This window comes from Rhipicephalus microplus, chromosome 3 (genome assembly GCF_043290135.1).
Source record: "Rhipicephalus microplus isolate Deutch F79 chromosome 3, USDA_Rmic, whole genome shotgun sequence".
Taxonomy (NCBI): domain Eukaryota; kingdom Metazoa; phylum Arthropoda; class Arachnida; order Ixodida; family Ixodidae; genus Rhipicephalus; species Rhipicephalus microplus.
In genome coordinates this window covers 175,569,394-175,641,482 of record NC_134702.1, presented here as the reverse complement: position 1 = coordinate 175,641,482, position 72,089 = coordinate 175,569,394, and the positions used below count along the sequence as shown (strand labels likewise).

General features: G+C 45.4%; 1 protein-coding gene across 1 annotated transcript; it reads left to right on the top strand.

Annotated features, from left to right (window-relative positions):
• The first annotated feature begins 30,571 nt into the window (after positions 1-30,571).
• Positions 30,572-62,485, top strand: LOC142804050 (uncharacterized). The gene is made up of 3 exons (XM_075890566.1): positions 30,572-30,815; positions 44,762-44,987; positions 52,310-62,485. Exons 1-3 carry the CDS (start codon positions 30,762-30,764, stop codon positions 53,560-53,562), a joined length of 1,533 nt encoding a protein of 510 aa, XP_075746681.1. The 5' UTR covers positions 30,572-30,761; the 3' UTR covers positions 53,563-62,485.
• Positions 62,486-72,089: the final 9,604 nt, after the last annotated feature.

Below are 72,089 nucleotides of genomic sequence, written 5' to 3'. Positions count from 1 at the left end.
ACGGGCGCCCTTTTGACGTCGTGACCGACCACCACACCCTCTTCTGGTTGTCGTCACTGAAGGATCCAAGTGGTCGCCTCGCCCGATGGGCGTTACTCCTTTAAGAATATGATATTCGCGTGGTATATTGCTCTGAGGCATTGCGCCGTGGTCCCGACCGGGTTGCAGAAAATAGGTGCCTTTTCTAATTTTCTAACCACTACCATCACCGCCACCTATTGCTCTGGCCAGAAACATTCGGACGCATGCAGACTCCCTCCCGTTCGCCAGTACCCCCTGACCCGGCCTGCTGCGAAAGTCTCACCTGTGATGCCACTGCCGTCACCATCGCCGACATGCCATCTGAGCAACGCAAGGACCCTTGGGTTGCTTCGTTTCTAGACATCCTAGCTGAGCGGACGGCTTCTCGCCCTACTCGCACGTTGCGTCGGCAACTCGAGCGCTTCACCACTCGCGACTACGTGCTATACCGACGCAACTACGCACCCGGTGGACGTCAGTGGCTACTCGTGATTCCACGTTATCTGCGATCCGAAATTTGTTACACGTTTCATGACGACCCCCAATGTGGCCATGCAGGTTTCCTGAAGACTTGTTCTCGCATACGGCTTCGATATTACTGGCGTCGCATGTACCGTTTTATACGACAGTACGTTCGGGCTTGCTCGACGTGCCAGAGACGAAAGACTCCCCCTCATCACGCCAGTGGTACCTTATTACCCCTACTTTGCCCATCCCGACCATTCGATCGTGTCGGCATCGATATCTATATGGTCTCGTTCCAAACACTGCAGACGGTAACCACTGGATCATAGTTTCCGTCGACCACCTCACGCGGACGTATGCCGAAACTTCATCCCTTCCCTCGTCTACAGCAAAAGACGTTGCGACTTTCGTTCTTCACAACATCGTATCACGTCATGGAGCACCTCGAGAGTTAATGAGTGATCGTGGTCGCGTATTCTTGTCAGGCGTCATCGCAGCATTGCTGCATGAGTGCCACGACGTTCACCGCTCTACAAGCACCTATCATTCCCAGACCAATGGAATGACAGAGTGCTTCAACCGCACCCTTGGTGACATGCTGTCTATGTACGTCTCGTCAGGTCACTCCAATTGGGAACGAGGGCTCCCGTTTATCACGTTCGCCTATAATACCGCCATTCAAGGCACTACTGCGTTAACTCCTTTTTTCCTCCTTTACGGACGCGAACTTTCTCGCACAACGGACACCATTATTTCATACAGACCTGACTCCTCAGCGTCCACGACTCTGTCTCAAGCCGCTACATACGCTGAAGAGTGCCGCCAATTGGCAAGATCATTCACAACCCAAGACCAAGGACGCCAAAAGCACCACCATGACGCATTAGTTAACACTACTTCCTACGATCCAGATGCACTCGTCTGGCTGCATGTCCCTTCTGCCACACCTAGCCTCTCTACCAAGTTCGTCCCTAAGTATCACGGCCTGTATCGTATACTTCAAAAAACGTAAACGGCGAATTACCTCATCGAGCCACTGGAACTATCTTCTGACCAACGCGTCGTCGTGGCCAGGAAACGGTCCACGTGTCGAGACCTAAGCCCTGCTACGACCCTCCCGTGTTTACTTGTTCATAAGTCGCCAGGATGGCTCCTTATGTCGCGGGGAGTAATTGTAATGAATCTGAATAACGGAAGCTGAAGAAGACGATGGTGATCGGTGGCAGTAGTAGTAGCTCGCGCACGCCATACCTGCTTCTTAAAGCACCTTTCGCCATGCTGCGTCTAAAGCTTTCTCGATGTACAACACCTCTATTTGAACTCATATATATATATATATATATATATATATATATATATATATATATATATATATATATATATATATATATATATATATATATTGTCACGTCGCTCCAGGGGATGTCGACAAGGTCTATTGATGTCCGAGCAACAGGGCTCTAACCAAGCGCGCCGGTTGGGCTTGTCTTCTAGAGCGGGGGTTCACGCGCACTTCTTTCTTCTTCGTGGTGTGTGCCTTCACCTTGGCATACGACCCACTACTAGAAGCAGGTGGCAATATTCCTCCTCAACAAAAAAAAGAAAGAGCATCGTCCCAATGCTGTAAAGTTATTGAAAAAAAACCAAAACAAAGTAGGTTAAACAATGAAAAAGGGCACCAATAATCAAATGTTAGACGCGATCAGTTCACCAATGATGAGGCAATCGTCGGAGCACAAATAAAAAAAACACAGGAAAAGTGGTCTTTTAGGAACGCGCAAAATAGGGCTTCATGCGCACCACGTGAACTATGTCAGAGGTCGGTTGTTTTCGTTGTGCCCATCGTGACGACGTAGCGTCCGGAACCACTTCGTAGTTTACGTCGCTCACGCGGCGTATTACTTTATACGGACCAAAGTATCTGCTGAGCAACTTTTCGGAGAGGCCACGGCGCCGAACAGGGGTCCAAACCCAAACTTGGTCTCCCGGACTGTAAGATACGTCATTGTGACGCTTATTGTAACGTCGTGCATCGACCTGTTGCTGCTGACCAATGTGTAGCCGGGCGAGCTGGCGAGTTTCCTCGGCACGCTCTGCAAATTCTTCTGCGTCAGTTGTTAATCGATCAGCGCCTTCATAAGGAAGCATCGCATCCAGCATAGTCTGAACTTCGCGGCCGTAGAGAAGGCGAAACGGTGTAAATCGGGTTGTTTCTTGAACGGCGGTGTTATAAGCGAACGTCACATAAGGCAAAATGCGATCCCATGTTTTGTGTTGGACGTCGATGTACATGGAGATCATGTTTGTGACTGTCTTATTTAGTCGCTCGGTTAAGCCGTTGCTCTGCGGATGGTAAGCAGTCGTCGTTCGATGCCTAGTGTTACTTAGCCGAAAAACTTCATCAATAAGTTGTGCAGTGAACGCTGTTCCTCTGTCGGTTATCACTGTAGATGGAGCACCGTGGCGCAGAACAATGTGGCACATGAAGAACTGTGCTACCTCAGAAGCCGTGGCTTGTGGTATCGCCTGTGTCTCAGCATAGCGGGTCAAATAGTCAGTTGCAACAATGACCCATTTGTTGCCGTCGGACGATAAAGGAAATGGGCCGAGAATGTCCATGCCGACTTGGTCAAATGGCTTGTGGGGTGGATCAATTGGCTGAAGTAATCCAGCCGGCTTGCTTGGTGGCGACTTTCGACGCTGGCATTCACGACAGCTTTTAACGTACTGCTTCACGCTTGCTGAAAGTCCGGGCCAGTAGTACGCCTCACTTACTCTGGCGAGCGTTCGCGAGTAACCTAGATGACCAGATGTGGGTTCATCATGGCACGCGGAGAGGACTTCGTCCCGCATGTCCTTCGGAACGACGAGGAGGTAAGCGCGGCTCGTAGAACGGGCGTTTTTTTTATACAGGACATTACCTCGGAGGCAGAAAGACAATATCATTACTATTATGTCAAAACACGGAGAAACGAGCCCCTAGGTGTACACTTCTTTCCCTTAAACATAAACGAGGGTATCGTACTGGCAGACTTGGTGCCGTAAGGTTGTATACGAAGAATTATTGGTCAACTGCCAGCTCGTAATAGGTTCACGCCACCTTACCTGCAGGCTCAAACTGCCTCTGTGGTCAGCACACGTTTGACCAAGCTACGAAGTCATGTGGTGATGCCGTGTAACGTTGCGTCACGTGACCTCACTGTGATGTTACAAGGAGGCCTTGATGACGTCACAAAATTCAGTTATGAGCGAAGTCATGATGATGTCATATGATAACACCATCACGTTATGATGACCTTTCGTATCAGTTGTGTTGACACCATGAACGGGAGACGCCGACACGAGACGACGATCAATTTTCGCGTTTGATGAAACATCCAAGACACTCGGCTTGAACAAAAGTGGGCTGCCTCTATCGCTCACATGTAATGCGGCAGAGCATCCTTTACAAAACTTGTTTCGCAGAGTTTTGTCTGCTCCATTACGGTAGAGTTACCCTGCCTGACAACAGATTGGTTGCACTGTTCTTGTTGTGATGTTTGTGATGTGCTTTGTGATGTTTTCTAATTTTTGCGATGTTCATGATGTGCTGACAGTGGTAACACACATGCAATCAAAAAAAAAAAAACCCACAGGAAAAGTAGTCTTTTAGGAACGCGCAAAATAGGGCTTCACGCGCACTTCTTTCTTCTTCGTGGTGTGTGCCTTCACCTTGGCATACGACCCACTACTAGAAGCAGGTGGCAATATATATATATATATATATATATATATATATATATATATATATATATATATATATATATATATATATATATATATATATATAAATTTCGTTACTGCCACGTCCCTCTCGCCTTGAAAGATGTTTGCGAGAGTGAGAGGGAACTTAAGAAGGAAAGAAAAAGAAAAAAAGAAAAAAGTGGAAAGAAAAAAGACGAAAAGAAAAAAAGAAAAAAAAAGAAAAGAAAAAGTAAAAAAGAACCACTGTCAACACTGAGAACGAAACCAACTGACCGTGTACGTCCACATCCGGTTTTTATCACGTCAAATTTTTATCAAGGGGTTTGTGTCCTTTAGGTAATAGGGAAAACTTGGGGGGGGATGTTTTTATTAAGGATTTGATGAATTCTGATATATTTTCTGTTGATGTGCTGTTACTGGATAATATCGGACGTCCCGGATTGCCTGCCTTGTGTATTTTGGGGAGCAAATAGAAGCGACCGGGAACAGAATGGGCCGGTAACATTGCTTTTAACATTTTGCCAGTAATTTTCTCGTGCCGGCGGAGATTGTTTCGGGTTACTTTTATCTCCCTTTCAAATTCTGGAGTCGGGTCCGTTGGAAGTTCTTTGTAGAATTTTGTGTCTGATAGTTGTCATTCCCCTTCCTTCAAGTAGTCCGACGTGTTTAGAATTACTATGCAGCCCCCTTTATCAGCCGGTTTGATGGTAATTGCAGTGTTTTTTCGTAGTTCATCGAGTGCCCTTCGTTCTGACTTTGATATGTTGTTTCGAAATGGCCGATTTTTTCCATACGCTCTGATGATATCTTTTTGAACTGCTGATATATACATATCGAGGTGTTTGTCCCTCTGCTCACCCGGACACCATGATCTGACACCACCAATCACTCTATTCTCGTTCGTACAGTCCTTGCGATCATGAAAGTATTCACGGAGGCGGAGATTACGCGCAAAGTTATCGAGGTCTTGGTACAGTTCAAATTCATTGAATCTACCGGATGATGGACAAAAGGTTAAGCCTCTCGACAAAAGTTGAAGCTGAGCGGGTGTGAGTGTTGTGTTTGACAGATTGAGGACATTTGTCTCATAAGTTTTCGGCTGCTCTTGGCTATCACGTGGCACGGGAGTGTCAGCGTCATATTCGAGAGTAAGAATGTTTTGATTAGGATTGCACTGTACTTTCGAGTTCCCATTTTTCTCCTCAAAGTTAGGTTGTGGTACGGGTGGTCCCTGGCGTTCTTGTACGGCCTCATTGCTATTTTCCTGTTGCAGAGCAGTGGAGCTTCTGCAGTCCCGCTTTAATTTTCTATCTTTTACTACTGAAATTTCGCCTCTCTTTTTTAGTTCATATCTTTCCAGTTCTCTTGCCTCAAGCTCTCTGAGATTAGATACCAATTTCTGCGAGCCTCCGTGACACTGTATTCGGTTTCCTTACGCTCACTATGGTTCGCAATGACCCGAGTTAGTTGCAAGGATGCTTCTAGTAATATTTTTCCCACTTCCCCCTTTCTGCTTCGCTTAGTGTAGACATTGAGGGGTTTCAGGCTAGGCGGAGGCCCTTAGGTGCAATTTCGTGAGATAGATATTTGGTTAGTTGTTCTACGTATTTTTTCATATTGCACCCGCTTTTCAATGATTTTCCTAATCAATAGAAATGAGTGGGACCATGCGTGTTTAAGACTGCCCGTACCTTTTGTTTCCCCGTGTCATTTGGAAGCCGCCGCCTTGGTCTTCGCCGCAGTCGTCCGCCTGGTGTTGTAAGGCCTCGCTGATGGGAGTGGTGACATCGTCACTGCTGGGACTCTGGATGGCTCTTTGTGTCCCTTGGCTCCCTGTTGTTGAGTGGGTTTGGCACTAGAGTTTGCCGTGCAAGCAGTTGCCGCCGATCTCTGACTCACTGGTGGCACTCGCTGGCTCGCTGGCCTAACTGGTGGTAGTGGTGACATCGCTGGCCTCGCTGGTGGTAGTGGCGATATCGTCACTGCCTGGGACCCTGGATGGCTGCTGGGGCCCTGGACGGACGAAGATTAAAGGTAAAGAGCCGACCGACCCATTAAGGGGAAACCCTTTTTTTACGCACGCCGTCACGGACCCCTCCCGCCACCGCGGCGACAACCTTGGGTGTTCCGACACACGTCGAGAACTGAACAGCACGTGTTAAAAACCGGATGTGGACGTACACGGACAGTTGGTTTCGTTCTCAGTGTTGACAGTGGTTCTTTTTTTTTGTTTTTTTTTCTTTTCTTTCTTTTTGTTTTTTTTTCTTTTTGTTTTTTTTTCTTCCCCTTTTTTCTTTTTTCTCTTTCTTTACTTTTTTTAGTTCCCTCTCACTCTCGCAAACATCTTTCGAGGCGAGAGGGACGCGGCAGCAACAAAGTTTGGAAGTTCATGTCAGTATGACTCATCCCCTGATGAAGGAAGGACCCCTCCCGAAACTGTTGGGAAATAAATTTATTTATCCTTGTTGACAATGCTCGCTCTGCTGATGATATTTTCAGATGAAGAAGATGTACAGGTGACGATGATATCAAAGAGAATAAAGAGTCATTCACTTGTCGCGCTCACACTAATTCCCCCGCGCGGTGAAAGGGGCCGCCTGGTCGCTTGACAGTATTATGAAATCGTTGCGCATAAGGCTTTAAACGGGATACGTGCACTATCTCTGTCCCTCGGCAACGATGATCAGGATTAGCGCTAAGAGGAGAAACGTGGTAATTCACAGGAGATGTCTGTTCGACCACCGTGTACGGCCCAATGAAGCGACTGGTGAATTTGTCGCATAGTCCGCGGACGCGTAGTGGTGTCCATAGAGCTTCGTCACCAGGGGAAAAACTCACAACATGGCGAGACGAGTCGTAGCGAGATTTTCGAGTGTCTTGAGAGAGGCCGGTGTTAACACAGGCCTGGTGACGGCAGTGTGTGAGACGAGATAGAAATTCTTCAGAGAAAGGAGCCGTCGAGGGTGCAGGGGCCGAAAGCAAAGAGACATCCAGAGCGAAACTCGACGAGCGACCATGGACGAGAAAAAATGGAGAAAAGCCGGTAGTGCGTTGAGCAGCCGTATTATAGGCGAATGTCACGAAGGGTAGAATTCCATCCCAGTTCGTGTGATTGGGGTGAATGTGCATGGCGATCATGTCCGATAGGGTCCGATTAAACCGTTCAGTCAAACCGTTGGTCTGCGGGTGGTAGCTAGAAGTGGTCTTGTGAACAGTGTTCGAGGCACGCAAAACTTGCTCGACACTGGAAGAGAGGAAGGCTTTGCCACGATCACTCAGGAAAATGTGTGGAGCTCCATGACGCAAAAAGATGTGGCGAAGAAAGAAATCGGGGATCTCAGTGGCAGTCCCAGATGGTATAGAAGCTGTTTCTGCGTAGTGAGTAAAGTGGTCGACGGCCGTGACAATCCAGTGATTCCCATTGGATGATATAGGAAGATGGCCATACAAGTCGATTCCAACGACTTCAAAAGGCGAGGCGGGGCAAGGAAAAGGCTGCATTAAGCCAGCCGGAGCAGTTGTCGGTCGTTTTCGCCGTTGGCAATGGACACAGGAAGCGACGTACTTAGCGACGGCTGAAGAGAGGCCAGGCCAAAAACAACGACTTCGTATTTTGTCGTAAGTTTTGTGATAGCCTAGATAAGCGGCGGTTGGATCGTCATGAAAGGCTTCCAGAACTTCACGTTGCAGTGAACGTGGGATGACGGGTACCCACTTGTTGCCATCGATGTGGTAAATGTAGCGACATGAAGCATCACCGACAAGCTTAAATTATTTAAGTTGTCGACAGAGTCTGGTGTTTGGAGGAGTAGTAGAGCCGGTCAAGCGGTCAACAATGGTGCGGCAGTATGGGTCGACACGTTGTTGTGAAACAAGGATGGATAGGGTGGCAGGTAATGAACTTAGCGCTGCGATTGGAGAGGTGCTGTCGTTTTGGGGTATCGATAGTGAGTGGCTTCCACTGGGCAAAGGACAGCGCGATAGAGCATTAGCATCCTAATGCTTCTTCCCAGATCTGTAGGCGACATCGAAATCATACTCCTGCAAGCGAAGCGCCCAGCGATCGAGGCGACCCGATAAGTTTTTCAGCGATGAAAGCCAGCATACGGCGTTAGGTTGGTCACGACGGTAAAATGACGGCCATGAAGATATGGTCAGAATCTTTGCACTGCCCAAATAACAGCAAGGCACTCCTGCTCGGTGATAGTGTAGTTCTTTTCTGGAGCGGTAAGAGCATGACTTGCGCAAGCAACAACGCGTTCGCGTGAGTTTTTGTCACGCTGCAAGAGTACCGCACCAAGACCATGACTACTTGCGTCGGTGTGAAGGATGGTGGGTGCGGTGGAATCGAAGTGGCACAGTACCGGATCCGACGTGAGGGCTTGCTTCAATGTCATGAAAGCGCTTTCGCAGTCTTCGGAAAATGAAGGGGACGTTCCTTGCGAGGAGTTGATGGAGCGGAGACGCAAGTTCCGCGAAGCCCCGTATGAAGCGCTGGAAGTAAGAAGATAACCCAAGAAAGCTGCGCAGGTCCTTTCGACGTAGTGGACGAGGAAAATCGAGGACAGCGGCAAGCCTCTCGGGGTCGGGCCGAATTCCTTCTTTGCTGACAAGGTGGCCGAGAACCTTAATTGTCTTGCTAGCAAAGGTACATTTCTTTGTGTTAAGCTGTAGACCGGCTTTTGCAAGACAAGTGAGGACTTCGTCAAGACGTTGTAGATGCTGCGAGAACGTGGATGAAAACACTACTATGTCATCGAGATAGCAGAGACATGTTTTCCATTTCAAACCACGTAATACGCCGTCTATCATGCGTTCGAAGGTGGCGGGCGCATTACAGAGTCCAAAAGGCATCACATTGAGATCGTACAACCCATCTGACGTTGAAAAGGCGGTCTTCTCTTTATCAGACTCCGACATTGGTATCTGCCAGTAGCCTGACCTAAGGTCGAGCCTAGAAAAATACTCTGCGCCCTGTAATGAATCCAGTGCATCGTCGATCCGAGGGAGGGGATAAACTTCCTTGCGCGTTATTTTGTTTAGCGCACGGTAATCGACACAGAAACACACTGTCCCATCTTTCTTTTGAACGAGAACAGCTGGGGATGACCAGGGACTCAAGGAAGGACGTATGACGTTGCGTCGTAGCATGTCTGAGACGTTTTCCTCGATCATCTTGCGTTCTGTCTGAGACACGCGACATGGACGCCGATGTACAATACGAGAGCCGTCAGTCTGGATGCTGTGAGTAGCGGTAGTAGCCATGCTGAGGGCGGGCGAGCTCACGTCAAATAGAGAACGGTGTCTATTTAACAGGGCGAGCAAATCTTCAGTTTGATCAGGTGTTAAGTCATTGCTTAATGTTGCCGACCGAGGTGTTGCAGAGGCATTAAATGGCAGTGATTGTGACTTCGGAATATCGTTGTGGTTGTTGTTCGGAAGAGTAACAATCGCAACAGGCTCACTGTCGACCGCGCAAGATACTGTTGAGCCACAGGGGAGCAGTACACACTCGGGCGTTTGATTTATGGCGGTTAGGTACGTAGACCCATCGAAGAAGCGAATAGGCCCTGGTGTGATCCCAATGCCCCTACGTAGGGTATGACCGTAAGGGAGAATTAGTACGTCTCCATCCACAATGTCGGTTCAATTAACACTTATAATTTATTCGATGTATGGCCGAAGTACATAATCTGACTTGGTGACAAGGCGGATGCGTACATCGTGTTCAAGAAGAGAAGAGTCAGTGACATTTAGATGCAGGAGGTGCTGATGACATGATATGAAAGCGGACACAGAAGACAAGAAATCCCACCCAAAAATGAGAGCGTGGGTGCACTCACGAAATACCGCCAAAACAATGAGATGACGAATGCCTTCTATGCAGACACGAACGGTACACTGCGCAAGTGGACGAATGAGAGCGTTGGTCGCCGCACGTAGAGGTGGGCCGCCATAAGGTATGGTGACTTTTCGAAGGCGGTAACAAAAATCAGCACGAATAATCGAAACGGCAGTGCCAGTGTCTACAAGAGCCTCAACGTGTACACCTTCTACAAACACTACTATGAAATTCGATGGCCGCTTGGGAGGAATTGTTAGCGGTCCGAGGGATGCAGTTTCCCCTCCTAAAACTGCATTGGGGAGTTTTCCGCATGAGCGTTCGTGAAATGGGAGGCGGGCCGCAGAGGCGACACTGAACGGCGACCTGGCGAAGGCGACCTGCGGCGAGACGTGCGGGAATTCCAGGCATGTCCGTATGGTAAGTAGGAGACGGTGAACGGTAATAGGACGATCGGGAGGGTGGTCGTAGGTAGTTCATAGTCGGACGAAAGCTTCGATGTTCTTCGGGAGCGTAGCCGCGTTGCTCGTCTTGTTGGCGCCTTCGACAAAACCGAGCGATATGTCCTCGATGGCCGCAGTAGTAACAGATTGGTCGAGGTGGGCGCTGAGGCGCGTAGTAAGGTGGTGCACGAACTGGCGGTGATAACGAAGCCACAGCTGCGTATGGTCTGCTGTTGTAGGCACAGAAACGGTGGGTGCGGCAGAGAGCGCGGCAACTTCGGCGTACATGCACGTCTGGCGCACGCAGCGACTGTTGGAACACGTCGGACGCGATGCGGAGGCGATCTCTTGTTTAATCAGGTCTCGTAAGCCATCTTTTTCAGAAGGGAAAGTAACTACCGCAGCACAGGAAGAGCAGCGCCCGCGCAGCTCTTCACAAACGATGTCGCGAATAAGTGCACGCAAGTCGAGGGGTGCAGGCCAACGAACGTCGGTGGTATCGTAGCAAAGGCGAAGAGACTGAAGCTCGTCAAGTCGCTGACAGATGGATATCACGTCCTGGGTGGTGGCAGGATTTTGCGTGGCGAGGGCGTTAAAGGCGACGGTGTTAATGCATTTAATAATGTGGCGTATTTGGTCGTTCTGAGACATGCCGGTGTTACCGCGCTTGCACAGTGCAAGGACATCCTCAATAAGAGGTGTAAGATTCACCCGGCAGCTGCGTGCGTTCAGCGAGTTTCTTCTTTATTGCCTCTGTGCGAACTGCAGGGGCACCAAATATCTGACGAATTTGCTGCTCGAAAGTGTCCCAGTCGGGAAGATCCGGGTGGTGGTTCCAGAACCAAGTTTTCGCAACATCGGACAAGTAAAATGGGACGCTGCGCAACTTCTGTGGATTGTCCCACCTGTTCAAATCGCTGACGAGGTCGTAGTTCTTGATCCAGGCCACGGTGTAAGAAGGAGAGGCGACCGAACGCCGCTCCTGTAGCGCGGCCCCGTAATGCACGGAGTTCTCCGGCGCGATAGCAGATGGCTCCACAAACTCCGGCCCATCGCTTCGCGAAGCGGCCGTCAAGACGGAGGGCTTGCGGCTTGCTAAGCCGCAAATAAAAGCCATTGGGGTTCATTATGATCGTAGATTTTTTCTTACATCGCAAACGAGGGCTTGCCGGGCAACTAGTTCGACAGATCTCGCAAGCTGCTGGCGCGCACAACGATCATCAGCACAGTCGCAACGGGCAGTTCGCGGTGTCTCGCGCATTTCGCCTTCCGCGCTCGAAACATCGTCTGCTAAAACTTCCTACTTCAGTTTACAATAAATATATACGCTACCGCTAGCGGGTTTCTGGGAAGACGCTTTTGTTGGTTTCCGAGTCTAATTTACGGAGACTAACAAGCTACATGTACTTCCTGAATGTTAGCAAATGTCGTGAATCAATCATGCGACCATAGTATTTTGGGGGTTTCACTTGTCGGTAATGCAAATAAGAAAATGGTGGACTTTTATTTTATGCCTTCGGTGGCATATAAATAATAGGACAGATTCTCTCAGTTTTAATTGCCTGTTTAATGTGTTTTCAAGGCAAAAAGCAAGGTCACTTCTGTCACTGTAGCACAGCTAGGTCACTGTAAAGATCACCTTCACAAGGTCACTGTAAAGCACAGGGCAACTCAGACAAGCTTGGACCGCTTCCTCATTTCTTGACTTTTCTATGCCTCCTTTTGTCGCTGCTGCTTGCAGTGCTGCCGCATCCTCATGCAAATGTAGTAGTGCAGCACCTTCGCCATTACGTCTGCTTTGTGCAGGGAACATGGGAACATGAAAGAATATGTAAGCAGCACATGGTCCAGTGTCTTACTGTACACACAGTTGTTGCTGGGCTGTTTCGCGAACTCCTTTTCCGTTGCCTTCAGGAGGTAGTATATGTTCAAGTTTGGATGAATGAGCTTAAACGCGTTTTGCAATTCACCAGATCTGCCTCTGGAATGCCACAGAATCCAGTTTGTTTAATGAGTCCATCTCTGCAGGTAGCACACACAGTCTTTTTACCAATCTTTCTGCAAAGATAACCAGTGACGTAGTAGATTATGCAATCTACCGTATCTGCCATCCTGTAGTCATGCTCCAGGACATCTTCACATTCCCAACTTCCTTCCTCAATGAGTACATCGGGTCTCGCTCTCAGGCTGTCAAGCCTGCTCGTTTGCTGCTCATCTGGCTGAAATATCAACCTTATATCACCAAGAGTGATGCAAGGTCTTTTCTCTTCGGCATTTACCGCGCAGTTCCCAAATTTTGGTGGTTTGAGAAGGGTGTACAGGGAAAGCATGCGATAAAGCTGGAGAATTGTAGGGAACGTAGGGTGTTCGTTCTGACCTCCAGCTTGCCGAATCGTTCCGAAGAAACACTCGAGGCGGTCTTGATTCAGTTTTGCTGTTAGGATGTAGTCAAAGCCACACTCAGTCAGTAGATGATTTGACAGTTGAACAACTGACTTTAAAGTCACCTTGAGGCCTTCTGCAGTAGAAGGAGTCAAAAAGAAGTCCTTGTGAATTTTTCCACTGACAACTTCTTCCCATTCGTCAAGTCACTGTAACGCGTCTTCAATGACTTGGAAGTCATTTCCACCCAGTCGCACTCCCTCATCCGGAAACCGACGATTGAAGGCATCAAACAGATTGTTCATGAGTAGAGTAAACTGCACTGTGGGTTTCACATCATACAAGCGGGGCACACCCCGCTTAGCGTAGAACTGAATCCCCTTGGCAACAGACTCGCTAAATATCTGCGTTGCCAGCTTTACTCTCATCTTCAACATGTTTGAAAGGTTCACACGATTGTATGTGATTTTCGGCATGCTCTTTCATCCCCTGCGTGCTTTGTATCTCCTACATACAAAGCGTCATAGCATGACCACCGTACACACTTCCCATTGATGTGGAACTCCTTCTTGCTGTAGAGGCGGTTTCTAATGCATTTAAATAAATGCGGTGCATCTGAGAGCATGTAAACTTGCCTTGAACTGTCAGATGGGTGCTCAAAAGAGTTGGTGGTACTTCCCAAAACACCACTAACTCCGAAATGCTTCCACATGCTATGATTGGTTGATGCATCATCACAAACAACTCCATCGATGCGTATTCAAGCTTGTTCAAGTTTTAGGATGCATTGGAGGAGCAGCTGTGAAAGCACAGTTCCTTTCGTTGGTCCTTTCGATGCAAAAACTGCAACAGGCTGGAGATAGCTGTCAGAAAATGGAGCAAAAGCAAATACAAGCCCATGGGCGGCAAGCTCCTTACAGTCTCCATCGTCCTGCCCATGGTCAACCAACCCGGAGTATGTCATGGTCTTCGAATTCACGGCCAGTTCTTTCCTGACTTGAATTTCATCAAGCACCAGCATTCCTCTTCGTTCCATAAGACTCTTGGTTGCCATCTTTGTTGTGAGGCTGCCAGAAACCACTCATCAAAGCCGCACTTCAGTCCCATCATGCTGACGTATTTCCTGATGGTGGTGACACAGGGCAGCGGGAGGATGTCATTGTTCCTCAAGAATGAGTACGTAGAGGAACTGCGGATATGAAGAAGGAGACACAGTAACAGCCAGTCATCTGTGTATCTTCGGCTTCTCTTATTTGTGCATTTTGCTGCTGAAAGACACTCTGAAATGAGAAGTAGCTGTGCTGAAAGAATGTCGGGCTGCTGCAGGTGGTGCTGGAGGTCATTTTGAAGCGACTTCATCTTGTTCTTCGGCTGCTTCAGTTTCATCAATAGCACCTTGTTCCTTGCCAAAAGGCGCGCCTTTGACCTTGTCAGTGACGTCTTGGCCCTTCGGAGTGTTTCATTTTTTTCCCTTTCTTTAGACTGCACCGGTATCCTAATGCGCTGAAGCACCCTCCGTCCCTTCTTTCTCGCCACCTGACGAGACGTATGGATGCGGAGGGCGTCACAAAGAGAGCTGCAAGCCTTGCAGACAGTTCCTTCGGCCACTGTCATTGTGCACCTTGAATGCCTCCATATTCCTAGAAGATCGCCATAAGCATACTCAGGCTCCGCTTTGGGATATTTCTTGATGCTCGGTCCTCCTGAGCAAACCTTGATTGCTTCTACAGCGTTCACAACTTGTTCCATATCAGAAAGGGTCGTCACGCAGGTTTGAGGGACATCCCGAGAAGAACAATGTTCACACTCATGTCACTTTTGATGTGCACTGCCTTAGATATGTAGAGATTCGCTGCCGCAGAATCTTGCTTCACAGCCATTTTCGAGTACACAATATCTCGAATGCCCTCCATATATACGCGATGTACAGCCCATGAGGAACGGGAAGACGCGCGGACTGTGCACTTTCAAAAAGTACGTCAAAGGCGGATGGGCGAAGCTCTGCAATTCCAGTTTTGTTCTCTGTTAAGTCAAGCGTGCTGTCATCACCTTCCGGTGGATTGTCAAGTGCATTTGCTGCGCTATCCGTTTCACCGGTTTTCTCGAAGGCTTCACTTCCTTCGTGAGGTAAGCGGGGCATCCATCAAAACTTGATGGTACAACGCCCTTCGCCAACGTAGCTCTACGCTCACCTTGCATGAGGATATGTCCCTTGTACTCGGCACTCCACGTCTTCACGAAATAAGGAGCAAAAATGCCGCTCGCACACAAGGTCCTTCCGGGTCAGAACACAGTCCTTTCGTGGGATCGCCCCCCTCCATACCGCGAGTTTCTCGGCGTCTGCGGGCGGCTTGAAGAGCGAGAATTTCTTCTTGCACGACTTGTAGCCGCTGTTGTACTGCGGAACGAAGCACTTCCCCATGTCACTGATGCCTTATGAGGCCATAAAGCACGCATGCGAGGTGTGACAAATTAAATTGTGGGAACAAAGCAACGAAGCCGACGCTGCTGTCACACTCGACTACGGGGTGCGCTCAAGGAGGATTAAAGAAAAAATTGCTGGAGTGGAAGCTCCCGCAACGCCTTGCCGGCAGAAGTGAAGCCAGCTTTTGCCTCTGTCAAGATGACGGAAACATGCTTTTTTTTCTCATAGTGCTTACTTAAAGATCAAGTGGTTTTGATATGTTATGTATATGCTACGTCAGTTCTATATTAAAAGATGGTTGTTCCCGACGAAATACACAGAGAAACGAGTATGCATGACTGAATCTTTAAAGAACTTTGCCTCCAATTAGAGGCTCACTAAGGAAAACTAGTAACTGTAAGACGCACTTGGAGCTTTATGTGACCTAGAAAACTTTCCACATTAAACTCGTTGGGCGTTCGAGGGAAACGCTTCGTTTTTAATCGCCATCCTGCCAGAGGAACGGCTTCACTTCTGCGCAATCATTTCCACTCCAGCATTTTTTTAATCCTCCTTGGGTGCGCTCAACAAGCGGCCGCTCGGGAGGGCTAGAACGACACCCGCCATCTAGTGGAAAGGCGGCCAACTGCGAGCGTTACGGAGTGCGCTCGTCGCGGCTGTTCGCCGCAGTCGTTCCGTCACCTCTCCTTTTTGCACGGTTACACCGTAATCCAGGCTTCGACATCATCGCCTCGGAGACCGGAAAAAACAGGTGGATCACGCAGACGAATGTTGTTGGGCGGAGCGGGTGGCGGTGGCTGCAGAAGGACAGCGACGTTGGATGGGCCAGGGTTTTCTTGGTTCGCCATGGCAGGGGGTTTTATGCGACGACCCGAGCGGAGCTCCAGCGAGAACGGGCGAGAGGACTTGAGGGAACGAAAAGCACAGTCCACCACTTGTGAAGAACCGGTTTATTTAGCCAGGCTCGAGCTAAATCAGGCTGGTGATGATATTTTCAGATGAACATGTACAGGCGATGATGATATCAAAGAGAATAAAGTCATTCGCTTGTCGCGCTCACAATATATATATATATATATATATATATATATATATATATATATATATATATATATATATATATATAGTTATAAACTTTGAGAATAGTGCAGTATAGGAAACAAAACAATAAAATATTTATTTAATCCTAACAGTTTCGGCTGGTGGACCAGCCTTCTTCGGAGGATGTAAGTGAAATGATACAAGTTCCCGTAGCAGAGGGTCACCCTCACAGTTTAAAGACCCTCCAAAAAAAAGAGAGAGAAAAAGACAAGCGGGCGAACGAGGTAGCAACAGACAACAAGAAGCAGAAGAAGGAGAGGAACTAGAAAGGAGCGACGGAGAGCCGCCGGAAACGAGCGGGTAATTCTGGCATTGTTACTGGGTATAGGTAAGACGCGCCGCCAGCAGAGGCGACCAAGAAAAACGGAAAAATGTGAAACATGTTGCCGCTTACTCGCATCCCACACATGGATCGAGTTTAAGTTCACGTGGTTCGGCGGCTGGCCCGTGGCATCGGGCCACACACACACACACACACACACACACAAGAAGCATACGACCCGCTCCAGCTTTCGGAATATAATGGCCACGTTGGAAAGCTAATGTGCCCTCTCCCCCTCCCTCCACCTGCCCACTCTTGCAGAAAAATGTACAACCAGTCATACTGAAAATAAATAAATGGGTATTCTTGTAAAGGATGAAAATATATAAAAATAAATAATACTAAAAAAGTACTCAGAAATGAAAATAAAGTCTAATAATACTAACACAATCCGTTTGGTTCACGTAGCATCGAATTCGTTTAGTTTCGCTATATTGACCAACTTGCGTGCGCGACTTCACGTATGTATAAATAAATTAATTGAGTAATTCAATTTCTGTGTTTCACGAAACGTCGCGGAGACACGTCAGTCGCCCAGGGCTCTCGTTGATTCCGTGGGTAAGTGATCTGAATTTCTTTATAAAGTATGACTCCCGCTGTTCGCGCTCCCGTGTGTTCTGGAAGCCGGATTGTAGGAGTATGACACTTACGCGTTCGAAAGAGTGACCAGGAAGATTGATATGTTTGGAGAACGGCAAATTGGGGAGGCCCTTTACGTGTGCCCTGTGGTTGTTGAAACGCAAACGGAACGCGGTTTCCGTGTGTCCAATATATTCCTGTTTGCACACCTCACAGCGAATTTTGTATACCACATTGGCTGAGTCACAGTTAAGGTCGTCTTTAATTTTGTACACATAGTCTGAACAGGAGGCTTCGGCCGTATCTGTGGTCACCATGTGTGTGCACACCCTGCAGCGAGGTTTCCCGCACGGTCTACAGCCCTGATGGTGGTCGGATTTGTGTGTTTTCGCCCTGACCAGTAAGTCTCTCAGGTTTTTATTTCTTCGATAAACCACCTTGGGCGGAGTCTGAAAAATGGCAGAGAGGCGACTACTCTGTTTAAGTATGTTGAAGTGGCGGTTTAGTATAGAATTCACCCGAGGGGCGGCGGCGCAGTATGTGAGGATTAAATTTGCCCCTGAAGTTATATCATCTTTATTCCCACCTTTTTCTCCCATTGTTGATTCTCGGTCCAAAGAGCGAGCGCGCTCAATTGCATTGTCAATTATTTTTTCGGGGTACTTTTGACGCAAGAAGGCTGTTCTCAATTCCTGTGCGTGGGTGTCAAATTGCGTGATTTCAGAGCAAATTCTTCTGTATCTGTGGGCTTGAGAGTAAGGAACACCTGTTTTGCAGTGATGGGGGTGACTGCTATGGAAATGCAGATACTGTTGGCGGTCTGTTGGTTTTTTATACAGGGAAGTAGATATGGTGGTGCCACTGAGTGATACAGTGACATCCAGAAAGTGAACACTCTTCTGCGAATACGTGTGCGTGAAGGTTATCGAAGGATGCACGGAGTTGAAACCGGAAATGAATTTGGAAAGATTATGTTCACTATCGGCCCACACGAAGAATATATCGTCGAGGAAGCGTCGGTAAAATATAGGTTTGAATGGAGAATTTTCGAGGAAAGGAATCTCTAAAGAGGCCATGAAAATATTTGCGTAATTTGGGGCCATTTTGGTTCCCATGGCAGTTCCGTTTACTTGCAGATAATGGTTTTGGTCGAATTCAAAGTTATTATGTTTAAGTACCAGATTTAGGAGCACCTCTAAAGCGCTTTCGTCGAATTCACTCGTCGATTTACTTTTTCCATAGGCGGCGACTGTGGCGGCGATTCCTTCGGTGTGGGGAATGTTTGTGTACAGTGATGAGACATCCATGGTGACCAGATAGCAATCTAGAGGTACCACAAGTTTTGAGACTTCTCGAAGGAAGTGGCTTGTATCTTTGATGTATGATGGGAATGATTGTGGGATGTGCCTAATCAGAGAGTCAATGAAACTAGAAATTTTTTCAGTAGCAGTACCGTTGCTGGAAACTATGGGTCGGCCGGGATTGTTAGTCTTGTGAATTTTGGGTAGTAAATAGAAACGCCCGGGAGACGATTTGCCAGGTGACATCATTTTAAGCATAGGGTAGGTTATCTTCCCACTTTTACGTAATGATATTAGTGAGGCCTTAATAGTACTTTCATACTCCTCAGTCGGATCACAAGGGAGTTGTTTATAGAAATTTTCATCTGCCAGTTGGCGAAGCCCTTCTTTGATGTAGTCAGTCCTGTCGAGTACAACCACAGCACCACCCTTATCAGCTGGTTTAATAACGATGCTCTGGCTGTCACTTAAACTGCGCAAAGCCTCCCGCTCCTCTTTGGACAGATTGTTGCGAATGGGTCGGCGCTTTTCATATTCCCTGATTATATCACCCTGGACGGCTGAAATGTACATGTCTAGATATTTGTCTCTTTGTTCACCTGGAGTCCAAGATTTATCTGAAAATTGATTTTGTTGCGTGCTGCTTCGATCATGAAAATATTCTTTTAGACGCATGGTTCTGGCAAAGTTGTCCAAATCTTGGTAAAGTTTAAACTCATCAATTTTGCCAGAGGCGGGGCAGAAGGTTAGACCTTTTGATAGCAGCTTTGTTTGCGCAGGTGTCAAAGATTTTCCGGAAAGGTTAACCACATTGGTGACATCGGTGCTCTTTTGTGGAGATTGATGAGAGGTAACAGGTTGATCTGTATACGTTGTGGGAGGATTGCTGGCGGAGTATTTTAAAGTCGGCCATGCACCGTCTCGCCTCAATTTCTTGTCCTTCTTGCCCTGAATGGTTAATCTCTTTTTTCCTTCGTATTTGGCCAGCTCTTCTGTTTCTGACTGCGTTAAACTTGACTGTTTTAGTCGCGCCTTTTGTTCCTCTTTAAGTTCCGCGGCCTTACGTGTACTGTGTTGTATTACGACCTGTGTAAGCCTAATAGATGCATCTTTTAAGATATTGCTCCATTGCCGCTGCTCATTTTTGTTGAAGTTATTCATTGCGGGTTGCAGTTGAACAGTGAGACCCTTTGGTGCGAATCCCGATGAAATATATGTTTTAAGGTTAGAAGCATGCATTTTAAACCTCACGCGCTTATCAACATTCTTTCTTAAGGCCATGAAATCACGAGACCAATATGTGCTGGAGCGGGCCGTACCTGACGGGTTGTTGAGTCAGTCCCTGCGTGGGGGAGAAGCACTGTCACCGGAAGCCTCTGGGTGGCCCCGAGTCGTGTTGTAGGGGCTCTTGCTTCTCGATCTATGAGGAGCACCCCTCGGCGCTCGTGGTGATGATCGTCGGCATGAGATCCCGCTTGCTTCGCGGATGCTGGGGTTCTCACTCCGGGAATGACAATGTTCTCTCGGTGGGCCCGGCAGACCTAATGGTGCATGGTCAAGCCAGGTTGACGGCGACCTCACCATATTTCGCAGAAGCAGCGATCTCAGGTGGCTGGCGATAAGGGCAACACCCTCAAAACTTGGGTGTATACCATCGGCCGCCAGAACCCGGCCAGGCGGAAGCCATTCCAAGGCGTGATCGATGTAGAAGAGAGTCCCGCTTCGACGACAGTGCAATCGAAGGAGGTGGTTGAAGTGGCCCGATTCTCTGTTGAACCGTGCGACGAAGGGCCGGTTGAGGCACGCGCGCCTGCGGTCTGGGGCCCTCGGTAGCACCAATGTGGTGAAGATCTTCCTAATCTCCGGCCGCTGCTCCACGATTCGGCTCACCATGTTCTTGTATTTTTGAAACACCACAGTGGCTGAGGAGGAGGCTATGTCATTTGTACCCACTTGTAACACCAGAGTGGTCACTGTGCGTGGAATAAAGTCCAGCAGTGAGAGTGCTTCTTGCATAATCAGTCCAGATTGAGTCACGAAGACGGGCGTGTTTGTTCGACGGGGGTCAAAATGGTTGTAGAGATACTTTGCTTGAGAGTCACCGATGATGGCTGTCGTTGAGGGATGGTGGAGGAACTTCCATGTTAACTGTTTCCTTGCAGCACTTGCAGTAGCCATGAGTATAAAATAGATGCAATAGATGATCAGAGTTTCTTCCGGCTACCGTAATAAAAGTTATAAACTTTGAGAATAGTGCAGTATAGGAAACAAAACAATAAAATATTTATTTAATGCTAACAGTTTCGGCTGGTGGACCAGCCTTCTTCGGAGGATGTAAGTGAAATGATACAAGTTCCCGTAGCAGAGGGTCACCCTCACAGTTTAAAGACCCTCCAAAAAAAAGAGAGAAAGGGAGAGAAAAAGACAAGCGGGCGAACGAGGTAGCAACAGACAACAAGAAGCAGAAGAAGGAGAGGAACTAGAAAGGAGCGACGGAGAGCCGCCGGAAACGAGCGGGTAATTCTGGCATTGTTACTGGGTATAGGTAAGACGCGCCGCCAGCAGAGGCGACCAAGAAAAACGGAAAAATGTGAAACATGTTGCCGCTTACTCGCATCCCACACATGGATCGAGTTTAAGTTCACGTGGTTCGGCGGCTGGCCCGTGGCATCGGGCCACACACACACACACACACACACACACACACACACACACACACACACACACAAGAAGCATACGACCCGCTCCAGCTTTCGGAATATAATGGCCACGTTGGAAAGCTAATGTGCCCTCTCCCCCTCCCTCCACCTGCCCACTCTTGCAGAAAAATGTACAACCAGTCATACTGAAAATAAATAAATGGGTATTCTTGTAAAGGATGAAAATATATAAAAATAAATAATACTAAAAAAGTACTCAGAAATGAAAATAAAGTCTAATAATACTAACACAATCCGTTTGGTTCACGTAGCATCGAATTCGTTTAGTTTCGCTATATTGACCAACTTGCGTGCGCGACTTCACGTATGTATAAATAAATTAATTGAGTAATTCAATTTCTGTGTTTCACGAAACGTCGCGGAGACACGTCAGTCGCCCAGGGCTCTCGTTGATTCCGTGGGTAAGTGATCTGAATTTCTTTATAAAGTATGACTCCCGCTGTTCGCGCTCCCGTGTGTTCTGGAAGCCGGATTGTAGGAGTATGACACTTACGCGTTCGAAAGAGTGACCAGGAAGATTGATATGTTTGGAGAATGGCAAATTGGGGAGGCCTTTTACGTGTGCCCTGTGGTTGTTGAAACGCAAACGGAACGCGGTTTCCGTGTGTCCAATATATTCCTGTTTGCACACCTCACAGCGAATTTTGTATACCACATTGGCTGAGTCACAGTTAAGGTCGTCTTTAATTTTGTACACATAGTCTGAACAGGAGGCTTCGGCCGTATCTGTGGTCACCATGTGTGTGCACACCCTGCAGCGAGGTTTCCCGCACGGTCTACAGCCCTGATGGTGGTCGGATTTGTGTGTTTTCGCCCTGACCAGTAAGTCTCTCAGGTTTTTATTTCTTCGATAAACCACCTTGGGCGGAGTCTGAAAAATGGCAGAGAGGCGACTACTCTGTTTAAGTATGTTGAAGTGGCGGTTTAGTATAGAATTCACCCGAGGGGCGGCGGCGCAGTATGTGAGGATTAAATTTGCCCCTGAAGTTATATCATCTTTATTCCCACCTTTTTCTCCCATTGTTGATTCTCGGTCCAAAGAGCGAGCGCGCTCAATTGCATTGTCAATTATTTTTTCGGGGTACTTTTGACGCAAGAAGGCTGTTCTCAATTCCTGTGCGTGGGTGTCAAATTGCGTGATTTCAGAGCAAATTCTTCTGTATCTGTGGGCTTGAGAGTAAGGAACACCTGTTTTGCAGTGATGGGGGTGACTGCTATGGAAATGCAGATACTGTTGGCGGTCTGTTGGTTTTTTATACAGGGAAGTAGATATGGTGGTGCCACTGAGTGATACAGTGACATCCAGAAAGTGAACACTCTTCTGCGAATACGTGTGCGTGAAGGTTATCGAAGGATGCACGGAGTTGAAACCGGAAATGAATTTGGAAAGATTATGTTCACTATCGGCCCACACGAAGAATATATCGTCGAGGAAGCGTCGGTAAAATATAGGTTTGAATGGAGAATTTTCGAGGAAAGGAATCTCTAAAGAGGCCATGAAAATATTTGCGTAATTTGGGGCCATTTTGGTTCCCATGGCAGTTCCGTTTACTTGCAGATAATGGTTTTGGTCGAATTCAAAGTTATTATGTTTAAGTACCAGATTTAGGAGCACCTCTAAAGCGCTTTCGTCGAATTCACTCGTCGATTTACTTTTTCCATAGGCGGCGACTGTGGCGGCGATTCCTTCGGTGTGGGGAATGTTTGTGTACAGTGATGAGACATCCATGGTGACCAGATAGCAATCTAGAGGTACCACAAGTTTTGAGACTTCTCGAAGGAAGTGGCTTGTATCTTTGATGTATGATGGGAATGATTGTGGGATGTGCCTAATCAGAGAGTCAATGAAACTAGAAATTTTTTCAGTAGCAGTACCGTTGCTGGAAACTATGGGTCGGCCGGGATTGTTAGTCTTGTGAATTTTGGGTAGTAAATAGAAACGCCCGGGAGACGATTTGCCAGGTGACATCATTTTAAGCATAGGGTAGGTTATCTTCCCACTTTTACGTAATGATATTAGTGAGGCCTTAATAGTACTTTCATACTCCTCAGTCGGATCACAAGGGAGTTGTTTATAGAAATTTTCATCTGCCAGTTGGCGAAGCCCTTCTTTGATGTAGTCAGTCCTGTCGAGTACAACCACAGCACCACCCTTATCAGCTGGTTTAATAACGATGCTCTGGCTGTCACTTAAACTGCGCAAAGCCTCCCGCTCCTCTTTGGACAGATTGTTGCGAATGGGTCGGCGCTTTTCATATTCCCTGATTATATCACCCTGGACGGCTGAAATGTACATGTCTAGATATTTGTCTCTTTGTTCACCTGGAGTCCAAGATTTATCTGAAAATTGATTTTGTTGCGTGCTGCTTCGATCATGAAAATATTCTTTTAGACGCATGGTTCTGGCAAAGTTGTCCAAATCTTGGTAAAGTTTAAACTCATCAATTTTGCCAGAGGCGGGGCAGAAGGTTAGACCTTTTGATAGCAGCTTTGTTTGCGCAGGTGTCAAAGATTTTCCGGAAAGGTTAACCACATTGGTGACATCGGTGCTCTTTTGTGGAGATTGATGAGAGGTAACAGGTTGATCTGTATACGTTGTGGGAGGATTGCTGGCGGAGTATTTTAAAGTCGGCCATGCACCGTCTCGCCTCAATTTCTTGTCCTTCTTGCCCTGAATGGTTAATCTCTTTTTTCCTTCGTATTTGGCCAGCTCTTCTGTTTCTGACTGCGTTAAACTTGACTGTTTTAGTCGCGCCTTTTGTTCCTCTTTAAGTTCCGCGGCCTTACGTGTACTGTGTTGTATTACGACCTGTGTAAGCCTAATAGATGCATCTTTTAAGATATTGCTCCATTGCCGCTGCTCATTTTTGTTGAAGTTATTCATTGCGGGTTGCAGTTGAACAGTGAGACCCTTTGGTGCGAATCCCGATGAAATATATGTTTTAAGGTTAGAAGCATGCATTTTAAACCTCACGCGCTTATCAACATTCTTTCTTAAGGCCATGAAATCACGAGACCAATATGTGCTGGAGCGGGCCGTACCTGACGGTACGATGGTATACACCCTCAAAACTTGGGTGTATACCATCGGCCGCCAGAACCCGGCCAGGCGGTTGCCCTCATCGCCCTCATCGCCCTCATCAGGTGTTGCCCTCATCGCCAGCCACCTAAGATCGCTGCTTCTGCGAAATATGGTGAGGTCGCCGTCAACCTGGCTTGACCATGCACCATTAGGTCTGCCGGGCTCACCGGGAGAACATTGTCATTCCCGGAGTGAGAACCCCAGCATCCGCGAAGCAAGCGGGATCTCATGCCGACGATCATCACCACGAGCGCCGAGGGGTGCTCCTCATAGATCGAGAAGCAAGAGCACCTACAACACGACTCGGGGCCACCCAGAGGCTTCCGGTGACAGTGCTTCTCCCCCACGCAGGGACTGACTCAACAACCCGTCAGGTACGGCCCGTTCCAGCACATATTGGTCTCGTGATTTCATGGCCTTAAGAAAGAATGTTGATAAGCGCGTGAGGTTTGAAATGCATGCTTCTAACCTTAAAACATATATTTCATCGGGATTCGCACCAAAGGGTCTCACTGTTCAACTGCAACCCGCAATGAATAACTTCAACAAAAATGAGCAGCGGCAATGGAGCAATATCTTAAAAGATGCATCTATTAGGCTTACACAGGTCGTAATACAACACAGTACACGTAAGGCCGCGGAACTTAAAGAGGAACAAAAGGCGCGACTAAAACAGTCAAGTTTAACGCATTCAGAAACAGAAGAGCTGGCCAAATACGAAGGAAAAAAGAGATTAACCATTCAGGGCAAGAAGGACAAGAAATTGAGGCGAGACGGTGCATGGCCGACTTTAAAATACTCCGCCAGCAATCCTCCCACAATGTATACAGATCAACCTGTTACCTCTCATCAATCTCCACAAAAGAGCACCGATGTCACCAATGTGGTTAACCTTTCCGGAAAATCTTTGACACCTGCGCAAACAAAGCTGCTATCAAAAGGTCTAACCTTCTGCCCCGCCTCTGGCAAAATTGATGAGTTTAAACTTTACCAAGATTTGGACAACTTTGCCAGAACCATGCGTCTAAAAGAATATTTTCATGATCGAAGCAGCACGCAACAAAATCAATTTTCAGATAAATCTTGGACTCCAGGTGAACAAAGAGACAAATATCTAGACATGTACATTTCAGCCGTCCAGGGTGATATAATCAGGGAATATGAAAAGCGCCGACCCATTCGCAACAATCTGTCCAAAGAGGAGCGGGAGGCTTTGCGCAGTTTAAGTGACAGCCAGAGCATCGTTATTAAACCAGCTGATGAGGGTGGTGCTGTGGTTGTACTCGACAGGACTGACTACATCAAAGAAGGGCTTCGCCAACTGACAGATGAAAATTTCTATAAACAACTCCCTTGTGATCCGACTGAGGAGTATGAAAGTACTATTAAGGCCTCACTAATATCATTACGTAAAAGTGGGAAGATAACCTACCCTATGCTTAAAATGATGTCACCTGGCAAATCGTCTCCCGGGCGTTTCTATTTACTACCCAAAATTCACAAGACTAACAATCCCGGCCGACCCATAGTTTCCAGCAACGGTACTGCTACTGAAAAAATTTCTAGTTTCATTGACTCTCTGATTAGGCACATCCCACAATCATTCCCATCATACATCAAAGATACAAGCCACTTCCTTCGAGAAGTCTCAAAACTTGTGGTACCTCTAGATTGCTATCTGGTCACCATGGATGTCTCATCACTGTACACAAACATTCCCCACACCGAAGGAATCGCCGCCACAGTCGCCGCCTATGGAAAAAGTAAATCGACGAGTGAATTCGACGAAAGCGCTTTAGAGGTGCTCCTAAATCTGGTACTTAAACATAATAACTTTGAATTCGACCAAAACCATTATCTGCAAGTAAACGGAACTGCCATGGGAACCAAAATGGCCCCAAATTACGCAAATATTTTCATGGCCTCTTTAGAGATTCCTTTCCTCGAAAATTCTCCATTCAAACCTATATTTTACCGACGCTTCCTCGACGATATATTCTTCGTGTGGGCCGATAGTGAACATAATCTTTCCAAATTCATTTCCGGTTTCAACTCCGTGCATCCTTCGATAACCTTCACGCACACGTATTCGCAGAAGAGTGTTCACTTTCTGGATGTCACTGTATCACTCAGTGGCACCACCATATCTACTTCCCTGTATAAAAAACCAACAGACCGCCAACAGTATCTGCATTTCCATAGCAGTCACCCCCATCACTGCAAAACAGGTGTTCCTTACTCTCAAGCCCACAGATACAGAAGAATTTGCTCTGAAATCACGCAATTTGACACCCACGCACAGGAATTGAGAACAGCCTTCTTGCGTCAAAAGTACCCCGAAAAAATAATTGACAATGCAATTGAGCGCGCTCGCTCTTTGGACCGAGAATCAACAATGGGAGAAAAAGGTGGGAATAAAGATGATATAACTTCAGGGGCAAATTTAATCCTCACATACTGCGCCGCCGCCCCTCGGGTGAATTCTATACTAAACCGCCACTTCAACATACTTAAACAGAGTAGTCGCCTCTCTGCCATTTTTCAGACTCCGCCCAAGGTGGTTTATCGAAGAAATAAAAACCTGAGAGACTTACTGGTCAGGGCGAAAACACACAAATCCGACCACCATCAGGGCTGTAGACCGTGCGGGAAACCTCGCTGCAGGGTGTGCACACACATGGTGACCACAGATACGGCCGAAGCCTCCTGTTCAGACTATGTGTACAAAATTAAAGACGACCTTAACTGTGACTCAGCCAATGTGGTATACAAAATTCGCTGTGAGGTGTGCAAACAGGAATATATTGGACACACGGAAACCGCGTTCCGTTTGCGTTTCAACAACCACAGGGCACACGTAAAGGGCCTCCCCAATTTGCCGTTCTCCAAACATATCAATCTTCCTGGTCACTCTTTCGAACGCGTAAGTGTCATACTCCTACAATCCGGCTTCCAGAACACACGGGAGCGCGAACAGCGGGAGTCATACTTTATAAAGAAATTCAGATCACTTACCCACGGAATCAACGAGAGCCCTGGGCGACTGACGTGTCTCCGCGACGTTTCGTGAAACACAGAAATTGAATTACTCAATTAATTTATTTATACATACGTGAAGTCGCGCACGCAAGTTGGTCAATATAGCGAAACTAAACGAATTCGATGCTACGTGAACCAAACGGATTGTGTTAGTATTATTAGACTTTATTTTCATTTCTGAGTACTTTTTAGTATTATTTATTTTTATATATTTTCATCCTTTACAAGAATACCCATTTATTTATTTTCAGTATGACTGGTTGTACATTTTTCTGCAAGAGTGGGCAGGTGGAGGGAGGGGGAGAGGGCACATTAGCTTTCCAACGTGGCCATTATATTCCGAAAGCTGGAGCGGGTCGTATGCTTCTTGTGTGTGTGTGTGTGTGTGTGTGTGTGTGTGTGTGTGTGTGTGTGTGTGTGTGTGTGTGTGTGTGGCCCGATGCCACGGGCCAGCCGCCGAACCACGTGAACTTAAACTCGATCCATGTGTGGGATGCGAGTAAGCGGCAACATGTTTCACATTTTTCCGTTTTTCTTGGTCGCCTCTGCTGGCGGCGCGTCTTACCTATACCCAGTAACAATGCCAGAATTACCCGCTCGTTTCCGGCGGCTCTCCGTCGCTCCTTTCTAGTTCCTCTCCTTCTTCTGCTTCTTGTTGTCTGTTGCTACCTCGTTCGCCCGCTTGTCTTTTTCTCTCCCTCTCTCTCTTTTTTTGGAGGGTCTTTAAACTGTGAGGGTGACCCTCTGCTACGGGAACTTGTATCATTTCACTTACATCCTCCGAAGAAGGCTGGTCCACCAGCCGAAACTGTTAGGATTAAATAAATATTTTATTGTTTTGTTTCCTATACTGCACTATTCTCAAAGTTGATAACTTTTATTACGGTAGCCGGAAGAAACTCTGATCATCTATTGCATCTATATATATATATATATATATATATATATATATATATATATATATATATATATATATATATATATATATATATATTTCGACGTTTCGGCCTAGAGTCTGGCCTTCATGAAGGCCAGACTCTAGGCCGAAACGTCGAAATAAACCACGTTGTGACCGCTCATGGAGGATCTACTGGACTATATGCAACGCTACGGCCACTCAACCACCATGCCTATATATATATATATATATATATATATATATATATGTATATATTGTGAGGATGTTTATTCGAGCAGAGAAGTCGCAACGAGGTTGCAACAAAAAAATGGCTGTAAGGCAAGTCTGGCAAAGGCGGCACAGGCTCTCGTGCAATCAGAGCACGGGCTTTTTTCGTTATCTTCTGAAGGCGCATACGCGTTGGTGCGAATGCTCCACTACAATGTATATATATATATATATATATATATATATATATATATATATATATATATATATATATATATATATATATATATATATATATATATATATATATATATATATATATATATATATATATATATATATATATATATATATATACCACTGAGCTACTGTGGTAGGCCGCTGTGGTAGCTCAGTGGTTAGAGCATCGAACGCGTTATTCGAAGGTCGTAGGTTCGATTCCTCCTCACGGCTGGTTATTTTTTCATCCACTTTTCTTTCTTCTTATTTACAATCCATTGGTTCTAATAACTTCCCCTGTGCATTCCTTGGCATTACTGTCTGTTAGATCTCATTAATATTGTGTTAAAAACACGGAAAAACGAGCCCTTAGGTATACACTTCTATCTCTTATTTCATTGAACGAGGGTCTCGTACTGGCAGACTTGGTGTGTTTAGGTTGTATAAGAGGGACAATTAATCAGCTGCCCGCTCATCATAAGTTCACGTGCTACGTGACGCCAAACATGCGCATAAGAGTGTTCTCACACTCGTCGTTTGGCTTATAGATGGCGGTGACTGTCACTCCTACTTCTAAATTCACATATAAACCAAAAAATTGTATTGAGGGAAGGCCGCTGTGGTAGCTCAGTGGTTAGAGCATCGAACGCGTTATTCGAAGGTCGTAGGTTCGATTCCTGCGCACGGCTGGTTATTTTTTCATCCACATTTCTTTCTTCTTATTTACATTCCATTGGTTCTAATAACTTCCCCTGTACATTCCTTGGCATTACTGTCTGTTAGATCTCATATATATATATATATATATATATATATATATATATACATATATGTGTGTGTTCACTTGTACATATACAAGGAGTGTAACTTTCTCAAAACAAGATGCTTCCCTGCCTGCCTAGACTTTTCACAATTATTAATGGAACTACGCTTATGATACAAAACATCGTCATAAATTTGGTCGCTTGCAGTGGTGTTACGTCAATAAAATATTTGAAAAGCAGCACAATTTAAGCTGTAGACGGGCTATATATATAACTGGCACTTTTTAAGATGTTTGTGTGTTGCTTTTAATAAGTTTCATATGTAGTTAGCCTTTCGAAAAACAATAGTTTTTTTTATTACGCCAAACTGGCATTATAAAACAGAGTCGTCACCAATTAATGTTGTGACAACGTTACTTATACTTGGGTTTCCCGTGAAACAATCGAGCGCATGTAGGCTCTTATGAGGAACACTGTGCTCGGGATATTGCAGGGACTGCCGACAAAACGAGCGTATGATTTAATCACGGTTTTGATACCTCTCCTCTCTTTGTAGTTCGCCAGTAGCCACTTATGATGTTACGCAGCTCAACGCGCTAATTGAGTAAGAAGCTGTAGGCGAGAGCGTGTAAATTCCAATTAACATTTGTTTTTTTTTTCTTCTCTGGGTCGACAGGTTCTTGAAACAGTGAATGTATCGACGCAATTTTGGTGTGCCTGCATACTTACTCGTGCACCATAGAACGTAGCAGGCGCGTTCACTGATAAAGGCTCAGAAACGCATTAAACGCGCTAAAAACGAGCAATTACACGCTTTCGCAGGCTCGGGCGCGCGCGCTTCTAATGCAGACGCTTTTGAGATGTTCAGTATCATGAGACTACAGCGCCGCCGCTAATGTCACCCGCTGGAGAATCGGCCGTGATTCGGTGCGGCCGCCTCGTTCACTCCACTGCAACCTTCTAGTACACTAGGCGACTGCGAAGGAAGGGGGCGACTCTCCGCTCTGGCTAGCGACTATGCAGCTGCTTTTCAGTCGCTCCGTGTGCTCACCGTCACTCACTGTGTTCTGGTTTTCCGCGTCAGTCGCCTGTATTATTCTGAATAATCAACGTCCCAAGACTACGTTTATGGTTTACTCTTCAAAGAACGGCTGCTTCAGCGAGAACTTCGTCTCGTAGTATCACCATGCCTGCTCCTTGCTTTGCGAATGCCTGCTCAAGCATCGGCGGCCGACTCGATGTAAGTGGTGTTTCACGCACAGTTACAAAGAAAAATAAATAAATAAATACGAGCTGATCAGTGTATCGCTGTTGTGAAAGGAACTTCAATCCTTCGAGAACGTCAGTACTGTGCTAACCGCAGGTCTCTGCTCGAAACAACTCCGTGACAGCGACTACCATCGTAATTTGTTGCCAATGCATGTAAATAAAATTCTGGGGAAGTTGCTCAAACAAACGTGGTGCCATCAATGTTTGTTCATGAATGAAATTAATCGCAAGCGCCGTGTGCACCATTCTAGAATAGACAAAACTACGAGGTAAGATGTCGAATGTTGCAGCTTGTTATGCCTTTGTAGTAAAGTGAAATGATTTTCACTGCCAGGGCGAAGCATTGAGTGTGATAGCATCAAACTGTAATGTTACAAGAAGAAAGGCTAGCAGATAACGCGTTAGGATTCGATCTCGCGTGGTTCTATAAAGCGCTGGTGCAAGAGAATACAGCCGCTCCAAGGTGAAAAGTATTTATCGCGCAGTGTCGTCGCGGTCAACCGTGCTCTTCTGATCAAAGTTTGCAGTTGCTTCACTATTCGCGGCGAGATCGGGCTATAGGTAGCAGCACTGCCCCGAGAAAGTGTAGACAGGCGGTCGGCCGCGCGTATACAAATACACGCAGCAGCGCTTCCTTGCGCAGTCTGAGCCGATTGTCGGCAGATAAAATGCGTTGACTACAGTTAATATCCCCGCTCTTCTCTACAGAATAATCGTTTTAATCGGTGCACGACTCCTATGCAATGTTAACATTATCCGCGAGTTAAGCGCATTCTGCCTTTCATAGGGATGCTCACCATGGGTGACTCTTCACGTTTTCGCACGAAACCACACCTTCAATGTGTTGTTTGTACGTGGTTAGCTCGTGTTTCGCCTGCTCTGCGCTGCTGTAGCGTGACTGAACTACTTATTTACATCTGTGTCATATGCGTACTACAAAAAAGAGAGACAGAAAGATCATAGAAAGCCAACATATCTGCGATTCATTCAGTACCACCGGTCGTGCCCTATAGCCATATGATTTTTTAAATGTGAAGCATTTCTTAGCGAACTTCAGTGGCTTTGAGCATATCTATCTATCTATCTAGCCACTTAAGTTAGGGTGCTCTCGTGGTCACCACCTTAACCTGGCGGGAACCGAAATTAGCATGGCAAGGCAAGATGGTTTGACGAATATGACGCGCTTGTCAAGACATGATTAATGTCACAATCCTGTCATGTATGTCGTCAAACACTTCCCACCAGACAGTCGCACATACCCATGGGCGGGTATGTGCCGCTGGTGTGCAGTTATGTGCCACAGGTTATTGACACTTAGCATCTACCCAGGAACGACGAGAACACGCATGGGCAATTTTAATGCGTGAACGTTAAGAAATACCCGATATCGGTAGCGTCGACACGAGTGCAAAGAATAAATTTCAAGGTCCCAGCTAGATTCGAACCCAAGCTATCTGCGTGGCAATGAAGCATTTTGCTACAGAGCTACGCCAGCTGTCGGAACTACTTTTCAAAGAAGCACTAATCTTCCTGAAACGTCAACAGTAGTCGCAGTGCTGCATACCTAATTTTATAATCATTACATATTTACTTCTTTGATGCAGCTGTCACGTCAGGTTAACGTCAATTGTGGTTAGTTGTCATGCGCTGAAGTTGATTTATGTAGCAGTGTCCACCGCCAGCATTCTCGCGAGAATCAGAGCTTCATATCAACTTCTGGTGTTGCTAATATGCTAGGCCCAGTTGACATCATTGCACAAGTGAAAACAACTGGTTATATAAACATTTGCAACTCTTCAACTTATGCCTGTGCATGAAACATTTGTATGTGCATTTAGCATCATATTTAATGACGTACCACTCAATAAAAAAATTGCAACACAGCACTCATCTTCCCTCTGCATGCTTCGCGTAACGTCGATTTTCAGGTAGGTGGGATCTGCCGAATAGTTTTTTTTTTTCATTCTGTTCACCATGAAATGTTATACAGTCGATAAGTCTACTCAGGAAAGCTTAGTGACCGACGGTGCTTTGCGCTACACTGCGATTACCGCATGTACGCACATGTTCTTTCCAAGTAAAAATTTTATATAAGAGTTCAGCATTGATGGTTTACGTGCATGGCAGTGCTACAACAAAAGCCTGGTTAAAGGGACAAGCATGTTTTTTGTTGGTTTTTTTTCAGACAAAAATTACCACTGCCATCTGTCGGTCACTAACAATGTTACACAAATGCTCAAAACAATGTAAAAAAGATGAAGTTTTCAGTGAAATTGTAAGATTATATATATAGGGCATACCGTCTGAATTAATTTTCAACATGTGAGCTCACAGTGTAAGTAACAGTGTAAGTCTACGCTGTAAGTACCGAAGTCTCACAGTTTATGTGATAGTAATATTTCTATGTAGTGGTACACCGGCCGGATAAACGCAACTAAGGCTCCTCGCATGATCGTTTAACTACAGTGTCGTAGTTGTACACCTACTAACAGCATGCAAATGCATCACCTAGAACTGTTTTTTTTTTTTTAACTACTGAGTCGCTACAAAACGCTGCATTCACCCAGCATTTAAGAGCCGTCGTGTTTGGGAGGATGCCAAGAGCATTTTGCGATGTGCTTGAAGCAGAAAGCCACACCCACTCTGAAATTATTCTGGTGAATGGAGGGTACGACGACAATAAACAGCACTCTGGAATGTTGCACTCGCGGATCTTATTAATAAGCATTAGCAGCCGAGAAAGATCAAATGTTTTTGTATGTTGTTTCAGGCATACGTGAAATCAGTTACACTCGCGCTGACATGACCGCACAAACCACACTTTGAGAATGAGCATTCATGGCATATTGCCTATAGAAACACGACGTGACTAGCAGTCGATGCAAGGAGCAATCCACACTTTGCCATTTCGGCCAGTTGCTGCCAGCCCCGACTCTGCTCGGTCTCGCAGCCAATGGGGGTATTCATGTCACGTTACCATGGACGTCACATACTGCTCTCTGCCATTTTGGTGTCCTTGGATCGGTGGCTCTTGAGGCAGCAGGGGTTCAGTCATCAACTCTGTGTAGACATTGTGGCTGATTCTTTGTGTTTTCGGCTCTTTATGCGTTAATTACGTGAGTGGGATAGCGGCACAGTGCGGCGCTTCGTATAAGAGTAGCTTGTGCAGCTCTGACAGGCAGCGTTATGAGAAAAAAATTGAACTGTGTGGCGTGGACTCCTTCGACCTCAGCGTGCGATATGTTGCGAACATCGACCTTTGGCCACACTGGACAAATGTGACATTATGTATTTTTTTTGTTTTGAGAACAAATTTCGTCTCTCGAAAGCTGCTGAAGGCGTACAAATCTATGGAGGGCTACAATTATGTGACCAGTGGCTGGGTGCAGGAGCCACTGCTGACAGAAGTCTCTGCAGACACTGTCATTGTAATCACACAAGTAAGCGCTCATTCTCCAATTGCCAGGTTTTGTCGCGTTTTTACCTCCTTGTTAAAGTAACCAACTTGCTGAATTGTTAGTTTTATTGACGATGCGGCCATGAGTAGCCGATTTTTTTTTTTTTACCGCTGTGTTGTACGCAGCCACTTGCGGAGGGCGTTAATTTTATTTTCTTGCTGTTTTATTTTGTACGCTGGTAAACCACTCACATAGCTTGTCAGCTCCTCCTGTCAGGGCATGGATTTTGTCCAAAAGCGACGGCGAAGTAGTCGCAGCCCACTCCTTATGTATGGCTGGCAACAGCAAGGTGTGTTCTCATGTGGCGGCTGTGCTGTTTTACTTGGAGTACAGCGTGCGTGCGAGACGGCGACTTGTGCATAGATGTCGTCAACAGCTGGTTCCCGCTAAGGCCCCTGTATTTTTCAAAGGTAGCGCAAACTCTCTTCCCCGCGCCGTTTCCTCCTCACCCACCACTTTCAGCAGCCATGAAGGAGCGACTCACGCGGAGCGCGCTGCCGGACGGTTTCGTTTTGTCGCGCGGCGCGTTGAAGTAAGGCCCCTAGGGGTCTTACGTTAAAATGCTTGCTTAAAACGCGCCGATTCTTGGCGTAAATGCACAACGGTGCTCGCAAATACTGTGTAAGAACAACAGTGTGGGATCGGCCAGTGCCTTAGCTATCATCTCGCGTTTTGAGGGGAACCAAGTGTACCAAATGCCGCCCTATCGCAATCTGCCTTTGCAGTACTCATCGTTGATTTAATCTGGGGCCTGCTTCACAAGATAGAAAAAACCTGGGCTTTGTGTAATTTTTCTTGGGTTTATAATCTGTCTTTGCAGTACTCATGGTCGATTTAATCTGTTGCCTGCTTCATAAGATAGGAAAATCTGGTCTTCGTGTAATTTTTCTTGGGTTTATAAGTGTGGAACAGCCCCTCAAAAGTTAATATGAGTGCTCTTAGAGCTTGAGTTTGTACAGGAACAGAGCCGTACTGAAATTTGGGACATGCATGTCTGCTTCTATTATGGGACGTGTGTAAATGATTCATCCATAAAATACCACAAACGTTTAGTGGGATGAAGGTGGATTTTATTGAGTGCGCAAATAAAATGCGGGAAGCATCGAATGATCACGAATGCTGCAAAACATTCCAGAGAGCGACGACAGGGCGAAACAATTTCGTTTTTTTTTACGGTTAGCAAGTAATCGCTGCCGCTCCTTAGCTTGTCGCTGCAGCTCCGGTTCTTTTATTCGCATCATTAGTGCTTCTTCCACTGAAGGCTCAAGTGGTGCTTCTAAATGTTGGCTTGCCTCCATTCTCTTTGTGTCATCCGATGCGGCAGCTGTAAACATGGTTTGTGTAAGTACAGAGTGTAAGTAGAGACTCTAGAGGTGACAACAGTTGTCGTCGTAGTGGTATCAACTCACAAAATGAGCCGCCCATTGGTTGAGGGGTCATCCTTGTGGACGTTCCTGGCTGGTCCCAGGACGCAGCTGTAAGCATGAATTGTGTAAATACAGAGTGTAAGTAGAGACTCTAGAGGTGACAACAGTTGTCATCGTAGTGGTATGAACTCACAAAGTGAGTCGCCCACTGGTTGAGGGGTCATCCTTGTGGACGTTCCTGGCAATCCCAGGAGGCAGCTGTAAGCATGAATTGTATATACAGAGGCTAGAGGCGTGAGCATTTGCCATCTCAGTGCAGTTAACTCACAAAATGGGCTGCCCACTGGTTCAGGGTCGCGGTCTATTGACATTGCTGTGTTGCCCGAGGAGGCAGCTGTAAGCATGAATTGCGTAAGTACAAAGTCTAAAGGCGCGAATATTTGTCATCACAGCGCAGTCAACTCACAAAATAAACTGCCCACTGGTTCAGCGTCCGGGGCCCTCCCCACTATCGTTCCTGGCTCATCCAAGGATACATCTGTAAGCAAGAGTTGAGCAAGTACAGTGTAGGGGTGGGGATGTTTGCTGCCACAGTAAGACAGAATTGAATGCCGAATTGATCAGGTTCACATGTTATAAAGATAAATGCAGCAACTATGCTATCTGCCAGCGATCCAAACACACTGTATTGTCATATAAACCCCAAAACATAATCGCATTCACAACACAAGAGAGGAATAGAAACTACAAAGGGGCCTCACCAGGAACCGTTTCATTCCCCTTTTTGCGGGGTGACATGCGCTCTTTCGGAAAAGGCTGATGCGCAAATATAGAAGGAACCGCATTTGGCTTCAGTTTCTTGATCCCAGTTTGTGCCAGAATTGCTCGCTCATACTGATCCATCGTGAAGTGTTTCTGAAAAATACCGACATCCTCTATCGCATTTTTGCAGCTTGGCTGATGTGATATTGCCGAAGCAAAATATTTTGCTTCTTACGTTAAAAATGCAAACAGCCACAAAAGCCAGATGATTTTCTTGCATTTAGTAGGTGCCTTGCTCTTTGTTAATCGAAAGTGTACAACTTCGCAAGTATGTTCGAAATTTGAAATAAAGTATCTATGCATTTCACAAATAAACAACTACACAACATTATATCTACCATACACTCTCTTATATTAGCTGTACATGCATTCACAAAATTCGGTCTTGGAAGTGCGCAAAAGTGAGATAAATATGAAAGAATACAAACTGAGAACACAATAAACCACAATAAAACAATAAACGCCGAAATTTTGCCTACAGGTAATCAAAGTTCGAGCGAAAAAAAAAAAAACTGTCAAAGACGTGGTTGATCTCTGGAAAAGTATAATTGCTTCCGCTGGAAATGGTTCCATTTAGAAAGCAAATCGCGAACGCCAAACATTCAACAGTAATTATGTTGCTAAAAACGATCGAGCTGTCATCGTGGTGGAAATCGTGCGAGAAAGCGTCGGCGGAGCTTCAAGCTGCTTTTGTTTAACATGAACCTGAACCAAGGATGAGCTTTATCTGAAAGCCTTCCAGAGGCATGTCTACGGGAAGAAGTTCTGTAGTGAGTGCTTACCTCGCAAAGCCTCCCTCGGTGACAATCGAAGTTTTTTCTGCCGATGCGATGCAGCCATACCGCTCTCCGCTCCTCATTATTTTTCCCTCGTGGAACCACAAAAAGCTTGTCACCTTTTGCAATGCTGCTGGAGCAGCCAACAGCAGAGCAGGTCGGCATTGCGCTGCATCCGAGGCCGCCTTACTAAAGGCAACACACATGGGAGCGAGATGCAGTGCGCTCACTCATGGCGTCGCTGCCCGGCGGAGCTGAACCTGACGAGGGGTCAACAAGGTTGATTGGTCACGTGTCGCGCCTGGTCCAATAGGGTAGCAGAAACGCGCTCCAGAGTGAGGAGAGACGTAGAGGGCGGGGAGGAAATTCTCCTCCGCTTTTTCTACAACGGTTTGCGCTACCTTTGAAAAATACAGGGGCCTTAGTTCCCGCCACACTTACACAAAATCGTAGCGTGGCCAGTGGCAGAAATAGAAGAAAAAAAGATTACTGTGGCAAAGTTCGAAGTTGGGCACTGCTGGCTCCTCGTCCACAGTTATCCCAGCTGGGATGTACACAGCTGCAACTGCATTAGAAAGAAAGTAAATCTTCTACACTGTTTTTTTCTTTACAGTGAGCTGTAATTGGATATAAAATACTGGACAATTTTTACCTGCAGAAACTTGTTACTGGCTTCGGTGATTGTACCTGCCCTTGTTGGCAGGCTTTCCTTCATAGCCCTGGTGAAGCGAAGGAGCACAGTCAGGGCTACATTCATAAGGAAACTTGGCAGGTAAACCAGTGTTTCAGAAGAAGAGGCGTTTTAGATACACACACATGTACGACCACACTCGTCACGGAGCTTGGCAAGTGAACTTGCGTGCGAGAAAAGGGGGTGCTGAAATGCACACACTTGCACAGCTGAATTCTCAATGTTTCACTTCGGTGTGACTTATATAACAGTGCTTTTGCAATCGGGGCTTGAAAATTTCTTGGCAGTTTTGTAGTTCAGACGTGCAGCCTGAACGACTGCTAGCCCGCGAGCCTCCATGAAACGTTTTTTTCCGCTTAAGCACAGGAAGTACATTGTCGGAAGCATCCCATCACTCCTTTTCAGCATATGTGCAGTTGTCTGCATGTGCTGGTATACCAGGCGCACGCAATGTGCAAGTTTGCTTTGACCAGAACATGTGCACTTGACCAGTCAGTTTGGTGGCCTGTAGATTCCACATGTTTCACAAGGCATATGAGGTCACGCGTAGTTGCCTGACGTAATATTCGGGTTTTGTTTAACTCTTTCCTTGAACTCAGTAGTGTCACTGCGATGTACTAATTGTCACAACTGGGGCAGCCTGAAGTAATAAAGACAGTGGCACTTTTCGCTTGGCAACTTGTCCTTCACTTTGTCAAAACGGTTTCCCTAATTTCAATGTTTGTACATACACTATTTTGATGTCTGTTGCTTGTACATATGACACAGCTTATCTGACTTTCCAACTACAACATTACTCACGTCGTTAAATTTGTGCATGTTTGTCTTGACCATAATTCGGGTCCGCTTAAAGGCCTTCTGGTTCGGCTAGGACTGCCATTAGCAGAGGCTTGCCGGGCTATGTCATGCCTTTTATTATTATCATCACTATCACTAATATTATTGGTGATGCAACGGCAAATGTCCTCAACTACACGATTGTTGCTGGTAGCTCGCGTTTCAATGGTAGAGTTTGGTAACTTCATCTAAATTTCTCATTTCAGTTTCTTGAGATAGTATCATTAAATCTGTGATTACTTTTTAGTGTTATGTCCATAAAAGAGTACACAAATGAAGGTAACCCGCTGGCATCTGTGATAAATCTATGGAATGGGGAGAGCTGTTGCACCCTGATCAATTCCTTGTTGCCATCACATGTTCAAACAACATCGCTTTAAACGCTACCCCTAGCTTTTATTGCACGCATTTCAGGACTTTGTCAAACTCTAAGCAACAGAGCCCAGAGAAATGAAACATCAACATGCATGTGCTCAACGAAAAAAAAAAAAAAAAGAATGAAAGATAGAAAGAAAGAAAATTGTGTAGTAGAGCTACGTTCTTGCGATGTTGTTAGTCATTGTTCATTGCAAGGTGTGCAGAATACGCGATCAATAGCATTTTTTTTTTCATTTTGTCTTCTTTTTCCGCTGAAAAGTATGTTCTAGAGGCGTGTAATTTAGGTGGGGATCCAAATCACTATTGAATAAAGTAATCAAGGTCGCATCAGATCCAATTCACATTCTAAGCAGTGAAATCAATAAATACGGGTCAACATTATCCAAAGCGGCCTGGGCTGTAGCCATTATAGTGAACTAGAATAAATTCCAGTGGCAGAACCGGTCGGGCTCCGGCATCCTACTTTTACACAGATGCCACGAGATAGCGCGACATTTGCGTTTTGTAGCAGCTATGGCTGCATTGTAAGACAGTCATTGAATCTTTCGAACTTTTAGCTGCGACGAAATTTGTTTGCTTCTTGGTTTTCTTCCAAACAATAAACAGCCAACTTGCTTACTGTCTGACTTGGAGGTTGCATTTGGGCCAGATATACATATTTTTTCACATTTACTGCACATGCTCGGAACATTCTGAGCACTTCTGATACATTTATTTACTTATTTTATAAGAGAGCCTGAGTTTTTACCACTCGAAGGTCTCGAGGAAGCAGATGTAACGTTGGGGGGGGGGGGTGGAGAACTTGCTTTAAATCATCGTGGAAGACCTGAAAAAGTCAGGGAATTATGAAAAAGCAAAATAGTAGACACCCTGAGTAGTTCTCTATCAATGGCAACAATTTTCATGCATACAACCATTATCTTCCCAATAATTAATTTATATTGAAATTAACAATTCAAACCTCGATAAGAAACTTGAGAAGGCACATAGTTCAGCATCAGCTTTGGATTATATCTGTTGTTGAAATTGCAACCTCCACCGTGCTCATCTCGGAGTCCATGAAAAAGCAATGTATATCTCTCGAAGGCGACACTTCTGCGCGGTACCTAAGGTGGTACTAAAAGAAGCAATGTCACATATGAAGTAATTCTTAAAATAAAGAAATCATTCTTTTACGGTTTCACAACATTAAACAGGGCCATTAATCCCTTTTGATAATGTCCTTTGTTATCTTTTGTTTTACAAAACTTTCGCTGTCAGGTTTATTCTCTAGCTGCTATAACTATGGCAACTATGACTGAAAGCAAGCAAATAATGGAGAAGTGATTTGAGATTGACTTCGTGAATTTTCAGTCATCTGCTGTCATAAATACTGAATGTGCGCCACGCATCGCCGTGCTTGTCTTGGTGTTTGAGTTAAACGCCAATGCTTCATTTAACGTCTTGTTTCATCGCAATAAGAGTGTGTATTACACATTGTGTTTAACAGTGGGGGTCATTGCATACATTATGGTTAAGTTAATGCTAAAGCAATGTATGCGGCTAAAGTGTGCGGTTACTAAAGGTTTTAGGTGAATTCTTTTCTTGCTTCGGCTACTTGCACACCATGGTGTTCGCATGACCTCGTCAGCTCTTCAATATTCAACTTTTTCAAAGTGGGATTGAGTTTTGCTGCAACAGGGGCCACTAGCTTCTATGAATGTGTCTGTGCCTAGGTGTAAGATACGTGGTCTGTTCGAAGGTTTGTCTGAGCAGGCGAAACAGTTTTCCCTCCTGTGAATGCAGCTGAATTGCGTGCCAGGCTTTGCTTTCACTGGGCAGTGCAATGTATCCTTCATGTTTTCTATCATGGCGCTCTAAATTATTATAATGATGTTAGACAAAAATAAGACTTCATAATAAGATATTGTTTAATATAGTACGATACCTTCAAGAACGAAATTTTTCTTTTTTATTTTGATTAATATTTTAGTGACATAACTTTGGCAACGATCACAATCAGCTGATCAAGATAGATCGTGATCGCCGTGTCAATCACGATTAATACAGTGATATTACATAGTGCGCATCATTTCGCGTTTCGAAAAACCTCGCACGGTGTTTTTCATAAAAAGTGTTTGTACATCGAGCGTGAGAAGCGTCTATGCAATGGGCACTTCAACTTGGAACATATTTATGAGTCGGTGTAAATTAATTCCGTTCAGATGACGCAACTGCATCAATATACCCACGTCAAATTAATTACACACACCGGATGACCACAATCCATTTTATAATGCCTACATCACTGTGTATTCCCCCCACCTGGTTTGTTTACTTTCGGACCGTGCCATGCCAGCGGGTTCTGTTGGTTACTTTTTTCTCACGCCTCATCCGTGCGTACGTCACTCATCTTCCTCCGTGGTATAGGCACACAGCGCAGTGCATTTCGCAAAAGGTCACCAAGATACTCATATCGTTGCGATACTGAAGTAACACACACGCACATATAGAAAGGCTGGTAGGTCACAGACGCGCACATTCTACAAAACACAGACGTGCACATTCAGACTTCATCTTCATACTGTACACGATTGACTGCGACGACAATCATCGAGGGTGGTCAATCTCAGGAGAAATGCTTGGTGCATCCGAATGACGCAAAAACAGACGCTGTGGGTCTGCTTCACGCTGCCAAAACGACGTAAGGTGATGAAGATTTGCCACTTCGGTCCACTTCAATCACCGCGAAATCAGAAACGTCAACATCGAATGACGGCCAGAGCAATGATGCTGACTGGGAATGGATGACATAGCTTCTTAACAAGGAAAAAAACCACAGGAAAACTGAATGGATGCCTGCCGGTCTTGATGCAGCGACACATCGCTTCTCGTCAGAGAATACTCTCATCGCAAATGGCGCTATACTGAATTTGTCGCTGATTCATCGTAACTGTTACGTCATAGTAAAGAGTGACCACGGTTGGACGCGCATAATACAAATGGACAGCGGTGCACTTTACTTTTTATTCTTAGCTTGTCGCCGACTATGGGGACCCACTCATCCCCGGTGTCCCTTCATGCTCCTTCAAAATGGATGTGCCATTTCTTCTTGGCCTGTCAATCAATCGATGGCCAGCCTTGTAGGCACGTGGATCTGAATGCATGCGGCCTCCGTGCCACGGATATCGGCCGGCTCATTTCATCTCTGCTTCAGCTGCGTTGGTCGCCTCTGCTCTCACGCCTTACCCTCACGTAAAACATACTCTTAGCTGTGCAATGTTATCGGTTTGGAGGAGGAAAAAGGTTTTATTTATACGAAGAAGGAAGGGTGCAGTTGTGGAGAAAGCATAGGAGTCTACCCGGCTCAAGCACTCCTTTACATCTTGCCCGATCCTGGATCTATTCCTGCATCTCATGTCACTCTTGTATGGAACATGACAGTGATAGCGAAAACCCATCGGAACTGTCCATACGATTCCTATCACAATAAAAAGCTCATGAGCCATTTCACTTTGTTATGTAGCAAACAGTGCAGAGGTGTCACAAAATTTTGATTGGCGTACAAGAAGTCTCTTCTTAATTTACCGTATGCTCTATGCAAGTTTTCTTCAGAAAACATCCATGGTCTATAACTCAAAACTATTCGAAAGATCATTTAGCAAAAATTTTTTGAGGACATTATTGGTTGTGAACGAAAAATCAGCATTGTCCGTGACCGAAAAGTTAATGAAGATGGAAATAAAGTAAATAAAGGTCTAAACAAAATAATAAATAAAATAAAAAATAAAGTAAATAAATAAACAGAACCCAGACCTGCTGTGTGACAAACAGGTGTTCCACCACAGAGCCACGCATTTGCAGGAAACTGCACAGTAAAAAAAAAAAAAAGAAACTATGAATGTCTTGTAGGAGGAGGAATCTTTTTAATGCATGTTATATTGGGTAGTAGAAGCGTAGAATCTTGCCAGGCATTAAAACCTATGAAGTTTGCAACAAGTGTGTGTATTAAAGGCTCACCCATTACAAAGTGCTCAGACATATATAATCATCACTGTTAACAAAGTGGGCAGCTCTGTGAGCTCTTTGATTGCCTTATAAATGAGTAGGGGCCACTGACTGATTCACAAAAGGAGTGATTCTAAGGCAGAGGACACTGTGCAGCTGTACTTGCAGGAGGCACTCTAAGTTAGTTTTAAATTACCAATGTGAAGTGCAGAGACGCTTACTTCATTGTGGAATAGTTGAGGCATTCGCCAAGAAACGAAGCCAGGCTAGCAATTGAGAAGGCAGTGCAGACAGGGCACCATTGGGCTGTCATCTTTTAGCTTTGAATACAAAGGCCAATCATTTTCTAGGCTTTTCGCCATGGCATGTGTCTTCTTATCTCGCTTGCTGTATGCACTTGGCGTCTAATGCATGGTTTTGAGGAACCATTTGAGCAGGATGCGTACTTTTGTCGTTTTCTTCATTTTTCAATATTTTAACCAGTAGTGGTAGCAGTAGTAGAGACTTTATTGTACTAGAGGGAATTAGGAAGAATGTGGGTGGTTCCCCTAGTCCAGAGCCCCTCTGGCCTTTGTGACTCGCTGGGCCTGATCGAGCAGAGCAACCAGACGTTGCAAGTTTTTGACATAAAACCAGCGACAGAAATGTGCGTCTGTAAGGAAATGAACATCTGTAAGGAAATGAACGCAACAGCTTGAAACACTAGACAAAGGCTTGACGTCAGAAAAAGGAGCAAGAAAGAATAGAGCAATAATAGTGAAAGTTGGGGTAGTTGGTGGTTCATACGTGGGAAGTAAAAACAGCGCACAAATATAGACAAGGACAGAAAAAGAGACGACACCCCGCTGAACTCGCAACTAAACTTTATTGGAAAATACACGCACATATATCAAGCATTCGTCCCAGTCACGTGGAAAACCAAAGGCATCTGTGCATCAAAGCAAATAAGGTACGAAACAAGCCTAATGATTTTGAACATAAACACGTGTGTAACAACCCAGAAAAAAAAACACACCTTTCTACTTGCCAAAAACATACGCAACAGTCCCTGACAGTGGCTGCAGGGACTGTTGCATATGTTTTTGGCAAGTAGGAAGGTGTGTGTTTTTTTTTGTTTTTTCTGGGTTGATACACACGTGTTGAGGTTCAAAATCATTAGGCTTGTTTCGTACCTTATTTGCTTTGATGCAGAGACGCCTTTGGTTTTTGGCACAGACGCCTTTGGCACAGACGCCTTTGGTATTAGCTTGGCTGTGCAGAATTGACGGCATTTACAAAAGACAAAGCTTCTGAAACATGTTAACCATGCAATTCTACAATGGTATAGGTGGTTTCACTAAATTGTTTAAACATTAGTGAAAAATGTTTATTTTAGTAATTATCTTAACTTCCTGTTGGGTCGTTTATGTATTCGTAATTTATATTTTTATGCACCGTCGCAGCTTCCTGGACAGTTGCTACCTGTAAACACAAGCATCGGGCACACATTAAGACCAAGTCATTGTTTGGAAACAGATAGTGGAGGATAGGGCTTTCATTACTTTACTTGGCAATAATCGATGGCTTGTTCACTCGTAACAACACTGGTCAATTTATTTCAGAACGACGTTGAAACAGAGCCTGTACATCATGAAGCATCAAATCTGGCTCCTGAGTCGGGGAAACCCGTAGCAACATCAACAGAGCCAGCATGTGAGCTGGGCCATATCATCGGTAAATCCATTCAAGTGCGGCTACCGACCCATTGTGAAGAAGCATCAGAAGCAGATGAAAAGAAGCTTTTGTCAACGATTGCTACACAAACAGAGCCACAAGGTGCTTCTCCAGGTATGTCTCTGCATTTGCCGTTTCATAAATGAAAAAGAGTCAGTTTCACTGTATGGGTAAAGCAGTGAATGCCACAGGTACGAATTGAAATGGTATGCCAAGTTAACTTAGCATTGTTTCGTTATTGAGCACTGCTTAAAAGACGAACGCTTCAGAAGAAGGATTAGACGAACATAAGCGCATTGCACTTGTGTCTGTCTAGTCCTTCATCTGAAATATTCGTCTTTTAAGCACTGCGCAATAACGCAACAATGAATTGCCACCAACTCACCCAAGCAAGTGCCCTTATCAGCCTAGCAGCTCACTTTTTTAGTATTGGATTTGGCATCACTCTGCAAAATGTTTGCACAAGGGGAAGTTGTTGGCCTGTCTTTAGTCATGTCTTTGCTCTCAAAAAACTGCTGTAAAAGATCAAGAGAGGGATGGGAGAGAAAAAAGAGGGGGAGGGTGCACAGTAAAATTGGGAGGCAGGATAACCTTTTACCAACTTTTGCTCTGGCCATCGCACCCAATATGAAGCCTCATGCTAGTGGCTGAAGCCTTGGTGGTCGTTCGGGTATTTCTGCAGTGATTTTTGTAGATCAGTAGTGGCTGCCCTGCCACGATGGTCTAGTGGCTAAGGTACTCCGCTGCTGACCCTTAGGTCGCGGGATCAAATCTTGGCTTTGGCGGCTGCATTTCCGATGGAGGCGGAAATGTTGTAGGCCCGTGTACTCAGATTTAGCTCCACGTTAAAGAACGCATGTGGTAGAAATTTCCGGAGCCCTCCACTACAGCGTCTCTCATGCTCATATGGTGGTTTGGGGGCGTTAAACCCTACAAATCAATCAGATCAGCAGTGGCCATGGCAATGGTGTGCTAAGCAGTAACCAGTCCTGGAAAGCAGACGCTCATGATTGAAGCGATTGAGGCAATGGCCCATTGTTTGTAGTCGGAGTCAAGCGGCAGTCTCAGGTGATGTGCTCTTGGTGTGCTTGAGTGTTGCAGGGGCTGCAAATGCCGCTGAGAGATTTCTAGTCCACAGGGCTCTTCGTTTCAGCAGCGATGGTGCATGAGAAACGAATTGAGAAGCCTTCAGCTGTGCATGCTCATGGCAAACACTCGTGTTGAAGGAGGGAAGGTTACCGAATATGTTGGATATTGCAAAGAGTTGACAGCAATGAACAGCAACATTAAAGGGAACCTGGAGAACTTCAAAAACTGTTAAAAAATTGTGAAATAACCACCATTCATGTGCTTTCTATTGGGTTGTAGAGACAGAATCGGCGTCACCTACAGAAAGCTCTAAAATAATTTTACTGTGACAGCTGTTATGAGATCACAACTTGGGTCTCGCGCAGCGCCGTAGTTGTCTGTCGCCACCTTTTCGGTAATCACGTTGCGGGAAATCATCAGAAAAACCTAATACCAATTACAAAGTGGGGCTCTAACTTGGGTCCGCTGCGTGCCAGCCCAGTATTCTACTATTGAGCCACGTCGGCGCTTGGGACTTGTTGGCAAACTTGCCTTAGTCAGGTTTTATGTCGGGAAAGCTGTCGTGTTAATACGACTTATAAAGCGTTTTAGAACAACAAAAAAACAACCAGCTGTCGCACAATGCGAAGGGCATAATGAGCGGGTCGCCCAATGCTCCAACTCACTACAAAAGCTTGTTCTTGATCACCTTTTAACTTTAGCGCATACTCATTTTAGGCAGAATTCCTCATTGTCGTCAGTCCCTGCATGAACAATTGGCACTAAATTCGTTGCAAGTGTTCCGTGGATACCACGCTTCTCAGAAGGATGATGAAGGATAGCATAGCAAATACTAGCCTACTACTCAGAAATTATTATTATTAATGCCGTAGTGCAAAAGTGTGGGATTTCTGCAAAACTAAGGTGATAGTTAGGCACATTAATCAGATGACGCGAGAAATAATTGACGCATCCGACATTATCCACCTGGAAGATGACTGCATCAGTATGGCTTTTCGGCACTGACGCAGAAAGAAATGATGCATCTTCACCCGCAATGCAAGATGTGTGATAGGTGTGTGTGACCTCGGCATGACTGGTCATTTCTATTGCGCTGTGTGTGAAATTTTTTGTGATTCATTTTTGCAAATCTTTTTTAACCATTAAATGCGATTGCATAAAAACATCATGTGTCTGTCCAATAAACTCAGTTGAAACTTTATGCTTGTATCCGTCTAGTCCTTTATTCGTCTTTTAAGCAGTGCGCAATAAGGTGACAATAAAATGACTGACGCCTGAATAAAAGCTGTTGGCAATTAGATTAAACATAGTGGTACTTGGATTAAATTTTATGTGCACGCGGCCTGATTGAGTTAGCACTTGGATTAAGTATGTTGGCGCTTGGAATAAATGTTTGGGTCATAGATTAAATAGGTTGGTGCTCAGAATATTTTAATGGTGTGCAGGTTATTTAAGCTGGCACTTGGATTAAACTGAGCGGGAAAACCTGTAGGATTAAAGTGAGTGGGGAAACCTGTAGTTCTACATGTTTTTGGCGATCTGAATTTTTTCTGACACGAATATTTTTGTGAATGCACAAGATTCATAGCTTCAAGATTTTACTGCAGTGTTCCGACATATGGTGTGCTCAAGTGGGTACAAAAGTACTAAACACATTGGCTTTATTGGCTGGACATTTATATCCCACATGCTGCATCAAAGTGCCACTGCAAGGGTGTAAATTACATATATAGCTCTTGTCAAATGAAATACCACTGTTTCGACTGCCTTGTGTATGGATAGAGTTGGTCTAAAAGCATTAATTTTGTCAAATTGATTACTTAAGAAATAGCCTCTCAGTGACAACAATAGATAATGTAATTGATGAAGGACTTCCCAACGTTGCAGCATGATTGAGAAGTTGAGGAGATGGAGGAGTCATTGGGCACAGCGGACCCGGCAATGCCATGACGCTAAACAGGAAACTGTTTTTCGTACTGTAGGATTTGCTGGGAATCGCCCCCGGTTTACCAACGACTTGTCAGGTGTGCCACGAGGTGTGCCAAGCCAACAATGTATACCAGCTTTTCAATTTCCATCTCGTCATCAAATCAACTAGCGCCATCGCATGATAGTGCGGAACTTCTGGCGACACCTATCAACCAACAAGGCGTGACGTCATCAACAGTGGAGGATATAAAACAGATGCCTCACGACTACCACTTCATTAGGCACAGCGGAGCCGAAAATGCCATGACGCTAAGCAGGAAACTGTTTTTCTTACTGCAGGGTTTGCTGGGAATCGCCGCCGGTTTACCAAAAACTTGTCAGTTGTGCCACAAGGTGTGCCAAGCCAACGATGCATACCAGCTTTTCAATTCTGTCTCGTCATCAAATCAACTAGCGCCATCGCATGATAGCGCGGAACTTCTGGCAACACCTATCGACCAACGAGGCCTGACGTCATCAACAGCTGAGGATATAAAACAGATGCCTCACGACTACCACTTAATTGGGCACGGCGGACCCAGCAATGCCATGACGCTAAGCAGGAAACTGTTTTTCGTACTGCAGGTTAGTTCTTGTTACTGTACGTTTCGAAGTGACTGTCCTGGCCTAGTGGTCCTGCCGTGCCCCAAACGGTGCTATAGCATTGCTTATAAATGTGTGTTTATGCTGAAGTTGCTGTTGTGCGGTGACGTGTAAGTGAATCCTGGACCTACACAAAAAGAAATTGTTGAAGGGCTGCTTCAGGGCCAGAAGGCCTTGCAATGTGGCTTAAATGAAATGAAGACGGAAATAGCAGACATAAAAAAGACGATAGAAAGACTTACCGATAAAGTATTCGAAAGTAGTTCTGAGCCCCTCCTTCCTTCGGGACAAGCCGATAAAGTACAGGCAGTGCTACAATCAGTGGAGCATGTCAGAAACTTTCAGGCCAAAGAACTTACAGATCTGGAGGACCGAAGCAGATGATCTAATTTGATATTTCATGGAATACCCGAATCATCCGATGAAACAGAAACGTCGCTTAAGGATAAGGTTGTGAAAGACGTGTTCGAAGTTAAACTTGGCGTGAAATGTAGATTCATTGGTCGCATTCATCGACTTGGACATCACAAAGGCAAGCGCCCAGTGATCATATACCTCCAAGATTTCATCGAAAAAAAAAGGAAATCTTCGCTAATGTAAAAAAGCTAAAAAGCAGCTTAATATTCGTCCAGAATGACTACTCTGCATTAACATTAAGAAAACGAAAACTGCTCTGGGAAAGTGCTAAAAGTGAAAAGCAACTCGGGAAGAAGGTCTCGCTTATTCACGACAGAGTTTTATTGGGATGAAACGCTGAACAAATGGATTAAAGCAACAAAAACCGCACATTACACGCACGTAAAAGGTTAGCGCGATAATACATCGACATTATCTTGCAACTGACATGATGCCTTTAAAAGCCCTAAACAAGTTTGAATATTGAATGTAAACGCCCGCAGTGTGAAAAACAAAACTTAATCCTTAGAAATTTTGTTGCTACTGTATGATCCTCATGTAGCTGTCTTAACAGAAACGTGGCTGAATGAAGAGATATGGAACAGTGACATATTCCCCCCTTCTTACACAGTATTTTGTAAAGATCGGCAGGCTAGGGGCGGAGGCGTGGCTATCTTAGTTAAAGATAGTGTTCAGGCGGTTTTATTAGATGAGGTAGTAGGTATCAAAAGCGTGCGTGTTAAAATCTCTAGCAGGGGCCAGAGTTTCATGTTGTACACACTTTATAGACCTCCAGATGCCACAACGGATGTATTAGAGATGCTGAATAATGAAATGTCAATGCATGAAAATAAGAAAATTGTTCTTCTCAATGATTTTAACCTGCCGGGAGTAGATTGGCAAGGCGTTGCTGCCAGTAGCTTATATAATAAACACGTTAGCACTATGTTCGATAATATGTTAAGGTATAATTTAATGCAGGTAGTCCATGAACCAACTCGTGTACAGAATTCGCTTAGCTCTGTGTTAGACCTGGCGTTCATCAGTCTTGATTTTTCTGATTGCACTGTAGAAGTTGAGCCAGGGCTCTATGATCACCATCTTGTAAGCATATCATTTTGGCTTCAACCACTTAAAAAGTATAAGCACGTCTGTGCACGTTCTTTTAAGCACTTTTCTCATGCCAATGACCCAAGCATTATCGATTACTTGCAAAACTATTTGATTGATTTTGAGGGCAACAATGCTCAATTACTTTGGAACAAGTTCAAAGATATGTGTCACTATTGCCTGAATAATTTCGTCCCTTATAATCTACAGAAAATTAAAAAGGAAACGCCTTCGATGAATCGGAAAATTATTCAACTAAAACTCAGGATAAAGAAATATAAAAAGAAACATGTGCAGAATGACAAAATAAGGCAGATGCAAGATGACCTCACTTGTGCACTTCGCACAGCAAAAGATTTTTATTTCAAAATATCGCTTCCTAACTTCATAAAAAATGAGCCTGATAAATTATGACACAACATAAAAGATAGCAAGAAACCAGTTACTCAAATATCAGTTGACGGGAAGCTGGTGACAGATAAGTGTGAGATTGCTCAACACTTCAACAACTACTTTCAAAGTGTATTCTCTAGCGCAACTGTATGTGCGTGTGACGGCACATTCTCCAAACTATTCGATACGAGTTTCGTATCGTATGCTGGGGTACTTAATATGCTTCTTAACTTGAAAGCTAAGAGTTCTTCTGGTCCTGATGAAATCCCTAACATATTTCTCGAGCGATATACTAAGCTTCTTGCAAACTTTCTTGTAATTTTGTTTCGTGTCTTAGTCATTACTGCATAACTGCCTATTACTGGAAGACAGCCTGGATTGTTCGTTTGTTCAAGAAACGTGACTGGACACTTATAAAAAATTATCGTCCTATTTCACTGACATCCCAATGCTGCAATGCTGTGTTTTGGCTTTCATGTTAAAAAAATCTAGTAGCGATCAAAGCCAAAGCCATGACCCACGCTTTCGCAGCAGCTAGCTACGCCGTCCGGTTCGTTCACATGTGAAGACATGCACGAGTTGTTTAGGCGGAAATCAATTTTTTTTGCTAGTTATTTTATAAACGAGAAATTTCGGGAGCATTCGCACTCCCACTTTGAAACTCTCACTTTAGTGGGAAACCATACCCTTGTGTGTTCGACCAGTCTAAGCCATTATGAGACCGCAACGCCAATGTTTGCGCTTGCGTTTAAGCCCACCCCCCTCCCCTCCTTCGTTTTGTTTTTTGCAATTTTTTTGTTTTTTCGTTTGGTGCCAAGAATGGGGAAAAATAATTTAGCACATTGATTTGACTTGTGGCGGCAAAACATTATTATGCTTGTCGCTAAAGGCTATCATATCACAGCTAAACATTTTTGAAAAAGTCGGTAACACCCCCTCCCCCCCTCCTCACAGGGGTGTGGCCAGGGGTTGGTGGCACATCTTGGCTAGACCAATGAGCAAAAAAATAGTCATTTTAAAAGGGTGTCTCTCCCGAAATTAATGTGGTGCCCCCCTTCCCCGTTCGGGGTTTTAGGAATTTCTTTGTTGCCAGGTTGGCAGGTATGATGTTCAAATTTCCATCACCCAAGTGAAAAAACTGTGCTTGTCTCACATCAGCTGTTTATTGCTGCGTAGCTTTGTTTTTAAATATACTATATCTGTGCTGACAGAAACAATTCTGTAAAGAAGTCACCACAATAATGAGTAGAGGCACTTTAATTTTACACTACAAGATGTCAATTATCATGTGTAAGCTGAATTAACGACTCTTTATTCCCTGTTATCATGGTGCTTTCAGTGATGCAGTATAGAGACATTGGGGGGAAAGCTGTGAAGTGCGATGGTAATATAAAAGCAAATTGTTTGTGTCATGCACAACAATATACTTGTATTTCTGACTGTCAAAATTATGTCACTGCAATCCTTGCAAATGTCTTTTTTTCTTTCGTTTGTTATTATCTACTTGGCCTCATTATAATTTCTTTCAGGGCTTGTTTGTTTCATGTGGTTCACATGGTAGACCGTAAATTGGTGCGGTGCAATGTTTTATCAATAGTTATGTGAAAAATGCAGTAAATTGTTGAATGACTTAGTGTTTATTGTGGCACATAATGCGACATTTTACTTTTTATTTCATGAAAAGATAGTTTTCATGAAATGGATTGGGTTATTGCTCTGTTCCATTAGACTAGCTTTGGTTTGGGTGAGACCAGGTGATCATTCATTCACTTACATGTGGAGCAACCAGTGTGTATTGTCTGCTGCTGCAATCCATTCTACGTTGTGTATGGTACGTAATTTGCATTACGCTTGTGTTTTCTTCATTGGCTTTGCAGGTTTCCTGTCTGTCCTGTCCATGGAGCAGTCTTCTTCTGTCACGTCCCTGGAGCATATGCGCACTCACACAGGAGAACATCCTTTTTCTTGTCTCCACTGCCATGCATCCTTTTCTCAAAAAGACTCCCTCAATGACCACATGTGCACTCACGCAGGGGAGCGTCCCTTCTCTTGTGCTCAGTGCAATGCGTCATTTTCACGGAAAGACAAACTCAAAGACCACATGCGCAATCACACTGGGGAGCGCCCCTTCTCCTGTGCTCAGTGCAATGCGTCATTTTCACGCAAAGACAAACTCAAAGACCACATGCACAATCACACTGGGGAGCGCCCCTTTTCTTGTGTGCATTGCAATGCATCCTTTTCTCGGAAAAGCTACCTCAACAGCCACATGCGCACCCACTCAGGAGAGCGTCCCTTTTCTTGTGTGCATTGCAATGCATCCTTTTCTCGGAAAAGCAACCTCAACACCCACATGCGCACCCACTCAGGAGAGCGTCCCTTTTCTTGTGTCCACTGCAATGCACACTTTTCACGTAAAGCTTCTCTCAATGACCACATGCGCATTCACACGGGAAAGCGTCCATTTTCCTGTGCCCATTGCGATGCATCATTTTTGCAGAAAAGCCACCTTATGGGACACATTCCTGTGCACACAGGTGAGCGTCCCTTTTCTTGTGTGCATTGCAATGCATCCTTTTCTCGGAAAAGCAACCTCAACAGCCACATGCGCACCCACTCAAGAGAGCGTCCCTTTTCTTGTGTCCACTGCAATGCACACTTTTCACGTAAACATTCTCTCAACGACCATATGCGCATTCACCCGGGAGAGCGGCCCTTTTCTTGTGTGCATTGCGATGCATCCTTTTCTCGGAAAGGCACTCTCAATCACCACATGCGCACCCACACAGGAGAGCGTCCCTTTTCTTGTGTCCACTGCAATGCACAATTTTCACGTAACGATTCTCTTAATGACCACATGCGCATTCACACAAGAAAGCGTCAGTTTTCCTGTGCCCATTGCGATGCATCGTTTTTGCAGAAAAGCCACCTTATGAGACACATTCGTGTGCACACAGATGAGCGTCTCTTTTCTTGCTTGCAGTGCAATGTATCATTTAGGCTGAAAGCCCGCTTTGTTGACCATGTGCGCACTCACACTGTAGAGTGTCCTTTTTCCTGTCTTCAGTGTGGTGCGTCCTTTGCCCAGAAATTCAACCTCGTAAGACATATGCGTACTCACTCAAAATAGCATCTGTTTACATGTGTCCACTGAAATGCATTTTTTGTGATGGAACGCTACCTCGTTCAGCACATGCGCACTCACGCATGAGAGCAGTCCTGTGTTCACTGTAGTGCATCCTTTTCGCGGGAAAATGGTCTTCTCATGCATGTATGGTACTCATACAGGAGAGCGTCCATACTCCTGTGTGCACTGCAATGCATCTTTCTCGTGAAAATACAACCTCAGAGGCCACATGCCTCTTCATCAAGGAAAGGAGAAGCCATATGTGTTTAGGGCCTAAAGGCTACCCCTTAAAGAATTGCTGGTCTAGCAGGGATGAAAGTTTGTTGTTTGATAGAGGCAGTGAGTCAGATTTAAGATGAGGATAGATGCTTAATTTTTGCTACTCGTTAGCAAGAATGCTTATAAGCATGGTAGGGAAGAGGAGCAATGTATATGAGTGGAAACCAAAGGCCAGCTTTTTCGAGGGTTCTAGTTTCATTACCCGCACTGCTAAGTGCCCACTAGTTTTTTTTATTGAGTAGGGAAAGTAACGAAGCCTAGCACTCAGTAACGTAGGTACTCATTTGCTGAGCAGGTGGCTCTTTTCGCATAGCTTCTTTCACACACCAGTTTTCTATTTTGTCTGGGACGCTAAGCCATGCTCTCTTGTTGGTTGAAGATATACGTTGTATGCGCCAAGGCACAAACGACCAAGAGAATGGTCGAAGAACACACAACACACAGAAGCGCTCATTATGTGTTCTTTGTCTATTGCCTCCATTGCGCTGTGCTTTCCCATTGCTATGAATCAACTCGCCTAGATCAAAGTCTTACTGCAATTCGAAACCACTGCTACTTGGTATTGGTGCTAATGAGTTCCAAGATGGCATAACTCTCCTTCACAAGAGCTGGTAAATGTCCTTAGCCAGTGAGAATTATACTTTGTGCCTCCCTGTGTAGAAGAGATTTTCTGAATTCTTATCGCTCTCTGGGTTATTTAAAGTGAATGCAGGGGAGGATAAGGAGATAATGAAGTTGAAGTTCATTTGCAGTTCTCTCAACTCATGAGACATGCATTGTCATGGTGCTAGCGCAAAAAGCATGTTTTTACATGCCTGATTAGGCTGAATTAAAAAGGGAGTTTTGTTATTTTGTACTTTGTAAAATGTCTCTTTGCATGAATTTTCAGATCTCAAGTATTTAGTTAGGATTGCTGTGCTTCTCTGTATAGAACTGTGCCATAGAAATGTAACATTAAAATGCATGTATCTTCATGAAGTGAATCATGGCATGTAGGCGAAGCTCTGTGCATCGTAATGACGAGTTACCGCATGTTACCTGAGCGTGTCCTCGTATAGGGCAAATTGAGTGACAAAAAGTATACTGTAAGAATTCATTGGACGTCATCTTCCTCATCTGTCAATAACCATCATCAGTCTTCGGCCCGTTCCTCTTCTTCATCGGCACCATCTTGCTGTTGCTTGAATAAAGCGTCAGCTGAACCATTGTATTTCAAGTGGTGGAGGTTCTGGGCCTGCCAGTACTTACTACCCACCAGCGTGCCGATTCTTATTGCACTGACGTCATCGGTCGGCTTACAGGCGCTTCATCTTCCCCTAATGCCAGGCTCCGGAAACAACTTCGACCATTCAAGTTGGAGGACGATGTGCTATATCGATACATTTTCCACCCGGAAGGCCACCGATGGGTTCCCGTCGTACCACGTGCACTACGCACTGAAGTTTCGTGCGCTTCCCACGACGACCCTATGTCAGGACACTTGGGTTACTACAAAACATACGAGCACATCCGCAGTCGATTCTTCTGGCCAGGTCTTTCCACGACGGTAGCTAAATATATTGCCTCGTGCGCACTTTCCCAACACCGCAAGCGACCCACTACTGCTCCATTCGGGACCCTACAACCACTTCCTTGACCATGAGAGCCATTCTCTGTCGTTAGAATTGACCTCTTCGGGGCCCCTCCCATCTACATCAGACGGCAAGAGATGGATCGTCACCGCCGTTGATCACTTGACGCGGTACGCTGAGATGGCCTCGATCACTTTACGAGCTGCTGCGGAAGTAGCAACTTTCTTCTTGAATGCTATTTACCTACGTCACGAAGCCCCTCGTGTTCTTTTGAGCGACTGGGGCAGGGCATTTCTTTCAAGCACACTCGGTGAAGTTCTTCAAGCATCAAAAACAGTTCATAAAACAACATCTAGCTATCACCCGCAAACCAATGGCTTAACGGAAAGATTTCATCGCATGCTGTGTGACATGGTGTCCATGTATATCTGATCGGACCATCGCAATTGGGATGCCATACTTCCCTTTGTCACGTATGCATATAATACGTCAGTTCAACAAACCACAGGCTATTCTCCAGTTTTCCTAGTATACGGACGCCAATCGACATCACCACTCGACGTTTCATTTTTTTCTGGCCCCGTCAACTCTTCACCATTTGTTTGCGACCAGTATCTGTCCCGTGTTGCTCGATGCCGTCGTCTTGCCCGTGTAAACACCGAAGCTAGCCAGAAGATCGCAAACATCGTTACGATCCCACTCACCGCGTCGTTCTCTACTGCCCTGGCGACGATTTACTTCTGTGGACTCCTGCGCGAACGCCTGGCTTATGCGAGAAGCTTGAGTCACGCTATCTTGGCCCCTACATAGTTGTCGAACAGACCTCACCGGTGAACTACCTTGTCACACCTGTTCATGTCCCCACTTACCAACGCTGCCGCGGGACAGAGATTGTGCAAGTTTCGCATCTCAAGCCCTATCGTACGCGTTCCCCAGCGTAATTCGCGGCGAGGCTGGCCGCTTCCGTCGACGGGGAAAATTAGTGTAAGAATTCATTGGACGCCATCTTCCTCATCTGTCAATAACCATCATCAGTCTTCGGCCCGTTCCTCTTCGACGGCGCCATCTTGCTGTTGCTTGAATAAAGCGTCAGCTGAACCGTTATATTTCAATATATACAAAGATAAATTCATTTCGCCTGCCAGTCGTCTTAGGCGATTCAAGGAGAATTAGGAAATTGGTGAAGTGGAGTATATGCCTCAAAAGTGAATCTGGGAACCAGCCATCTTAGCTGTTGCAAGAAACCATTTTAATACAGGTAATTCGTTGGGACAAATAGTGCTCGATTTGTGCCTTTGTGTTGCAGGTTTCCTTGAGAAGCCTCAACGTCCAGGCACATTTTAGTCTAGTTCAACTTATCACGACTCATCCGAAAAGGTATTTTCACCAGAATAGCGATATATTACCTTATAATTAGCCTATGTCTACGCTGAAGTTTTGGTATCCGCCGCCATGCCCCGCCGAACTATGCTGAAGAGCTGCAGGATGGCGAAGTAACTGCACCGACTCAGTTCCTGAAACTACTTTTAGTCTGTGATAGTATGCACAGATCTTGGCTGACATGATAAGACGCATGCATCTGCGCCATGCCCAGGCCATCTAAACGGTGATGCTTGTTGTGAACGGCACATGTGTTTCCCGTTTCGTGGTTAAGGACCCCGCGAGAAGGCCATTGCCTGTGTTAAGTATGCCACTGCAGTCAGCCCACTTGGGGAGAGAAGCGCTTATGTGGGAGAGGGGGGACAGGAGGCGGCGGAGCAGCAGTGTTAAAGAAAGAACGGTTAAGAAAAGACGCATGTATGGTTGCTCAGATGTTTTCCTTGTTATGTTCGGAAGTGCCTTCGTGCCTGTAAATATTGTAAAATAAATCCAGTGTGCTCTATCGAACTATGCCTTCCCTGATTGACGTCATAACAAAGGAATTCGCTACATCTACCGCTGGCCCAAACTGTGCCAAATCGCCCTGGCTACTGCAACCTTCTACATTTCCTCAAATTCTGACGAGTTTGCACCTAACCTGTGCTAAGAGGTGTGCTCAGACTTTCAAAATGAAACTACTTGGGTGTCCCCCTTTGAAACTGACATGGCGGTGTACGTGCATAAGATGCAAACTGCACTGACCCAAGCCAAACTGGGCCAAATGACACTGTTGGAATAGTTGGGATGCAGTTAATGCCCAATCTTTCGGACTTCCTAGGGAGCGCAAAATTGTCCGAAGATTCACTTTTAGGGGCGAAGCACCTTAAGTCGAGGGTCGCGCGTCTGCTGTGTGAATAGCCACCTCTCGTTTTAGACCTTGGAATGTCCGCTGGATGGTTGTACTTGCATATGATAAATATATCATAAAAAGAGGCGAGGTGGTGGTACCTAGGGTGTTCAATCAGGGACGGACGTACGACTGATGGACAGCTGAAAGACAGACAGGCGGACAGCCATACATACAGACAGACAGACAAACGGACAAACCGACAGACTGATGTGACCAGCGGATGATTCACGGTTTGCTGATAAAGCCTTTCGAAGCTTCACCCCACTCATCATCATTCACTCAGTGGATATGCTGTGATTATTTTCTTTTGCTAGGGTAATCGGATCACCACAGCCACACCTGAAATAGCTAAAATGCCTCCTACAGTACACTTATCAAGTATTTTGGTTATCAGGCTCCCGTAAATACATTCAGGACCCGCTGCCATTCATGCACGGCAGCGCCGAAAGAATGCGGTTCGCTGACAATCCTTTGCTTTTTGCTGTGCAGTTCCTCTCGGCCTCCTGCGCACTGCGTACTGCAATGAGCATACCGTTGTGTAGGCGGGTAGGCAACAGTTCAGGGATTTCTACTGTCATGACGCTGGGGATCAGCGTTTGACACCGCCCATCAGACCACCACTTCATTCTACGTCACCAAGCGCAGAAGCCGGCACGCAACCTTCGCATGGAGCGACACCATGCGGAACCAGTATAAAGGGTCATCCTTTGAAATGCGCTATCACTGGGCATGGCGGCACCGAAAGAGTGCGGTTCGCTGACAATCTTTTGCTTTTTGCTGTGCAGGTGAGGAAATGTTACGGCAAGTGTTACCGTTCAAGCGATCCTTTTCTGCTAATGCTGCCGTGCCCATGGCTGTGTTGCTTGCTTGATATTGCTGTTATCTGCCTCAGGAAATTACTGCTTTTAGGTGGGGACATTGAAACTAACCCCGGTCCCGACACTGCACTAATATTAAAGCAGCTTAGGGAAATCGCAGCTGATATTAAAGATATAAAGAAAAACCGCCTGGTAGAAATTGAAAAAAAAGGTGGAAGCTTTGTCAAACCTTGAAGAAAAAGTGACTTCATGTCAGGACCGGCTCACTCATATGAACCAAGTTGTTCTGACGCTTGAAAGGAAGACAGACGATTTAGAGAACCACAGTGGAAGACCTAATTTGGTCATTTTTGGGCTACCAGAACCAGAGGGTGGAAACGGTGGATCCCTGGAAACAGCCGTAAATAAAGGTATCTATCAAGACCTTCACGAGCTGGAACCAGTAGCGATAGAACGCATTCACAGATTAGGTCGTCCGTCTCCGAATAAGAAACGACTGGTCATCTTGAGACTGCTCGATACGAGAGATAAAACATTAATTTTTAAACAATGCCACAAACTGAAGAACACTCCTATATCAATAAGTGAGGACTATTCGCAGAAAGTTCGTGAAGTTAGGCGGAAGCTTTGGGCAAGTGCGAAGGAAAACCGGGAGAGAGGGGACAAAACTTCCTTAGCTTTTGGCAGATTGTACATCAATAAAGTGGCCTATGTTTGGAATGAGGAAATAAATGATAGAGTTGCTGCTCAAAAAAAACGACGAAGAAAATTCACGCCGGCTAATGACCCGTCGTCACGCGCAAAAGCTAAGGTAGACGCTAGTTTCGCCAACTGCAGAGGCAATGCTTTAAAGATTCCGTTTTTAGAAATCAACCGTCCATCCTACAGAAATTCAATTTCAGCCAAAAAAAAAAACACCTGTGTATCGTCAATTTTAACGCTCGTAGCGTAGTAAACAAGACAGATATACTTGAAATTCAACTGCTACGGCATGATCCACACATTGCAATCATAACGCAAACTTGGCTACGTAATGATATAACAAATGAACTAGTCTTTCCACCCAATTACAAAGTGTTTTGCAAATATAGATTGCACAGACGTGGGGGTGTGGCCGTGCTAGTGAAATATCGGATAGATGCGACGCTTATCGGTGACACTCCCGACCTGGAGTGCTTATGCGTCAAGTTATCATGCTGGGGCCATTGCTTCATGTTATACGCATGCTACAGGCCACCTAACGCTACTCGAGATTATTTGATCAAACTTCAAGGGCACACGTCTTCTTACCAGAATAAGAAAGTTTTATTAATTGGTGATCTGAACCTGCCTGGTGTCAATTGGGAGCTCCTCCAAGCAAACAATAAGAGTGATGAAAACGCTAACATTATTTTCGAGATTATGCTGACACATGATCTAATCCAAGTGGTGAATGAACCCACGCGTGTGCAAGGGTCATCCTGTTCTGTATTAGATGTTGTATTTTTAATCCGTGCATTTACTGAGCATATTGTGTGAATTGAGGATGGTTTGTCAGATCATTTCCTTGTTGTGGTTTCTGTACCCATTGTCAAGATTGCTGTTCGCAAAATTCCCAAAACCATATCAAAGATTATTCGAGAGCTGATGACGCCAGCGTCATTGACTACATGGAAACCTGTCTTACCGGCTTTGCTGATAGTGGCGGTGAAGTGAGTGCTCTGTGGGAAACCTTTACTACAATGTGCGAGCATTGCATAGATACATTCATACCTACTAAATCTAAAAAAGTCAATAAAAGTATGCCATGGATGACGCGTGGCATAGTTCAATTGAAGCGCAAAATCAAACGAATAAAGAAGAAACATACGCGAACGGGGATTATTAGTGCGCGTACAAATGTTATCAGTGAACTAAAAGACAAGCTAGCATGCGCTGTACGTGATTTGAAATACCTATATTTCACTGCAACATTGCCGAACTTTATAAAGAACGCGCCGGATAAGCTTTGGGAATACCTAGGCGAAAGCAAGAAGTCTGTCACGGAAATCGCAATTAGTGGAACCATTATTAACAACTTGAATGTTATCGCACAACATTTTAACGATTATTTTCATAGCGTATTTACAAGTGGTAGTTCAGGGTTCTCTATAGACTCTGTTGTGTTTAAACGCGGCGAACTTCATCTCATACAATGGCATTGTGTCTATGTTGTTAACCTAAAAACCAAAACAACTCCTGGCCCTGACGACATCCCAAATGTGTTCCTTAGGTGATACGCCAAAACTATTGCTAAATTCTTGGTTGTGTTATTCAGAGAATCTTTGCCATGTGCAAAAGTACCTAGTGATTGGAGAATGGCTCGAGTTCTCCCAGTCTTCAAGAAAGGCAATCGATCGTTAATACAGAATTACCGCCCCATATCACTGACGTCATAATGCTGCAAAATTTTCGAGTACATAATTGCAAGTCGCAATAATGAATTTTTAGAAGAAAAGTCGATACTAACCACTTGTCAACATGGCTTCAGAAAAGGCTGCTCGACTATCACACAATTAGTTATAGTAATCGATTCAATTGCTAAAGCTTTGGATGCTAACGGTCAAATTGATGCTGTATTTTTGGATTTTAGTAAAGCTTTCGATAGGGTCATTCACGAAAAATTATTTCTAAAGCTAAGAAACATTAAGCTTCCTGATATCTTAATTTCCTGGATCGCAGACTATCTGAATAACCGTAAAAAGTATGTTTCAGTTGATGGACACAACTCGGGCTGTCTACCAGTTACTTCAGGTGTGCCCCAGGGCAGTGTCTTGGGTCCATTACTCTTTCTTTTATATATTAATGACATCGTCACCGTCGTCACACATGGAACACAAATAAGACTGTTTGCAGACGACTGTGTTGTGTTTCGTACAATTAAATCTGTGGATGATCAGAAGGCACTAGATTTCAGCTTGAATAACATATCCTTGTGGTGCGAAAAATGGGGCATGGCTGCAAATACCGACAAAACAGTCTCTCTTCGCATAACGCATAAAAAGAATCCCCTCGATCACGTGTACAAAATGGGGTCTGTCCCATTAAGACAAGTTGATAGCTATAAATACCTTGGCGTAACCTTCACTGCCAATTTATCTTGGAACCTTCATGTTAAGAACACATGCTCTGCTGCATTCCGCAAACTAGCTTACCTGCGACACAAACTTAAAAATTCTCCTTCAAACGGTAAGTTACTCGCCTACCTAACCTATATCCGCCCAACACAAGAATATGCCTGCGTAGCATGGGACCCGTATACTAAGCTCAATATCAACAAACTTGAGAGAATACAAAGAAAGTCGGTTCGTTTTATTTATTCTAAATACAAACGTTCGGACTCACTGTCACAGCTAATGTTGGCTAATGAGGTTCCTTCTCTTGAATCAAGAAGACAGAAGTACCGCTTGGATTTTTTACATAATATAATTGACCACAAATTCACCCTTAACTCTTCGCTTTATGTAAGCCCTCTTTCCACAAGGCAAACACGGCACCATCGCTCTGATGCATTAACACTTATCTATGCTAAGACAGACACGTATAAGTTTTCCTTTTTTCCACGAACCATTTCAGAATGGAATTCTCTGCCCACACCGTAGAACTTGTGACGATGGGTGACATGTTCATTTCTGTACCTTTTTTTATGTGCATTCTATCACAATTTAGTTAAGTTCTTTTGAATATGTTTGTACAGGCATTTATATATTAGTGTGTATATATATGTGTGTGTATATGTGTATGTATATATGTGTACATATATATATGTGTATATATAATGTATATGTGTGTGTATATGTGTATGTATATAGATATATATTTGTATGTTTATTTGTGTATGTATATACATATGTATGTTTTTAGTTTTGTGTACAATTATGTATGCCCGTCCTACAAGGATCACGACGTGGTCTGCAGTATGTACTAAATAAATAAATAAAATGAAAATTTGCAAATTGGCGTCACATGAAGAGTGCTGCCTTTACCAGAAAAGCAAGGAATGAATTGTGGCTTTCTTGCGTGGAACGTGTGGGAACGATGACGCAGAACATAAAGGGTCTAGCAGAAGAGATAAATATTTGTCCGGCCCTCTGTGATGCGTGTGTACACTCAGAATGTGCGCAAATATCTCTAGCGCAAGTAGCCTTTGCTTCCACATGAGGCCGATCATTCCTAGTTGTCTGCAGCACATCGCGAACACCACTGACGCCGTTCCTGCAGGGGCGCATTCGTAAGCACGTGTTCTTGATGCCTTGGGGAACCTCTTCTAGGGGAACCTCGAGTTGAATGCTGCAAGTTGTGCGACAGCCCACATTTTATGACAAATCAGTTCCATCCCAGAGAAGTTTTCATAGAAATGATGTATCAAAAACCTCAATAATGTTCAGTAATTCAACACCAATCTCACATTGTATGCTTACGTAAAATAGTCAGAGACAAAAAAAAACTTAAATAAATCTAATGCATACTCAGTACTCTCAGGTTCTAATAAAAATGTGCCAATAAGAATAAAAAGTACCAGCTTTTTAAATATAAAACTGGCGTGCCCCTATTTTAAAGATCAGGAAGAAAAAAAAACGCCAGGCCTGCACTGAACGCGCAGCACTGTCACAGCGAAAGCTAAAATAGTGGCCTTTAAGAGACTTTTTTCGACACTCTTAGGGTGGCCGCTGCAAGCGCACTTGCAGGGTGCCCACTACGCCATTATTATTTGTGTAGTAGGCACCCATTCACAGTGCCATTCTTCGTCATTTTTCGGAGAAGCGTGATTTCATACGGGATGCAGTTTTCTCTGCTTTAAAATCACATCTGAATACTCATCAATTGCGTGCATATCTAAGGCTAGATGAGCTGGATGTGCATAGAGTAGTTCAAGCTAGTTAGCACTTTGCCTTTGAGCTCTGAATAATTTCCCATTCTCGGCCTCTGGAAACATTTCGTAGTCGACATGCTGTTGAAGATCTTTGTTTGTTGTGCTCATTGTCACAGGCCTCGAGCATGCAGAATGGACTTTACACAGCTATATATAGCGTGCAAAATAACTTTCTGTTAACATGAGCAATCATAATCAATGTGGCTTTTCAGCATGTGCACTTTATTATAAAGAAATATGACGCAGACAAGTCGGAGCTGTGCATAAAATTATCCTACTAGGACTCCCTAGAAAAAATCACCTATAGAAAAAACAATAGCCTAACGGATTATTGGCCTCGCCGCGGTGGTCTAGTGGCCAAGGTACTCGGCTGCCGACCCGCAGGTCGCGGCATCGATTTCTGGCAGGGGGGGATCCATTTTTGATGGAGGCGAAAATGCTGTAGGCCCCTGTGCTCAAATTAGGGTGGGCTGCATTTCCTATGGAGGCGGAAATGTTGTAGGCCCGTGTGCTCAGATTTGAATGCACATTAAAGAACCCCAGGTGGTCAAAATTTCCGGAGTCCTCCACTACGGCATCTCTCATAATCATATGGTGGTTTTGGGACGTTAAACCCCACAAATCATCAAATTAGGGTGCACATTAAAGAACTCCAGGTGGTCGAAATTTCCGAAGCCTTCCACTATGGCGTCTGTCATAATGATGTGGTGGTTTTGGGACGTTAAACAACACATATCAATCAATCAATCATTATTGAATTACGTAATGTATCGGTCTATTGGCATCTTATTGTCTATTAGACCTCTATTTGTTTTTAGGTGTATCTGTCTCTTGGCACTTTATTCCCTGTTTCGTGTTGGTTTATTGGCGTATTGGTAATCTATATGTCTATTGGCATTCTATTTGTCTATTAGTGCTGTATTTGTGTATTGAAACTATATCGGCCTATTTCTCAGTTGAGAACTCTTGGCCTTGCAATACAAATAATAGGCATTTGAGGACTGCAATGTAGGAGCGCCTCTTATATTATAAACGAAAAAGATTCATTCGGAATTAGGCCTGTATTAGATTTATAATTAGTAGATCATTTCGTGAAATCGGCAATATTCCTCGAAACAAGCTTTCCAAGCATGCTGTTCTTCCTTGTCAAATGCCACTCCACCAATACTCCAGGTAGTGCCTTAAAAGAAAAACATATAAATTACCAGGAAGGACGAAGAAATACTTTTAGAAGTGCTACTGAAAAAATGATGCATTAAAAAATATAGAACAAGCATAATGGAAATTCCGGTGAACTCGCAGTAGGTTCACACAGTAGAGACGAATATTTTGTCACATTTGTGCAGCGGGTTAGATTATGCTTGTGTCTCAGAAACAAAACCTCGGTCACCTTGGTGGACTTTGGACACTTGTGGGCAAGGCGAAACGGCACTAGCACCGTACCGAGCATAGCGTCTAAGCTTCGGGAGTCACACAAAAAGGTTCACTAAGCGAGCGCCTCTCTACTGCAACCATGTATGTTACAGTATGGGGTTCAGTGAGCATGAATGCCAATTAACGATGAGGGAGCCGAGCAGGACTGTTGTTAGCAATAAGCTTAGCTTCTTGACTATCCCCGATGTGTACTATTATGATTGAATGAAGACATTAAATATCTTGGAATTTTTCCTCGAAAACAACGCCCTAGGTGCATTTATGCCGGCGTCTGTATATGCGAACAGCCCATGCAATGTTCAACACTGTTGTACTGCAGAGCGGAGAAACTAGTGGAACAAATAAAACGGCCTAACACTTCTAATAGGGACGCGCTTTGATGGCTGGCAAATACACGAATGAGAAGCACGAAAAAGCAACTTTTTTGACTAACAGATATATATAACAGTTCATTAATCTGACAGCCGCAGGGTAGACCGGTGCGCCGGTGTTCTAACCTCCGGTGGCGGCGAGTTTACAAAGGCGAGCGGACAGAGCCACCCAAAATGCACCGCGGCCCAGCGCTCTTGGAGGCTATGCATGCTCTCTTCTTGGAGGCTTGCTCTCTTCTCGTCACCTAGGTGACGAGAAGACAGCAAGGAGTCGTCCAAATTGAGGTAAATGGAAAGAAATTCACCGATACCAAGAAAGTCAAAGCTCTGTATTGCTAGATTCCGCTTCGTTTCTGCGAAGCACGCCGATAATGTTCCGTGGCTCCAGGGTATGACGTTGGAAGCCGCCTTTATTTTCGTTAGCTGCTCCTGTCCCCTTTTGGGAGGTATTTGATAAGGGCCGAGAAAACTGCCATGGCCAGGATGGAAGCATCCGATATTACGAAACGCCTCGCGAACTTTCCACTTGGGAAGGGAGCATGCGCTGCCGCATCGGGAAGGAGTGAATTGAACACATAAATGTCTGTGCCATGTTTCATATGAAGTCAATATCGTCCTAGCGACGTAACGATTGTGAATACCTTTTGCCGTGACTAGCACGCACGTAGTATTGAAAATTAAGGTGCAAGGAAAGAGCTCGGCATGCAGAAACGTGACCGAGCGCTAAAGTGACGGGAAGTCGTTGTAACCGAACGAATTTTGTTCGAAGGACCAGTTGACGTCGGATATAGCTGCCCGGTGACAGATGAACAATAGCGCAAGATATCGTGTGAAGTGCTGCACTCAAATGAGTGCAACGTTCGCAAGTCCCCTCTCGTTTATTATCTGACTTTGAGCCTACGTGACTCATGTCCGAGCGCATCCAATTGCTTTATGCCTGAGTGACCCCAAAGCAATGGTTACCACGGTGACAAGACAAATAAAAAACAGCATGAAGGAAAGAATATTAGAAGTATTTACGCAATATATATATATATATATATATATATATATATATGCTGCACCAATATGACAAAGTGAGTGCAGCGAACCGTTGGGATGATCCGCACAAGCTCCGCCACGTCTACTTCTATCTTACTGGCGTGGCCAAGACTTGGTTTTTTGACCACCAGATCGACTTTCCCAACTGGAACATCTTCAAAGAACATCTGCGACAAGTCTTCGCTACTCCGGCAGTTCGAGCCAGTCGCAAACAACTAGGCGAGTCTTTTACCTCGTATACCGAGGATGTTCTCTCTCTGTCGACGCGCCAATGCCTCCATGACCGAAACAGGCAAAGTGCGCCATCTGCTCAAAGGCATAGGGCCTGTTGCCTTCAATGCTTTGATCGTAAAGGACTGAAGTACCGTTGCTGACATCGTAGCTATGTGCCAGCGTCTGGACGAGCTCGAATCCGCACTGCTGCAGCTGGGCAACTCTCCTGCAGCTATCCCTGACAACCCTACTGCCGACCTGTCGTTACGAGCCATGATCCGTACTATGATACGAGAGGAACTGCAGTCGCTCGGTTTTTCAGCGCGTCAGTTTCCTTCTGACACCCCCAGTACGAATTTACGGGACGTCGTCAAGGAGGAGTTGGTGGCTATGGCTGGTAACGCGTACACAGACCCTCACGTCTCTAAAGCCCCACTGACTTACGCGCAAATCGCCGCCGTTACTCCAGCCTTCGTTCCACCGATACCGCCAATGACGACACCAGTTCATCTGGCGTCCCTGGCACCTAGCACGCAAAACCAGACTTGCTATTCACAACCAGTGCCAGCACACCTGGCTTCCATAGTCCCCAGCCCAAACATCCAACCCTACTATCAATCATGGCACCCGACGAGACCTGCATGCTACTATTGCGGATATCGCGGACACATCGCACGTGTCTGTCGCAAGCGTCAGTGAGACGAGCGTCGTGGGTTTGACACTTACGAATGGGATGACTATGCCACAGCAACCACTTTCCAGCACCGTCCTTACGCTACGCTTCACGGTAGCTTTTGCGTGCCATCAGTAACTACTGAAATGGCTCCTCGCTACGGTGGTGTCGGGCATCGCTCGCCGTCCCCTCTCCGTCGCTCTACGTCGCCACTTCGACCAGCCTCTCAGTTCGCCGACCGTCGCCCGGAAAACTATAAACTACGTAGCTTCTGGGGCAAAAGCTGCTTAAGCGAAGTAGAAAAAATTCCTCCAGAACATCCTCATAACATGATATCTGTTTCGGTGGAAGACGTAGGAGTGGAAGCATTAATAGACACTATTGCTAGTTTCTCAGTCATTCACAGAGATTTGCGTGTGCGTCTCCGCAAAGTTACTACGCCTTACGATGAACCTACGTTGCTCGCTGCTCAAGGGGACGCCATCAGACCTTCCGCCTTGTGCACTGTTCGTGTCTACATTGATGGACTTCTCCATTATGTGCAATTTGCAGCGCTTAGTTCGTGTACTCAACAACTAATAATAGGATGGGACTTTTTTTTCAACGGTGTCCGCGTCCATAAGCCGCCGGCAACGCATCCTACACATGAACGATATCGCCTATTCGCTTCACGCAGATGCGCACCACTTCGTTTTTATGCGGCAGAAGACACTGAGCTACCTTCGCACAGTCAGCGAATTGTTACACTTCTGTCTGGTGTCATTGATTACGGCGATGTGCTCGTACTACTCTCCGTACGTTGTTTCACCAGAGGAATAGCCTTCCCATCAGGTCTGATACGTTTGGACGACGGCTTCGCTTTCGTTTGCGCAACAAACCCGACGCCCGAAAGACTTCTGGTTCCGAAGGGCTTAACGTTGCCTTGCGTCACTACACCGGAGCCTTTCTCTGTAGTAACTTTTCAAGACGATTTTCTTGAAGATCCCCCTGTTGCACGTTCCCCTTCCACCTCCACCCTCAAGCAACTACTGTCAGCTCTGACCTGACCCCTTCTCAGACCAAACAACAGTTTGCCTTGCTGACTAAGCACGAAGCTTTGTTTGACGTCCATTCACCCGTATTGAGACAAACGTGTGTCACCACGTATCGCATCGAAACTGAAGGTACGTCAATAGTTCGTCATCGGCCATATCATGTATCACTAGCCAAGCGGAAAGTTATTGAAGAAAACATTGATGAAATGTTGAGACGAAACATAATACGCCCCTCTGCTAGCCCTTGGTCATCACCTGTCGTATATACTAGTTCGAAAAAAAAGACGGTTCTGTGCGCTTCTGCGTAGATTACCGGGCGCTAAACAAGGTCTCGCGCAAGGATGTATACTCTATGCCACGTGTAGAGGACGCTTTGGGTTCACTACAGGGAGCTCAATACTTCTGGACTCTCGATCTATGTTCGGGATACTGGCAGATACCGATGCATAAGGACAATAAACACAAGACGGCATTTTCGACACCAGACGGACTTCACGAGCTCAATGTGATGCCCTGCGGCCTCTGCAACGCACCCGCAACATTCGAACGCCGATTGACACCATTTTGCGTTGTCCGAAGTGGAAAACTTGCCTGTGTTGTTTGGACGACATCACTGTTTTCTCGTCAACCTTCTCTCAACACTTACACCATTTAGACAAAGTCCTCATGTGCCTTGGTACGGCTGGCCTTCAGCTGAACACGAAAAGGTGCCGTTTTGCCAGCAATACAATTAAGGTCTTAGTCCACATCGTGAGTAAGTATGGCATTCATCCTGATCCCGATAAAATATCGGCCGTTCTTCATTATTCTCGTCCTGAAAGGACCAAGGACTTGTGCATGGCTTCATGGCTTCATACTTCCGCCGATTCATACGAGACTTTGCCTCGATAGCAGCAACTTTGCACAAATTACTCAGTTTCAATGTTCGCTTTTAGTGGTCTCCTGCCTGCGTATCAGTTTTTAGCATCTCGAAAACTCCCTCACATCTGAACCAGTACTTCGACATTTTGATGAAACAGCACCCACACTCCTGCATACTGACGCTAGCGGTCACGGAATCGGAGGTATTCTGCTGCAGCGCGATTACGTGAAAGGGTCGTTGCGTATGCAAGCCGTGTCCTGACGAACGACGAGAATCATTACACCAATATTGAACAGGAGTGTTTAGGTGTCGTGTAGTTGGTACAGAAATTTCGACCTCATATACATGGACGTCATTTTACCATAGTTACAGACCATCATGCCTTGTGTTGGCTTTCCACACTCAAGAATATGTCAGGACGCTTTGGTCGATGGATAATACGTCTTCAAGAATACGACTTTACTATTACCTACAACTGTGGTGAAAAGCACCAGGACACAAATGCGCCTTCTAGCTGCCCACTTTCTACGTCGTCGTCCATTGCTTCCGCTACTAACTTCAGCGATCAACGCTTGGATAGTATTTCCACATCTGTTTCGTCCTTATCCGCCATTGGCAAGATCCCCCCTGACGACCACGGCTCCATCATAACGCATCAACTCGCTGACGCCTACTGTAGACGCATCATAGATCGCTTTTAGGAGAAATCGCTACCGCCTAATGCCCGCCTTCGGCCATAGCTCAGGCATTTCGAGCACGATAACTGCGTTCTTTACAATCATATCTATCACTCGGACGGTCAACGCTGGGTACCCGTTCTGCCTCGCTCTCTTCGAGCCGATATCCTTGAGGCCTATCACGACAACCTGACTGCTGGTCACTTTGGTTTCTAGGCAACGTACGATCGCATAAAGGTCATTTATACTGGCCAGGGATGTCTGCCAGCGTAGCAAAGTACGTCGCCTCCTACAACCTTTTGTCAGCGCCGAAAGCTTCCGACATCACCTCAATGCAGAGAGCTGCAACCACTTCCATGTCCGTCGGCACCGTTTGAAGTCGTTGGCATCGATCTATATGGTCCCCTTCCCACGACTCCCAGTGGCCATCGATGGATAGTGACAGCTATCGACCACTTGACACGTTACGCTGGAACGTCCTGCGTGAATTCGGCCTCCGCGTCTGACGTGGCTACATGTATGCTTGAAGCCTTGATCTTGCGTCACGGTGCTCCTTGTGTCATCCTGAGTGACCGAGGAAAAGCTTTTCTTTCGCAAATTGTTGAAAAATATCTAAAAGCCTCCGGCACCGGCCACAAGACAACCTCCAGCTATCACCCCCAAACCAACGGGCTCACTGAGCGCTTTCATCGCACTCTGTCCTACATGATAGCCATGTACATTGAGCCGTACCACACCAACTAGGATGCGATTTTCCCGTTCGTAACGTTCGCTCATAATACCGCAGTACAACGCACAACTGGCTACTCTTCATTCTACCTTGTCTACGGCCGATCGCCACCTTCCTTTCTGGACGTCTCGTTCTTGACAGCCCCGTGGTTACACCACCTGCATCCTCCTGTGAACGATATATGTGTCCCGTCTCCATCACTGTCGCCAGCTCGCCAGACTCAATACTAAGGAGAGACAACAAACCCGTAAAAATCTGCACGACGCATCCCACACCACTGTGACCTTCCACCCCGGCGACGAGGTGCTACTCCGGACACCAGTTCGCACTCCTGGCTTGTGCGACAAAATTCAGTTTCGGTTCCTCGGCCCATACACAGTCTTATAGCAGACCTCGCCCGTTGATTATCGCGCTGAACCTGTGATTGCTCCAAGTGACCGGCGCTGTCGTGGTACCGAGATAGTGCATGTCTCGCGTATGAGGCCTTTTGCAAGGCACTCTCCGTATCTCTAAGTTGCGGCCAGGATGGCCGCTCTCGTGCGCGGGAAATCAGTGTGAGCATTTAAAGCACGTTTCTGCATCACCTGTACAAAACCATCATCACCTAGCGTTCTTCATCTTCATCGTTAGTGTATAAGACTCTTGAGTCGGTTCTGTGCCTCGGAGGTGACTGTTTTTGGCCATGTCTTCCAGGCCTAATAAAAGCGTATATATAAATAAATATATATATATATATATATATATATATATATATATATATATATATATATATATTGTATATGGATATTGACGGGAGCTGACAGCTCCCGTCAATATCCATTCAACACAACAAGACAACCACGACAAGAACTCTGCATATCAACATACTCCAGGAGCCCCACACCCACCCAACATCACAGACGAGTTCCCGACGATCGGCGAAACTGTGGCTCCCAGAGCCACAGGCACCCTCTTACCATCATCAACAGCGCACCGCTACTAGGGGGGAAGTCTGTTGCACAGCCAACACGCGTCCCTTCATTGCGGATGTCGAGACCAAAAGCACTACACGACGGCACCACTACACCACTCCTCAAAGGGAAGCCTGCCGATCTACGAAACCGCATCCCTCTATTGCGGACCCCGGAACTGCCCACGAACACGTTCACCAGGAGCCCAACACCGAAATCCTCCCTACAACGACGAAGGCCTGCCGGACATAACTACAATCTGCGCACTTCATCAGTGCCATCCCCGCACACAAAAGAAGATTGACTTCGGAAATGTAAGTCCTTCTCATCGTTTCCCAGTTGCAGTGCCACCTTCCTTAAAGTACGAAAACTTGCTGACAAACGAATTAGACATGAAATGCATAAATCAAGATTGCAAGTGTACCTTAGTGCTAGAATAGCCCCCAAGGGTATGACACTCTCCCTCATACCAGCCGCTACAAACCTAGACGAACACGACCAAATAACATAAAAAATGTCCTACTTGAAGCATCTCTTAAATTAATAGAAATCGCTCTTAATGACAGTGATAAGCAGGTAAATAAACTGGTCGCTCTGACCAACACCATTCTCCGCCACAACACTTTATTGAACGAAGAAATCACCCGATTAACATAGTTTGAACAGAATGAATACCAAGCCATCATGACCACGAAAATTCATAAACTCAAAAGAGAC

Coding starts and splice junctions, on each gene's coding strand:
- LOC142804050 (XM_075890566.1), top strand. CDS start 30,762: ATGCCTGCTCCTTGCTTTGCGAATGCCTGCTCAAGCATCGGCGGCCGA. Junction 30,816..44,761: donor GCATCGGCGGCCGACTCGAT/GTAAGTGGTGTT, acceptor AATTTATTTCAG/AACGACGTTGAAACAGAGCC. Junction 44,988..52,309: donor GCCACAAGGTGCTTCTCCAG/GTATGTCTCTGC, acceptor TTGGCTTTGCAG/GTTTCCTGTCTGTCCTGTCC.